This window comes from Cheilinus undulatus, linkage group 16 (genome assembly GCF_018320785.1).
Source record: "Cheilinus undulatus linkage group 16, ASM1832078v1, whole genome shotgun sequence".
NCBI lineage: Eukaryota > Metazoa > Chordata > Actinopteri > Labriformes > Labridae > Cheilinus > Cheilinus undulatus.
Window position 1 is genome coordinate 36,014,946 of NC_054880.1, and position 72,089 is coordinate 36,087,034.

Consider the following 72,089-nt stretch of genomic DNA (forward strand, 5'->3'; position numbering starts at 1 on the left):
GTGGTGTCCTGTGAAGAGAACAGTTTGTTTCACACATACGAAGAGTGAATGGAGTGTTTTTTAATGGTAGAAGCCAAATTTGAAAAAAAAAAAAAAAAAAAAGAGAGAGAGAGAGAAACAAATAGAGAGAGCACTCACCACTGGTCGCCCTGCTGTCACAGCGGGCTGTTTGGCGAGCAACGACTGCAAATTAGAGCACAACATGTACACTCAGTCTAATTAGTGCTTAATTAACATATTAAAGCCCTCAAGTCACATTTAATTGGAGTAAATGCAAACTGTGGATCAAGTGGCATAAATAAAGATAGCAGAAATAGTTCCTGACCTGCAGTTTTACCAGAAACACCTGGTCATCTTCTGCCTGAATCTCCTTTTCATGTACAATCTGGAGACAAAAAGAAATCTCAGCTCAAAAACAACTGATAGGTTGGACTGGGTAAAGCCTTCATGATCCCTGCAGGAGTAAAGATTAGTGCAATGGCTTGGAAAACATTGAGTAAAATGAATGATATAACATTACAGCAGTGAACAATGAGTTACACTGTAAGCTCAGCATAACTAAGAGGATCTCACCCAGTTAGCTGATTTAGAAGTGAAAGCCCTTACCTTTCTGACGGGCGGTTTGACTATTACGTCCTCAAAGCTGTCTTCGGCTTTTACCGTCTGGAAGTTCTCGTGAAGTATGGCGATCTTTTTCTCATTATCCCAGCCTGATGGACTGATGGAGCACAAGAAGGGGGTTACAAAAACAAAACGCAGGTCGCACAGCACTGTAGACGTAATATGAAGACTGGCTTACATGAAGACAGCGTCTCTTTCCACTACTTGCGCCATGCAGTGGAAGGGAAAACCGTAGAGTCTGTGGACCAGGTATTTGTACAGGATGTCCAGGTTTTTCATCTCCTTCACTGATGTGTAAACCAGAGATGCACCATCTGACGCGACTGTCAAGGACATTTCTAACAAACTTTCTACAGGTAAGAGCAAAAATAAAACCAACAAGGGGGAAAAATCTTTTGATAGCCCTGGCACTGTTAAAAAACAAACTCTAGCTTTAGACGCAGTGTGCCTCACTTTGAGCACAATAAACCTTTAGAATTGAGTACCGTTTCCATACTGTATAGACTGGAAAGTAATTCTCTGAAAGAAAAAAAAAAAAAACAATTTCAAGCAGTATTGGGTAATACAAGTTTCAACAACCTCTCTCTGCAACAAAGCAATATAACACCAACAGTTTGAGCTGAGCTAACTGCAATAATAAGCGTGCTGCCCTAAGAACAGAACAACCTTAATGTATATCACCTTCTCCATCACTGAACAGCTGGACCTAAGGAGTATTCAGGCTTTAACTGATGCAGTAAAACTCAGCATCTGACTGAAAAACTGCAAAGTCAGTTATATTGATCGACAGCCCTTTTAAAACTTCTGCTTATTCTGAAGTGATTGACGCGCTCATTGTTTACTGACACTTCAAAGATTCTGTTTACGCAACTGTGAGCTCCTAGCGATGGTTAGATAAGGATACACTGCAGACAGAAACGTCTGATGTGAGACTGGATGAAGTCGAGGTGTTCGTCTCTGTAGTCATGCTCCTTCTCCAACGTGCTGATGGCGTCGCACTGAGGTCACAGAATGAGGCGTCACACAGAGGAGAGTGCATGCAAATAAATGCAAAGCAGAACAAAGACGCTTCTTGAAATCTTTAAAGGTAAAAGAGATGTATTCCTCTACATATTAAGTATTATAAATAGACAGAAGAGGGTCTGTGTGTACCTTAGTGCAGACCACCACCACTGGTATTCCCAAGTTATGTGTTAGTGTGTTGTCTCCTAACGGCAGCAGCACACTCTCCTCATCTTCATTCCTCCTCTGTGGAGTCCCATCTTCCCCACTGCCCGGCTCTGTGTACTCCTGGAACTGTTTTACAACTGAACACACATTAAACAACACACTTAGAAAACATTCTTTAAACTGTTTTGTTCCCTCTTAGGACAGAAAGTGTTTATTGTTGAAACTAGACTCCTTATTTATGAGCTTAAATCATCCATAAATAAAGCATCACACATATTTTTTTCAGCTTTATCTGTTAGTTGACCTAACTGATTTATGTGTGACTCACGTCTGTGCTCCAGCTCCCGCAGCGTTTCCGGGGCAACTCGGAGTTTGTCGATGTGTTCCCTAGCGACGGCAGCCCACTTCTGGAGAGAGTCCAACGCGTTCCAAGGTCTTGACATGTCCAGCGTTATCAGTAGCAACGTGTCACCGATCGAGTCCACTGGGACGGCTACTCCCTGCAGACCTTTGTGGTAGAGGTCTCCATCTAACACCCAGGCGTTACACCTGGTGTGGTCTAAACACACAGAACAGGTGCAGAAATACTTTAATACATTCAGAGCGCTGCTTTACTTTATAGGTGCTCTTTGTACAAAACCAAACAATGTATCAGCTTGTGAAATGGAAGCAGCGGCAGGTTACCATCAATGTCGTCATCATGGACATTAAAGTAGAGGTATTCCAGGCCACGTCCCTTCATGTATTCTTCAACACCCTGTAGTTTTGCCACCAAGGTGGTCTTCCCCGAGCCCACCTCACCTATACATAAACACAAAAACCACAAAATGAAAATTAAGAGCAAAAAACTCATGTATGCAAGAAGAAGCTGTAAATGCTGATGCTAAAATGTAGTGGAATGAATGATGTTGTTTATACCCTAGTTTTATAATTCTTGATTTAGTCTGCTGCACTCGGGTTTATTTAAAATATCAAAAGTGTTATGTATAAAAATGTAGTCTTACTATAATTTTAAGTACCATCCAGTGTTAATTTTGACAGCTATTTTTAAGTTTTATTTTAGTCTTAAGATATTGATATTGTATATTTGTTTTAGTCAGATTTTAGTCATTTCTACCCTTTATAAATTTCGTCAACTTAATCAACAAAAAACATTTTTGTCCTGTTTAAGTTCATAGAAAATGATTACAGCTGAGAGGCAGAGGAAATGCAGATACGTTGCGTTATATACTTTTCCCGATATCCAATATTTACAAATTCGTTTTGCTGATACCGGTATTCAAATGTAGTTCAGACCTTAAACTCCAGTCCTTAAAACACACAATTTAAAGTTTGAGGATGAACAAATGAACAAATTTCATCCTTAAAACAGACTTTAAAGATAAAGAAACAAGGATGGATAAAGAAACAGATGACAGCTGACAAAGGTTGGCTGGCCCAGCCGAAAACTCCACAAACTTATTTGTTCATACTGCCAATATTTACAGCTGATACAGGCAGAAATCATTGAAAAATATTAGTTGTATCAATCAGCAGAATCTTAATAACTGCCAATATCGATAAATCACTTTATAAGCCAACATCTGCACCAAAATCATGTTGATAATAGCATGCATCCTTTGTTGTGTTTTGAGGGACTTACCCACCATGGATTTTTAAAATCTAAATAAACATGTTATACATTTTAGCCTCATTGCAACTAAATTTACTTTTCATCAGTTCTAGTCAAAGATATATTTTTAGCTTGTCTTCGCCTCGTCTTTCTCATGGAAATAGGTTGTCGACTAACATGCTAATCATAGTTTTAGTCGACAAAATTAAAATAGATACTACAGATGCACTAATTGTAAAAAAGTTGGTCTGTTACTGGAGTTTAAAATAATTTATCCCAATGCAGACACCAATTTTGAAAATAATTTTGCAGTAAGATTCCTACTAGGCCAATATTTTATCTGTTGTTTGAACACAAAAAAGATGAGCACTTGTTAAACTGATTACTTTTCCCAGTAAAAGAACTCTTATTTGATTCATTTGATTAATTGTAGACGTCTGTTGTTTGTCAGCAGGGCTTTTATTGGCGATACCAATACCAATGCATTGGACCATCCCTTATTATCATTAGAGATGCACTGCAAAATCAGGGCTGATACAGATACCTGTTTTTCATCACATTTATGGCGTTGTACTCCCACAAGGCCAACATTTACTCTCATCTTTGACCATGACTGATTGATTGTACTTTATTTACCTGTCATGCACAAAAAGTGCCCAAGCCTCATGGGTTTATAAGACTCCAGAAATCAACTCATTACAGGCAGTTCTACAAAGTTGCATGATCTTTTCCCAGCTAAGTAATACAGTAGAGTCCGCCATTTCATCCAGGACTTGCAGATATAACCTGCTTTAAAAAGGTTCCTTTTCTGAAGCAAAACAAGTTTTTTTTATAATCATTAAACCTAAAAAAGTCCAAGATTGTTTTTTTTCTATAAACAAAATCACTTAAACCACCATAACCTGAACAGTAAAACACAAAATGAATCTGGTTCCCAGTAGCTACTAAGGCTGGGGAACATAGATTAAATCACAATATAAAGTTTTATTATTTCTTTGGCTAGAAATGTGGGTCAGAAAAAAAAGAACCGTTTCATACTATTTTTGCAGCAGAGATGTTATAATCTACACTCTAGGCAAACACTGAGGCATATTTTTTCTTGAATAGTTGGCAAAAGTCTTACTTTTTATATTTCTTCTTAATATTTTAAATAAGAATCACAAAAAATGATCATTCCCTTAAATAAACCAGTTCACACTGAATATGCAATACAGGTAAAAATAATCACCGTTAGATGTTTTTCTCAAAAGTGTTCAGCCCTTGTTTTCATGATTGCTTTAAAGGCTTTAAGTTTAACAAATCAGTAAATTTACTACAGTGATCAAAGTAGAAAAATGAAGTTATGTAACTCATACAGATTCATGCATCATGTTATGTCATCCTTACACATATGATTGGCCTACAGGAAAGGACAGTTTATGCTTAATCCATTGAATATTGTGTTGGTTTACTTGTTTTTGTTGAAAAATACAAAAATTGAGGAACTCAACATATAACTGCTTATCAAATTGCAAATGCAATATTGGAAATAAAATTACTATTATGAATTGCAAAGACTAATCTATATTTGTTTATTGTACAGAAAATCATCCTTTCATCGAACCATTAAATCATGTGCTCTGCCTCTCAACAAATGTTTAAATGACTTCTGGATCCATGTGTTTGGATGTGCACACCAGCTAGAGGGTCAGTGAGCTAGTATACTTTGAAATACAATTGACTCCCACTAATTAAATTCAGTGATAGTTTTTTTCAATAACCTCAGTGCATATAACTGCCTGTGGGGAAGCATACCCTGAACCCTGCTTAGTTCAGGCTAAGCTACAGATATCCAACACCTCTGGCTCTGCCCCTGGTCCCGTACCCTTTCCACCCCTGCAAGTAAACTGTAAACAATCCGCCACTCTTGGTGAGAACACAGATAGTCCAACACGTGACAACTGCAGTTTACATAAAGGATAAACAGCAGTACATAATGCATTTAAACTACCATATGCAGCTGCCATGTCATTAGTTAAGCTGACAGTACAGCATTGTTGCTCTTGTCTGTTTTAAGGTAGGGGCTGCCTCTGGTCAGGCTCTATGCCATATTAACTTAAACCGGCAGGGGGCTCGGTGCATCATAAAGCAGAGACTGCTGATGTTGTCATGGATAGCACAACACACTTAACATCGGAAAGCAACTCGCTGATTAGCTGGAATGGGTAGCAGGCAGCGGATTATCCCGGGCGGATGTGTGGACAGTGCGTGTTTATACGTGTGTGTGTGTGTGTGGTTAGCATTAGGGGAACGAGGACGGAGCAGACAGGGAGGCACCCTGTCTGCTTCAGTCTCGTAAAGCCTCGTGGCCTCGTTCAAAAACACACAGCCGGATGATTTGTCTAGTCTCCTCAGCATCATCTCCACCTAGCTGCTGCTAGCATCCCTGGATGCTAGAATGACTTGCAGGGTTTCAAAGCGGCCCGACTCTCTCCTGTTTTTTTTTTTTTTTTTTAAAGATGAGGTGGTGAGCGCGCGCCCGTGCTCGTGCGCGTGTAGTAGCGCCCATAAAAATACACCTGTCTCTTAATGCTAGCGGACAAACCCGCAACCAAACCTGAACACAAAAGAGCCACCATTGCAGGGATGAGCTAGCTTAGCTATCAAGCAGTATTAAGTATACTAGAGAGATCACCAGCTACTGTGCTGTTCAAGCTAATGATGCCTATTGGCTAGCCAGGACAGCCTGCAGACATGCAGAGATACCCACCCATGACCAGGACATTTTTCCCCGACGGTAGCTTTGATCTTGAATGGGTTGACACTTCACTAAGGATGGTGGACCTGCAGAGAGAAAAGCCGCTGTTACAACTAGTCTTAAAAGGCTAATTCATTCATTAAAAACAACGACTGACAGAAGCTAAAACGAGCTAGTGCTGCTGTGTCACCAGCCTCCAGTCAGTCTGGTGCTGATGCTAGCTAGCATCGTTAGCAAACTAGCTGTCAAACCACTCTCCTCACAACACAATGGACCCTTCTCGCCCACAGACCGTGCTAAGAAACACCCGGCTTAAAAAAAAGAACAGTTCGCCCACCATAAGTCCTGTCCGTCCTCCTCCTCTGCAGTGGAGTTCTCCAGTGTGTTCTTGGGTCCAGCTGAGGTGGAGGATAATAACGCACTCCTCCCTGAAGTCGCCATCTTCGCAGGGTTTGTACACCGAAGCAGAGCGCCCGGATGTAGCGGCGGTGTGCTAAGCTAGCCTGGTGGTGCACCGCCGCACCGCACGCCGGGGCCGGGGCGTGGTCCGCCCGCACAAAGCTGCGCTCCCCGCTCCAGACACGGAATGATCTCATCCACCGCAAAGTGGCTGAGCATCCACACCAGGTTATGAACACGAGTGATATCAAAAATACATCCTGGATAAACAGGCTACATGGGAAATTGGTTTATTAGCATTATGTAATGTTTGAAATTAATACGTAAATAATGAACCAAATAGCCTGAATGTGCAAAGCCAAAGCTATTTTGACAACTATGGGCTATTAGAAAATATTTTTCCGCATGGTATGTTAGCCCCGCCGATTTAACAGGATAAATGCGCTTTCAAAATATCCACACAAATCCGTTTTGGACTATATCCTCTTAAAATCGTTGCCATCCAAATCAATGCCTTGATTTGTTAATAATATGGCCCCGTGCCTAAGCCTACAGGATGGAGATAAAGCCTAATGCCATGTAAGAATTGGATGCGCCTCAAATTGACTGTTATAAACTGACTGTTAGACGCAGAGATAAAGAGCTGCGGGGATTTTGGAACAATTTCAACAAGATAATGAAATCGTTCATGAGGGAGAAAGTTAATCAATCGAAAAGTTAGGATGATAAAAATCTCCTGGGAGTTAAAGTCAGAGAACATTGCATTACAAAAGTATTTAATATGAGCTTTCAGCACCGGTCAGATTATTTAATTACCAAGGACATCACATTATTATGAGCGAAATTTACCCTTTAAAACACACAAAAATAAAATAGAGCAATAATTTCAGATAATTAATTAGCAATGTTACATTCATCCGTAAACCGCCTCTCATTCAGTGTTGGAGCCTTTTGGATACCAGTGAATCTGTTTGGCACAGCGTGAACTTTAAATTGACTACCAGGTGGTCTCAGGTGTGCGGTCATCCCTGATTATAAAACCAGCGAGGCGCATCGTAACCAATCAAAGTTGAGAACCAGAGAATCAATTTTAAAAGTGTTGCATGTTCCCTCCTTTGACCACCAGATGGCGCTGACGCACCGCGCTAGAAGCTCGTTGGTCCCTCGGCACGGTGCGCTCTCTGCGGCCCCCGATGGAGCCGGCGGATTACAAACTCCAGTTAAGTGGCGCACCGTCCTCCTCCTCCTCCTCCTCTCCTCCTCCTCCTCCTCCTCTTCCTCCCTATCTTTCACCCAGAGTAAACCCAGGCTCAAGCAAGGAGCGCATCCTCATCGTACCTGCCCTGTGGGAATCAGAAAGCATCTCTGTGAGGCTGTCAGCGCCAAAATCCGGGCTGAGCTCTGCAGTGTGAAGGGGGGGAAACATATAGACGAAGAGAGTGAGGTGAGGGACATGGGTCCGGAGGCGCTGAGGTATCCGTGATTGTGAACTAAACGGCGGTGAAGTTGTTCGGCTCCGCTCGGATCTTTTCTCCAGGTCGTTGAGGTGAGTTTTCTCTCAGCAGGAGAGGAGCAGCAGCCCGGATGGTGCATGTCTTACCTGGTGCATGAGATGGACTGTTGCAAAGATTTCTTTTTCTTTTTCTGTGATGTGCTGCCTTGATATGGTTACATCAGATGTTTGCAGCCTGATACAGCTGCTCATGTTCAGCAGCATGTGTGACTTTTGGTGGGGATTTATTCATTATTCAGCAAACTACATGCTGCCACTTTTACTATCAGGTGACAAAATATTATTTAAAAGATATCCACAGTGTCTTTCTGATTCTTTATTCAAGAAATCACCGGAAAATACCTTATGGGCTTATCTGAGTAATTTATGCTTTAATTTAATTCTGTCTGTAGTGCTATAAGACAAAATAAGCCCTATAGGGAAGGATCCAATCCATGCTATGCTCCCACTCTCTTTTGCCTGCCTTTCTCCAGTTTTTTTCTCTCTAATCCCCCCCTTCACAACCCCTCTGTCTCCCTCACTCTCTCCCTGCCTCTGTCTCTCTGTCAGCTCTAATAACACTGTGAGTTCGCAACACCAGACTGCTTCACTTCTGATACTCTCCCTCTGTCTTTGCTCACACTCAGCCGCCTTTCATGTGTCCAGTCCTTCTTCAACAGCTGTCACCGTGCATGATTAATATTCCATAAAGGGTTACGTAACATGTCACACAGTTTTGATGCTTTTGCAGCCTGTGCTGTGGCTGCAGGTCGATGTTATCCCTCCTTGTCTGATAATCAATAAGTGGCAGAGCAATTACAGTGTTCCTGAGTGTTACGGACCTTCTGGTTGCTGGATCATTAGTGTCACATCTGTCACAGTCACTTTACACACATGGGCATGTGAAGGTGAACGGTCACCCGCACACATACACACTTCTAGGGTCATGACAGTCGAGCTATGGGATGATTGATTGTGTCAGTGTGGAGAATAAGAGCGGACAGAGAGGAGCCTTGGAATGATTGTAAGGGATCTTACACCGCCCAATCAATCATGACTATTCTGGTTTAAGTTTGGTTGTTATTTTGAGAAGAAGCTTTATTTTATTGATTCCTCAAAGGGAAATTAAACATGCTACAGCCACTGGCTGAAATATATGCACTTGCATCGAAACGATACCATGGATATGCATGCATGAGTGAGGGTTGGCTGCAAAGAGCACCGTCTGAGCAGCAGTGTTAATGCTGACAGCTATTTTTAATTTTAGTCTCAATCTTAATCTTTAGATTAAATGCTTTCACTTCTGTCATTTCTACCCTTTATGGTTTTAGTTGATGAAACTCAAAAACATTTTAGTCTAGTTTTAGTCCATAAAAAGTCCTCACATTTTAGCCTTAACTTTTAGTCTAAGTATTTATCTTCTTGTCTGAATCTGGAACCAAGTCACAGGAGTGGGTTTATGCACCTTGCAAAATCTGGGGTCTCTGCTTTCCACAGCTGAGAGGCAGAGAGCAACAGATGCATTGTATTTCTACAGATTTACTCAAAGTGGAGAAATATCATTGATTTCTAATGTCTGACAAAAATGAAATCACATTTTAGTCTAGTTTTAGCTAGGCTTGGACGAGTCTGTTACATGAAAAAAGAATGTTTGCGAACATTTTAGTCATAGTTTTAATAATAAAAGTAATAATAACTTTATTTATACAGCACTTTTACAAACAAGGGTTTAAAAAGTGCTTTGACATGCAGAAAAACAAACATCATAACAACATCAAGAGAACACGCAAGGTATAAGAGCCTAAACAAGACCAACATTCATACTAAATCCAAACAACATTATTACCCCGACAACATGCAACATTAGAACTAAAACATCCCAGGACATCATAAGAGCTTAGAAATCCCATAACATCCCCAGAACTGAGACAACCTAAGACATCATAAGAACTAAGATATCATCAAAACTAAGAAATCATGCGACATCGCCAGAACCCACGAGTACCCGGTCACCACAGGAACCCAGCAACAAAAACCTAAGACCAAGGGGACTGAAGTTTAAAAAACAGCAATTAAAAGAGAAGCAATAAGAACTAAAAGCATTAAGAGGAGAAAAATTATAAAGACAAAATAAATGTGAAAGAATAAGTATGAGGAAGGGAAGCACTAAAGTGATACAAGCATCAAGCGTATAAAAGCAAAGACCAAAAGATCAGCCTAAATAAAAATTAAAGGTCATGGTTTATAGGAACTTAAAACAATAAGAAGAGTAAGAGATATTAACATGAACACATAGATTAAAAGGTTTCAAAACATACTAAAAAAAGTAATAATAATAACAATAACAATAATAATAAATAAAAGGTAGAAAGATGATTAAAGGAACAAGAAGGAGTAAGAAGAAAACACATAAAAGCAAGTCTATAAAAATGAGTGATTAAAAAGAAGTGATGATTTCTGCACGCCTTATCTCCTCAGGTAGGTCATTCCAAAGTTGAGGGGCCCTGATAGAGAAGGCCCTATCAACTCTAGTTTTAGGTCTAAACTTTAGAACTACCAGAAGCCCCCCACCCGATGATCTCAGGGTGCGGGCTGGCTTATAGGGGTTTGAAAGTTCTGTTACACTGATTGGAGCTAGACCATTCAGTGTTTAAAAGTAATGAGTAAAATCTCAAAGTCAGTTCTAAAACTTGCGGCAATCCAATGAAAAGTCAGTCAACGACAGTAACACTGCTGAGCAGTTTGGTGTTTGTTGCCTAGCTCAGGCACACCACAGTAGCACTCAGGAGGTGAACTAGCACCTCGTCAGCTACCAGACCCATTTCCAGGCTTGGTTCAGCTGGAACTTGAACCGGAGACTCCTGTTCCTACCTAAACTCCTGCAGACTGAGCAGCTGCCAGCCTGTGATGAGTTACATAAGTTTCAATGCATGCAAATCACTTTGATACAAAACATGTCACCTCTGATCCTGCAATTTTGCCATTTTTATTGGAGATTCTGCTTCCATTTATTGTAATAGAGTGCAATTTGCTGCAGCAATGCATCATGTTGAATCTATTAAATCAAACGATTTAAAAGAGTTGTGCCAATTTATTCAAACTTAAGACTGTAAACTCTCCTCATTGATGCATTTCAGCTCAGTAATTTCAGTTTCAGCCTTGGCATAACCACAGTTTGGGATTCCCCACTTCTTGAAGAATCTCTGCCAGATCCAGTGACATAGTTTGATAAAAAAAATTCTGTCACCTCTGGCAGCATACCAGCAGCAGACTCTGAGATGTACTGTAAAGGAATATCCTGCACACATTTCTCATTCAGTAGTTACAGCTGAAGAGATCTGCACATCCTCCGTCACTGTCAGTGTCATCCGCTGTCAACCGGAACAGACGAGCATCTGCTGCTTCCTGCACACACGCGCACGTGGAAATGTACCACCAAGGACGTACCGCAACATGTCTTTGTACACACCACCTTCATGCAGGTTCGCTGTATGACACACAACTGCCCTGTGGCCCATCTCTTTCTCTGAACATGGCCTGTTTCTGTGTGCTTTAGCTAAAAATAATCACCAGCAGCCAAACACACATGGAACATGAATTATGGAAAAAAAAGACAGAGGCAGAGAGAGAGGGGAAGAGAGAGGCATTCAGGTCAGAGTCAGACCCAGTTCCAAGAGCTTCTCTCCCCAAGGATGATACTACCAGACCACTGCATTAATATTCAGTTTGTACCATCTAGCACATCAGAGCTGCGGTTTTCCGTCAGCTAACACTAACTGTACTGGAGGTTAGCCGAGCTATAGCCCAGTTCACATAGAGGATCTACAGTATGGACCTGGATCAGATTGCAAAAATTCAGAATCATGTTAAAGTGTCAGATTAACAAATCTATAGCCTAGTTGAGGCGTCTGTCACAAAGGCTTTTTGGAAGAGGGTTAATGTTTCATTAATGATGCTGCTGTGCCTTTTCAAGCAGACTGTGGTGACCATAATTTGTTGATGAGAAGATCTAAGCTAACACATTTCTCCATGAAATATGAATCTGCTGTGGCCAGTTTAGCTTGACTACACATACCGGGGCTAGCTTTGATATGCAAAGTTTTGAATGTTAAATTTGATGGTTAATTAATTATCTTTAAACTTTTCACCAGTGTCAGGCTGTTTCCAGCATTTTTTGCCAAATAAGGCTCACAAGACTTTATGACATGCCAAAGCTACCAAAAGAAGCCAACAATGTGCTGACATACAGTCTGTTTTTTTTGTTGTTGTTCTCACAAATCCTGAGTTTATTACATGCCAGCTATTACATAAAATAATTTCAAATTACTCAAGTACTTTTCCTTTATGGCACCCGTGTTTAATTCTCCCTTCCACTTCTGTGTATTTGTAAGCGCTCCTGCTTCATGAGTGTTTGAAGCTGACATTCCCTTCTCCACCTCCATGTTTTGCAAAGAGAAGCCCCGCCTTGCTCTGCCTCTGGCTGGCTCTATGTCTTAGCCAACTAATATAACCAACAAATGCAACTATTAACCAATGATTGGCAGAGTGAGGGATAAAAATACAGAACAAATTGCGCCCTGTATTGATTAAAAAAGATATGCTGCATTTAAATGTCAAATACGTGATGATTCTGTATTTTAAGGAATGGGTGGCAGCCCTAAATAAGGTGCTCATTAAGGGTGCAAAGTGTCCACCATTTCACATTCAATTTTGGGATAGTTTTGAGTGTGTGTAGTATCCTGCATATGCTCAACAGTCCTGGGTCTTCTTTGCTGGAATATTTTCTTCTACGATGCTCCAAATGTTTTCTACTCCTGTGAGGCCATGCTTTTGGGATGGATGTGGTGTGTGGCCGTCTTGCTGAAATAGTGAATACCTCCCTTGAAAGATACATTGTCTGGATTGGAGCATATGTTGCTCTAAAACCTCTATCTACTTTTCAGTATTGATAGTTCCTTTCCAGATGTGTAAGCTGCCCACGCCATAGGCACTAATGCAATCTCTTACTGTCAGAGATGCAGGCTTTTGAATTGTACCAGGATAACCAGCTGGATGGTCCCTCTTCTCTTGAGTCTGCAAGACACAGCTTTTGTGGTTTCCAAGAAGAATTTCAAATTTTGATTCATCTGACCACAGAACAGTTTTCCGTTTTAGCTCAGTCCATTTTAAAAGAGCTTTGGTCCAGAGAAGACCTCATCATATATGGCTTCTTTTTATATGAAGATGAATTTGTGGATGGTACAGAGAATCGTGCTGACAGACAGTAATTTATGGAAGTAGTCTTGAGTCCATGTAGTGGTTTCCAGTACAGAGCCATGCCTGTTTTTAATGCAGGGGCCTGTGAAGACCAGAAGATTACCAGCATCCAATATTTACCCTCAGCATCATCCCTTGCTCACAGAGATTTCTCCAGGTTCTTGGAATCTTTGGATGATATTATAGGCCTTAGATGGTGGGAAACTCACAAACTTCACAATTTCTTATGTTGAGGAACATTTCCTGAAACTGCTCCACAGAGTTTCTTGTAGATTTGTGAAACTATCCATCTTTACTTACAAGACACTCCACCTTGCTAAAATGCTACTGTCATACTCAGTCGTGTGGCTGACCTGTTGACAATTAATCTAATTAGTTGCAAAATGCTCCTCCAGATGTTAGATTTTCACTAATTAGTGACACTTTTCTGGCCTTTTATCACCTTGTCCCTAATTTTTTGAAAGGTGTTGCTCCCATCAAATATGAATTTGATTTAAATTAAATTTATAAAATTATTGTGAATATGATTTGAGTGTATGAGATTAAAAATCATTGCATTCTGTTTTTATTTGTATTTTACACAGCGCCTCAACTTTTTTGGAACTGGGTTGTACTTAGCTTACAATTGTACTTCTGCTATTCCCAGCAAACTTAGCCAGTAGCCATCTTTCTAGCAAAACGCATAGTTCCTACAAAACTGTCCTTAGTTATCTGATGGTAGTGACAGTGAAATGCCTGTAAATTTGACTTGAGTTAGGTCTATTAAAAATTTATATGTGATGTGATGTGTTATTAAGGATTTGGGCTGCTCAGTGCTGCCGTGTTTAGTGCTGTGGATTCACAGCAAAAAAGGTTCGAACCCCAGTTGGATGGGGCCTCTCTGTGTGGAGTAAGCATGCTGTATTCATGCAAGCGTTGCTTCTCTCTGGCTTCCTCCCACAGTCCAAAGACATGCTCGTTAGGCTGATTAGTGACTCTGAATTGACCTTAGATGTGAGTGCTTGTCTGTCTCCATACATCAGCCCTGTTATTCCCTAGTGGCCAGTCCTGGGCTAACTCCATCTTTTGCCCAGTGACAGCTCGGATCGTCTTCAGGCCTCATGACCCTGCACAGAATAAGCCAATAGAGATGATAGATAATGGATGGATGAATGATTACACAAACCTGATTGAAAATACCCACTGTTAGAAACGTGTTCAAAACTGTTTAGTTTGTTAAATCAGACAATTTCTTTAGAGTTTAGACCATTTTTTTCATTGCAATCAAGCTGTGTTGCTTGGGTATTTATGTCTTTTTTTACCTTCAAAGGAAGGTGGGTGGAAATTACATGAAATCACAAGAGTCCATGTACCTTTAGGAACTTTAAAGGAACTTTAAAAATGTGTGTAATCCCATTCAAACAGGTATAATAATACTTACAGATGACGTAAACCCAACATGAGTCTTCACCCACCCACACAGCTCTGAAAGCAGGTTTAATTAAGCGGAGTAATTGGAAACATCTGTGTGGGAGTTTGATAGGCGTTTAGGGTATTCAATATTAGAGTTTATCCCCTCTTACACATTACATGCAGTATATTGCTGTGTGATTTTGACTACCATTGATGTAAAAATGTCCTGTGAGATGTTTTCTATCAGCACACTGATGTTAATGTCTGGTTTGGTTTAATTTCTCAGAGGAGTCACTCTCACTTGAAGAAAGCAGATATATTTTCCGCCATCTGATTCAAACTTATTTGATGCTTTTTGGATCTTTTGACATTATGAGGGCAGAAATGTTTGTGTCACAGCGATTAGATGCTTGACAGTATTCTATTTAGGGACTGTGAACATTATACAGTCTGCGGAAACCTGAGGAGAAACACGGGGATTTGTTCTAGTTACTCAGCAGAGAACACTGAATATGTGTGTGTGAGTGTGTGCATGCTTCTGCAAATATGTGTTGTAAATGTGTGCATACATGCAAACACATGTTTTCGGTGAGGTGTTTTAAAGTGCATTGTGTGTGTTAGCATTTGTGCGATAGTGATGTGTGCATTTGTGTGTATTTCTGGGACCTTGTGTAGTATTCTGTGGCTTCAGAGTCCTGACCTTGAACAGTTTGAGCGCTGTCTGCTTAGTCAGGGCCACTGCACCTGCTCATGTCAAAGCAAACAACAGTTACAATCTACTGCAGCTCTATCTATCTATCTATCTATCTATCTATCTATCTATCTATCTATCTATTAAATTAACCCTATATTTTCCTTTTGTCTGTCTTTCCAGTGTGTGATTGTGAATCGAGCATGAGTAACATCTACGAGTCTGCAGAGGCCACGCTGGGCTTCATCAGCTCTCCATGTCTGACCAAAGTGGAGCTGAGAGTCGCCTGCCGGGGGATCTCAGACCGTGACGCTCTCTCCAAACCTGATCCCTGCGTGGTGCTGAAGATGCAGTCTCATGGGCAATGGTTTGAGGTATGTTGCTAAGTGAAGGGAAGAGGAAAGGGAGTCTTCCTAGCCTAGATAGATGTTTTATAAATGTAGGTAAACAGGCCCAAGTTTTTATTTCCAGTACATCCAGTCTGATATACTTTGTGTTTGAACTTAGGTAAAATTTAACCTACTTTCTCTTCTTTTATGTGGAAATCCAGAGAGCCCCCAGCACTTTTGTTACTGATTTAACTTTCCCAGCTATTCTTCGGTTATATAACATTTTTATGACCTTTCTCTGACATTTTTTTTGCTTCTATCTAACCCTGAGAGACAGTTTCAATCAAAAAAGCTCCAAAATGTAGGTATTCATTATTTTCAGTGTTCATAATTTATTAGCTGTCATTATTTTCATTTGTCCGTGATCTTGTGTACCAGTCAGACTGAGATAGCAAGTGTCTCCATCTGCACTTCAGATGACGCTTTGTGAATTTGTCACCACTTGAAGTTATTCAAGCATATCATTGGATTCATGTTTGGTTAAATGATTGTGTGTAATCAAGGACTAACGCTCTAGTGCAGAGCTGTGATTGTGTCGCCAACCCTCTCACACTAAATTGTAGGCTATGAATAATGGATTCTGATTGTGCCAGAAATCAACAGAAGTTATAACCAGTAGCAGAAGTGCAACAGTATCACAGTGGTGTTATAATCTTTTAGTTTCTTTCTTGGATTTGGTTGATTTATCTATGTAGATATGGGGCCATAAAAGTAATGTAAAATATATGTTGTTTATGGCTTACGTATAGCCTGCATGCTTTTATGTTTACTTGTGGATTATATTTGTTTCTGTTGTTCTGTTGTTCTGTTTATGTATTGATTCAACTTAAGAGGAAGAACTGTCCCAAAGCAATAATTTTTCAAAGACGATCACTAAGTGTATCGTACTGTTTTGTACTATATCCTGTGGTATTGTACTGTATTGAATTGTATCATAACATTTCTCACTGTAATGAACCACAACATGGCCCCAAGGAGACCTTTAAGCATCCTGTATCGCATCACATCATATTGCCCTGTAACACACTGTATATCACAACATACTGCATTGCAAAACACATTGCATCCTATAGCATAAAATTTTAACAATATGCATTGAATTATCTCATCATTTTAAATTACAGTACGTCATATGGACTTCGTATTATTTTGTACGGTATCATATTGTCTATTTTCCTATGATATAGTTTTGTATCCTGTCTTTTCAAAATATATTGCATTGTATTGAATCATTTTGTATTGTGTCATATTTTTTGTATTGTATCATATTGTATCGTGTCATTTCATTACAAATAGTATCATATTGTTTCATATAGTATTTTTGCATCGTATGATTTTGTATCATTTCGTTTTGTTACTTATTGCATCATGTTGTGTAATTTCGTTTCAGTTGGTATCATAAAAGTAACACAACGTAACATAATGTTTTTTATCGTGTAATTTTTAGCGTTTCATTTCATTATGTATTGTATCATGTCATGTAATTTTGTTTCATTTTGTTTTGCATCATCTTCTATTATATTGTGACATGGCATAATGTAACATAGTGTTTTGTTTCTTTCATATTGTATTGTATAGCTAATTCTGTATCATTTCATTTCATCGCTTGTCATATCACAAAATGTAATATTTTTGTTATCATATATTTTTAAAAATTTTGTTTCTATTTGTATCGTTTCATGTCATGTCATTTAGTATCATATTTTACCATATCATAATGTATTGTAATATAACATCCAATTGTATCATAACATAACGTTATGTATCATTTTGTATCTTATAGTACAATTTTGTTTTGTATCATATTGTAACATAACATATCATAACATAATGTATCATAACATGATGTATCATAACGTAACACATCATAACAGAACATATCATAACCTAACATATAACGTAACATAAAACGTAACATATCATAAGGGAACATATTATAGCGTAATGTATCATAATGTACATGTCATTAAGTAACTTATCATAACAACACATCGTAACATAACGCATTGTAACATAACATATCATAACATAACGTATCATAACATAACATAACGTATCATAACATAAAACGTATCATAACATAACCTATCATAACATAACCTATCATAACATGATGTATCATAACATGACGTATCATAACATGACGTATCATAGCATAATGTATCATAACGTACATATCATAATGTAACTTATAACAACGCATCGTAACATAACGCATTGTAACATATCATAACATAATGTATCATAACTTGACATAACTTGACATATCATAACATAATGTATCATAACTTGACATATCATAACTTGACATAACTTGACATATCATAACGTGACGTATCATAGCGTAACATATCATAACATAACATATCATAATGTAACATATAAGGTAACATATCATAACGTAACGTATCATAACGTATCATAATGTAACATATAAAACGTAACGTATCATAATGTAACGTAATGTGCTATAGGGCTATGTGCAATAATATTAGCACTTTAACTAACCAGACCAAGGGTGGTGTGCAATAATATTAGCACTTTAACTAACCAGACCAAGGGTGGTGTGCAATAATATTAGCACTTTAACTAACCAGACCAAGGGTGGTGTGCAATAATATTAGCACTTTAACTAACCAGACCAAGGGTGGTGTGCAATAATATTAGCACTTCAACTAACTAGGCCAAGGGTGGTGTGCAATAATATTAGCACTTTAACTTACCAGACCAAGGGTGGTGTGCAATAATATTAGCACTTTAACTAACCAGACCAAGGGTGGTGTGCAATAATATTAGCACTTCAACTAACTAGGCCAAGGGTGGTGTGCAATAATATTAGCACTTTAACTTACCAGGCCAAGGGTGGTGTGCAATAATATTAGCACTTTAACTTACCAGGCCAAGGGTGATGTGCAAGTTCTTTTTTAAGCACACTCATGATCATGTGCAATATATCAGCACACTTGCACTTTAGCACTAAAACACTTTATCATCTGCCTTATGCACTTTAACTGCAATGGACACTTTATTCCTGGTCTATCCTTAGCTAAGTATCGTTATATTTGGGTCCTTGTATTTTATTGTACTGTCCATGTTCTCTGGTTTTGGTGTTGTCTGATTTTTATGTAGATTTTTAATGTACTCTTTGTTGTATATACCATTAACCTGCCAGGGGCTACAGATGGAAACTAGCCTATGGCTACAATCTGGCACAGTTACATGTTTATGTCCATTAATGTGCATTGTCCCTTGTCACAAATAAATAAAATAATTAAATAACGTAATGTATCATAACGTAACGTATCATAACGTAATGTATCATAACGTAATGCATCATAACATAACGCATCATAACATAACGCATCATAACATAACGCATCATAACATAACGCATCATGACATAACGAATCGTAATATAATGCATTATAACATTATGCATCGTAACATAACGCATCATAATACAACACATCATAAAGCATCATTACATAATGTATCATGTATGTTTCATTTCATATTGTTTTGTATAATTTTGTAGAGTTTTCGGACATATCATATCCTGTCCCTTTTTCTATGTTTCGTATTGTATCATAACAGAACGTTTTTATACTGTATGGTATAGTATGATTTGGTATTGTTTCATTTTGTCATATAGCATGTCATGTTGTGTCAGTTGGCTGTTAGTCAGTTAGTTTTTTTATTGTATAGTATTTAATCTAAATGTAACCTAACGTATCATAACGGAATGAATTTTATCATATCATAGTCTACCACTAAGGTACTACCATATCTTACTGTATTGTGTTATACAGTATTACACTGGCAATGTGATAACTGGCAATTAGTCTTTCGCTGTGATGCAGACCTTAACTGAGTCAAGTGAGGTCTTCAGGTCTTTAGACGTCGGGTTTTTTTTTTTTTTAGACCTCCTGGTTGAGTGGTTAATGTACTCTTGGAGTTAATTGGTAGGTCAGCCACTCCTGGGAGGGTTTACCACTGTTCCAAGTTTTCTCCATTTGTAGATAATAGCTCGCTGAAGCCCTAAAGTCTTAGAAATGTATTTGTAACCCTTTCCAGACTGATAGGTGTCAGTGACTTCAGTCTTTCAGTCTACTTCACTTTGTCAGACAGGTTCTACTTAAGGGATTTCTGCATTCAACAGGTCTGCAGTAATCAGGCCTGGTTACTCACGTTATCTTTGACTAATGTCAAAGTTTGTTTGATGATCTGAAGTAATTAAGGTGGAAAATACTTTTTCTTAGCACTCTATTTGGGAGTTCATGACAGTTGAATTTGGCTGCTTTCACCATAACAAATGGAGGCAACACCTTTCCTTGAACATTTGAAAAAGGAATGCAAAGTTAAGGAGCAAAGCTATGAAGTGTTTTTCTTCACCTACTTTTACCTTCAAACTCAGCCTGCTGTTTCAGAGAGTTCAGATGGAATCTCCTGCTTAAATGATTAAAAATATATATCAGCTGAACTCTGAGAGACACAGCATCGGGGCGGAGATAAATCAGAATAAAATGTATCCTCATCTGTCTCTCTTATTTCCTCCTTTTTATTCTTGGAAAGACAGACATATGCTGAGAGCGCTGCCATATTTTAATATGAAGACACGCACACCCACGCACATCCTCACACATCCAGCGCTGCTGTGACCCACTAAAAAAGATGTTTATGCGTGTTCACAGACTCACACATTCACACTGAATGTCACAGGCACAGACTCGACACCACACAAACACTGGCATGCACACTTTTTCCACAGGGTTTGCAGATCAAGTGCACAGAAAGTAGTGCTGCTTCACACTGTCTTTGGAGACTCCACAAAAAGCTACTTTGAGCAGTGTGCCTGTGCAAATGTGTGCGAGTGTGTACATGTGGTACAATAAGCCTCTTTGTGAGAGTTGGACAAATGTTATCGATGTCCATCAGATTCAGAGTCTCCTAATTGGATAATCTTTTGAGGGAGTGCTTAAGCCACTGGGCGTTTGTGTTCATGATACTTTCGGCTTTAATGAGACGCCAGCCTATTGAGGTAAGTGTCAGAAAAAGGCCAAATCTGTTTGTGTAGCTCGAGTCTGATGATATGCCATTCACTTTGGAGGGTGTTTATGCGTCTGTGCCAAAGGGTTATCAACAGTAGAAGAGACCCAGTTGTTGCTGCTTGTGTCGGGTATGTTTTGATGGCAGCATCGAGGCAGACTTTTATTTGGCTTTTCTGTTCGGCTTTTCTACAACAAGCGCTCAGAGAGAAGAAAATGGGAGATCAATGTTAGAACTACAGTCGCCTCTCTGTGTCGTCAAAGCTCTTGTGTGATTCAAAAAGAAAAATCTATATTCCCAATACTCAAGTTGATAAGTGTAAACAATGTGGTAATGGGTATTTGGGGTAATTGCTGCGAAGCTGAAAAGCCTGCAGAGGTTCGTAATCAATGCAGAGTGTTGGTGTATTGAATGTTCATTGAAATCTTCATACCTCATTTGACTTCTAGAGAAAATAAAAACTCTCTTTGACTTCAAACCGCCAACTATGAAATTGAACCGTTGTATTTCACAGTTTTTTACCCTTCATAAGAAAATACACAAAACTATGTCTTTGTATGAAACAAGAGTGATATAAAGTTTTGCTTTAGAGGACCAGTGCTTCATTAAAGCTCCTATGAAGAGTTTTTAGCTCCTTATAAAACAGACTGAAATACATTCTGAAGTCTCTTTTTTGTCTCACTCCCATTTCTTCTTTTTGCATTTTGAAGATCTACTTAGAATCTTCTCAAGATCCAACAATGCAAAATGTAAATTCTTGCAATTTCTCAACTGGTCTTAAAATTTTGATCAGGAGTGTACAAAGTTATCACAGTGTTTCCAAGAGTCAAGAACTGGAGTGAGAAGTAACATCAAGAAATTCAAAGAGAGCCGCACAGTCCAGAACAAGCCTAGCAGAGGTAGGGAGAGAAAGATTTTAAAGACCCTGGAAAGAAAACTGAGAGATGTCTCGAAAGACCCCAGAACAACTACCAAGACACTAGTGAAGGACTTAGCCAAGTCAGGAATTGTAGTACCAAAGAAGACATCACTAGAGCCCTGCACAGGAATGGACCATGAAGAAGTCCGCTTCTGCAGAAGAGACACCTTCAAGCCAGACTGAAGTCTGCTAAGGACAACCTGGAGAAAGATTCTGATACTGGAAGCATGGCCTTCGGTCAGATGAGACCGAACTAGAGCTCTTTGGCCGTAGAGATGTTGGTGATGTTTGGAGAAAGAAGGTAAAGGTGTATAATCCAAAGAGCACCATCCCCACAGTGAAACGCGGTAGTGGATAACCTGACATGTCCACCTGGGGAAGGTTCTATAGGAAACATTTGGGAAAAGGCAGAGGCTTTGAAAAAACACCCGGCGTGTGATTGGATGAACGTTCTGTCTGTCACATCTCCACGGGCCAATCAGAGTAACAAAACCCGTGACATAGCCGCTATCGAGCTGCGCATGCGTAGCTACCAAGGAATAACGCGAAACATGGTGACTAAAGACATGTAAGTACTCTACTTTTGTTGTTTTTGAAAAGAAAACAACTCACTGCTGTTCTTTGTTCTTCTTTTAATGAAGAAATGTCGTCAAATTCTGATAAAACTGGCACTTTAGCAGCATTCATGCTAAACTCTTCTGCCATAATTCCAGCCTCTTGTTGCTGCTTGTTTCTGTCACCACTCTGCCATGCCTGGAAGTACTGCCCCTCGTCGCTGATTGGTCCTGTCATTTTCTAACCGGGCCCAAACAGTTCAAATGGGAACTTTGCAAGATGGATTCGCCAGTGGGGTATAATGCTGAAACCGGAAATCTGGTAAAGGTGGAAGGAATCATGAACAAGGAATGGTATGTGAAGATTTAGAAAGACAACCTCATGTAGTCAGCAGCTAAACTGGGTCTGGGTCGTCTCTTTGTCTTCCAGCACAGCAATAACCCAAAACATATGTGACTCCTGGTGAAGAACTATCTCCAGAAGACCAAAGTGGACCTTATTGACTGGCCTGAACAAAGCCCTGACTTGAATCCCACTGGGGGTGAACTGAGGGCCAAGGTCCATGCAAGAAGACCGTCCAGTCTGGAGGAGCTTGAGAGATTTGCCAAAGAAGAATGGGCTGGGATTCCTCAGGAGATGAGTCTGAGACTGGCTGAAAACTACAACAAACAACTGCTGGCTGTTATCCAACTAACAGGAGACACAACTGACTATTAACATCAGGGAATCATTATGTAGACCTTGGAAGTTTCACAAGCCAGATAATGTTAGCATTCAAAATAAAACTAGGAAAAGCAGTGTTAAAAATGTCTTGCTCTGTTTAGCAGCACTTGGAAAAACAGATATTGTCAAAGAGCTCCTAATAAAAAACTCTTTTTCAGTTTGTTTGCCAATCCTGTTCAGAGGTTATTAAAGTTGTTATATGGGAATTGGCTTTCAGAAAATAATCTTATTTATGATAAGAACTTATGCTTAACTTATGAGCAGGTAGCAAAACAACTGCAGAAAAGAGACTGAGAGGATGACAGGGAGTGAAAGGGAGATCTCAAATGAATAAGTTCACATAGCTTTATGTTTTAAATTCTTGTGAATATGAGGGGATTATAACTATTATAACTAAGTACGTTTAGAAGAGACACGAAGAAAGAGCCAAGCAATCCTACAAGTGACTTAGTTCTCTTAATTACTGTCCTGCAGAATAAAAGCATTATGTGAAACATGAGTAGCTGTGCAGGTAGTCTGCAGCTATCAGAAAAAAGCTGACAGACTCCAGGATACTCAAGTGCATGTAAACACAGCCAATGTCTGTATAAAGGATTCACAGTTCTTGTTTCAGGATACAGCAGGGTCAGGTCTTTCCTCTGAGGAAGACTCTAAATCCACAAGTACAGAATGAAATAATTGGAGACAGATACCACTGTGTCCACAGGGGGCACCAACATCAGTACAAACCAAAAGTTCTCACAAAAGCTTTGAATAATATATTTTAATCTTAAAGCGTTTGATCAATGATCAATAGATTGGACAGACAGAGTCTGTCAGACTGTGTCTCCATCTGTAGCCTAAATGACGCTTTGTGAATTGCTCAGCACTTGAAATTATTCAAGCATATTATTGGATTCATGTTTGGATAAATGATTGTGTGTAATCAAGGTCTTACACTCTGGTGCAGAGCTGTGATTGTGTCACCAACCCTCTCACACTAAATTATAGGTTATAAATAATGGATTCTAATTTTGTCAGAAAGCATCAGAAATGATAACCAATAGCAAATGGTGCAACAGTGTCATAATTAACCTTTTTCTTCTATTTTTGTTGTGCTTTATGTAGATCTTTTGCTGCATGGTCAATGTAAAATATACACTATATGGACAAAAGTATTCATCCACCTCGCCATTACACCAACACGAACTGTAATGACACTGTATTACAGTAAATGTACTTTATTATGGAGTCGGCCCCTTTTTTTACGGCTACAGCAGCCTCCGCTCTTCTTGGAAGGCTTTCCACAAGATTTTTGAGTGTTTCTGTGAGAATTTGTGCCCATTCATTCTGTAGAGCAATCATGAGCTCAGGCACTGATGTTGGACCAGAAGGCCTGGCTCACAATCTCCGTTCCAGTTCATCCCAAGTGTGTTTGATGGGGTTGTGATCAGGGCTCTTTGCAGGCCAGTCAAGGTCTTCCACACTGAACTCTTCAAACCATGTCTTTATAGTCCTTGCTTTGTGCACTGGGGCACAGTCATGTTGGAATAGAAAAGGGCCTTCCTCAAACTACTGCCGCACAGTTGGAGGAATAGCATTGGCCCCTCCTCCAGCAAACTTCAGTTGGCACAGTGCAGTCACGCAGGAAACCCTCTCCTCGCATCCGCCAAATCCAGACTCACCCATTTAACTGCTGAACAGAGAAGCGTTTTTGGTCACTCCACAGAACACGTTTCCACTGCTCCACAGTCCAGTGCCAGTGTGCTTCACAACCGCTCCATCTGACACTTGGCATTGGACTTGCTGATGTGAGTCTTGCATGCAGCTGCTGGGCAATGGAAGCCCATGAATAAAGCCCCTGCTGCAGTTTTCGTATTTACATTAATGCCAGTGGAAGTTCAGCACTCTTCAACTATGGAATCAGCAGTGTTGGAGACTTTTATGCACCACGCACCTTAGCAGTCTGTGATTTTACATGGTCTTCTGCTTCCTGGCTGAGTTGCTGTTGTTCCTTAATGCTTCCACTTTCTAATAATAAAGCTAACAGTTGTCCCTGAGCTCGTCATTATGACTATTTAGGATAACAAATGATTGCAAATGGAGACTTTTTGCAAACACAAACTCTTTTGCTTTGTGTTGAATATGTTAGCTGATATTGTTTATAGGTTCTCTTTATTTTGTCATGTTCTTTCCTCTTGTATTCTTCACAAATTTTAAGTAAGGATATCCATCCACAATCACCTGTTTTTCATGTTTTACTTAATAAGAGTGTTTTTATTAAAATGGTGTCAAATCATAACCACTGTACTCAGACCTCACTATGAAAGGTAAATTGTAAGCTTGCTGCATGACAAAGCTTTGCAGGTTAACAAAATAAGGTTGTTGTCCTGTATTTAATGCCATCACACTTTTGCAACATGTTTATTGCAAATCCTCATAGTGCATCAGTGAAATTGTAATTCCTTGTGCTGCCCTGTTCTGGGATTCTTTCTTTTGTAAATCTCAGCAGCTCTCTGGATCTTTTGGGAAATATAAACCACAGAAATGGTAGTTATCTTTTTTCATAGCCTCATTAAAGACACTCGGACTAACCTGGAGTTGTGTTTGTGTGTTTATCCATGCACACCTGCCTCTGTGTGTGGGTGCCGGCAGGTGGATCGTACAGAGGTGATCCGCAGCAGCAGCGGACCGGTCTTCTCCAAGATCTTCCTGGTGGATTATTACTTTGAGGAGGTGCAGAGGCTCCGCTTCGAGCTGCATGACATCAGCTCTGGAAACAACGGGCTCAGAGATGCTGACTTTCTGGGAGCCATGGAATGCACCTTAGGACAGGTCGGTGACCCGTACTGCAATCACACAAGTTTGTATGTGACTCCTGATCACTGTTGTGTGCCTCTACTCTCTGTCTCTACTGTATAAGTTTTCAATAACACAGAGACCTCCTAGAAGTCAGTGCACAAGCTAAATGATGCATGAAGTTTCAGGTCTATTTACACATGCACGGTAGGGTGAGTTTGAGGGCAAGAAAGTAGATGATATGAGCATATTAGTACAGGTGAATGCATGACATGAGTGCATTTATGTGCATGAGTGCATTAGCATCATATAGTATAGTATATTTATACAGCATGTCCATGCATATGCTGCTGGATGGATTATATAATACTTTGTGAAGTTGATTCAGCCTGTTGGGATATTAAACGTAGGTATCCGGTAATGTGAGTTTAATTATAAGGTGAGGGAGCAACTTTAAATTGGAGAGGCAAACTTTAGCCGTGCCTGGAATCCAAATGTGGCCATTTCACTTGAGGTCGTCCATTTTCACTATCTGCATTTACACCGAGCCGCCTCTGTCCTTGAGCCCTTGGCTTAAAAAGACCAGAGGGTGCTTTAAAATAATGTTTTCAAAGCACATTCTTATTTGCATATGCTAATGGATACAGCCTTGTTTCTCATTTAGTAGTGCTGCCTCCACTCCTGATGCCTTGCTTGAAATCAATATTTCAAGATTTGTTGCATGTACATGCTTCAAGAATATTGAAGAACATTAAAAAGAAAACCATGTTTGCGAGAGCGCTCATTAACCAGTTAAGTGAGTTGATTTCTGAAAATTAGGAGCTAAATCACAACAAGGGGAACAACAGAGAAAGCAGAGGGAACAAAGAGTCCAACATGTACTTAAGTGTTTGTTTCCACTTCTCACTGTTAGGGAGGCTATCAGCAGCACAAAGCTGGTGGATTTACAACACTTGTGAGGACCGCGATAATTGTCAAAGAAAGAAAGGATTTGGAAGGCGAGAGCGAGGGAAGTTTAGGGACTGGTGCCAACCTTTTTATGTGGATCTAAACACCAGTATTCTGCTTAATGTGGCTGATCAGAGGCCTTGTTAAGAAAAAAGCACCTTTGTGTTAATATGAAAGCAAATAGAGGCACCAATGGTAGCATTGTGGCATTTTTTCACATACCGTATCATTTTTCTTTGTGTGTTTGCAATATCATCACACACAGCATGCAAGCACTCAAACAAAACATGTTCTGAGAAGCATTCAAAATGCGCAATTAAGAGGCTGAATGTTACCAATATGCTTTTTCAATGAAGCCACGGATAATGATACCCTGACTCTGCAGCCCTGCAGGGTTTTATTTTGTCTTTCAGGGTACTGTTTAAAAAGGATGTCAGACATATTTGAGCATTTCTTATATTGAGAGCATGAAATATTTCTCAGGAGTTGGTGGAGACCTTAAATACTCATTGGGTGGCCTTAGAAAGCAAAACTCCCAATGAATGTTAATGCTGCTCTGTAGCTGCTGAATGTGTATATTGGCAATCAGCCATAATGGCAGGCAAGGGCAAATGCCACAAGCCATTTCCATTCAGAGAAATGAGCTGCAAACTCAGAAGCACTGCAAAAATGCAATAGCTTTTAGACATGTCCAAAACAAAGTTTTTGCTGCACGTACTGTCATTGGCAACAAACAACAACATATCTCAAACTCATTTGTCTTAATAGGAAGGGTTAGGATTTGTTAGGTAGGGGTCATTTCAGCTATAGAAGCATGATTATCCTACTCAGCCACCATTCATAAATTGATGAACCAGTGGCACCCACTTTAAAGTTATTCTAGGGCAATTAATGTCATATTTGATTGGACAGTCAAGAGTGATGGCAACTATTAGGAGGAGAGAGAGGGAAAAGGGTCTGACTGCAGCTTTTACATGTGGCATGTGGACAGGAGGTTTTGATAATTGGGAGTCCCCAGGCAAAGACGGATGTGAAACCTTTCTCTATTTAACTAAAAGAAATCATAGCAAGAGAACAAAAACACTTGAAACATCCCTTTCCAGTTGGCACCAGGGCACACAAAGCTCTAAAATACAGTTACACAAATGCCCAACGGTTCTTGCTTATTAACTTTTAGAAGAACATCATGACTCATTCTCTCCTCACACTTAACATGTCTCTAGGCCAGGTCTGCCTTATAAGAAAAAACACATGCAGTGCTGTGCACACGTTTTAGGCATGTTTGGGCCAAAAATTGAAGCTGAAGTGCATGTGGATTGATGAGGGAAACATCAGACGGGTGGATTGACGCAACCCCAGTTGGCTCTGGATGTCCTTGCATGTTACCAGGGGCAGGGGAAAATGATCTGTTGAAAAAATAACAAAGTCCACGCCTTTAGAGCACAGTAAGGGGTGGATGTGGCAAGTTAGCATGGCCTAGGGTACCCTAGGGTGGGTAGTATGGTTGCAATGAGCCCCTGGTCATGCTCTGAATGTTTCAAGAGCCTGAAAACTGTGAACAGTCTCCGGACATCAGGTCCTGTAATGAATCCTTCCTACACGGCTAAAGCGTATGAACACATCTGTAAATACTCACTATTGGTGCAGTATCAGTTCTTCTACCACAGATCATACATTTATATTACGTAACTGCGTTCCACATTACCACACAGAAGCCCACCAGCTCATTCTTTTGATCTGTCTATATGGATGTACACAACTATAATCTACTTAATCCTCTCTGTATTTCAGTATCAGCTAACGATAATGTTGCATTGCTCTGTTTTCTAGCAGTCATGGTTGTTTTGACCCACCTACCCCTTTCCAGTCCCAGTGCAGTTTCAGCAGATGGCTGTCAACATGAGTCCGGTTCTACTTGAGGTCCATGCCCATTAAAGGAAAAGTTTTGCTCACCACTGTAACAAGGCTAAATATCGCTTGTGCTGAGCTCATGGTGATACGTTCTTTGAAGGGTTTGGAGCTACCCGTGGGGCCAGGGGTCCTCCCAGGGACTTTTTTTTGGATAATCAAAACCTATTTTGATGCTATTTTATTCACTTTTGGCCCCTTGTTTACATTCAAAATAAAGGTCTTAATCACTTTAAGTAGGACGGACAAATATCCCAGACGAATACATCTAGAGTGTCTATATCTTGAAGCCCCTTGGAGCACAAGGTCCCAGATAGTTATCAGTCTAGTTAAGCTGAACTGCCCAGAAATTGTCTTTTAATTCAGAGCCGTAACAGAATATTGGTATTTGTTACCTGTTCTAATATTGTTTTGGGGCTCTATTAGATAGGACATATAGAGGGAAAGATCAGGGGATAGCATGCACCATACAGCACCAAGATGGGTAGTCTTGTTGGTGGCTATTGTAGTAAGAACTACAGCCTTCTTACATTGGACCCCTTTTCTACCAACACCTTTTATCAAGCCAAACACCTTTATCATATCACTAAATGCCTGTCTTGTGCTTCTTTGTCCAGTCTATGCCATAGTGCCCTTCACCAGTGGTTTTCAACCTTTTTTTTGCTCAGGGCTCACCTAAGGTTAAGACAAAATCTCAAGGCACACCAAATTCATATTGATAAAAATAGACTCTTTAAATAATGTCACAGTCAAGGCCACCCATAAGGGGGGATAAAGGGATGAGCTTTCTGAGTCCCAGTCAACTGGGTAAGTAAAAGTAGCACAAATAAATAATTTCTGAACCCAACAATAGCTTGCCACACTTTTCAGCTCAAAATGAGGGAACTGTTAGAGAGGATCAAACACACATGCATTTATATCATTAATACATCACAACTGGTTAGGGCCCATTCATTGGGTTTTTCAGGGGCTCAGCTCATTCTGTGGGTAGACCTGGTTACAGTACTTTTCATAAATTTGTAGTATTAGGTTGTACTAATTCCCAAGGCACACCTAGTCTTGCCTCAAGGCACATTAGTGCACCTTGCTACACCATTTGAGAGCCACTGCCCTACACCATTATCCAAATCATTCTGCAATACTCCGCCCCAATGCTACTCTGCAGTATGATTTTTATGCCAGTTCCTGGTCCTTGTACTACATTTCTTGTTTGTTTTTGTACAGGTAACCATGGCAACTGAAGCCTAGTACATTATGTTGGAGATGGAGCTGATAAATATTGAGCTGATTAAACAGCAGGTATTAAGAATAGAAATAGAGAGGCAGGGATGGAAAAGTGATTTCAGCTGAGGTAGAGAACGGGGGAATCTTTGCACTGGTTTGGCCACTGGGACATGAATGAGGAAAGGCATGCCTGATATTTTCAGGTGTCAGCAAGTAGATTTGACTAGTTGTTTTTTTTTTCTCACACCAGAGTACACACAATATGCTTGTAGACACTCCTCAGACACCAACAGTCACCAGTGCAACCAGTGGACCGATCACAGGGCTTGTGGTCCGTCTTGTTTCGATGCGTAGTCATATTTTTCAGGAGGTGCACATCAGCTACACGTGTAGGCTTCCTCATGGTTCAGGGCTACATGGGCCTACGGCATAGGTTATGATGTAGCTTCTAAGCAGACGTCTAAATTAGGCTTTACCCTGTCCTGTTTTGTGCAGCCAGCTCTCCACATAATGCACATAAACGGATGCTTCTTCCCCTATTTATTTCCCCACCACCTCATTTTGAACAATGGCTGTAATAGAGGAAAAACAGTCTGAGTACATGGGGCTAGTGTTGTGTTCACGCTTTTTTGCTGCCTTAAGTAACTAGTTAACAAGTTATTGCTGGTTTGAGGGAAAATTTAAAGCAGGAATGCTCCCTCTTCCTTCAGGAACTAATGAATATTTTAAGCACTCTGTCTAATCACATGCAAGGCTTCACCTACAAATCTTCTTTCAGCAAAACAAGCCTGAATGTAAACACTACAGTAATTAGCCTCCAAAGTTAAACACATTTGAATTCTTTTGTCTATTTAAAGTCAAGAAACCCTTTTATTAACATAATCTGGCTTTCTGGCCAAAAACCCCTCTTTAATGTCAAAATACAAATAGATTTCTACAAAGTAACATCAATTAAACAGAAATATGTAACATAAGTGACTGCATAAATATTCACCCCCTTTAAAGTGGCTTAACTTACTCACCAGAGGTCCAGCCATTTGATGCTTGTAGTCCCTCAGTTAGTGAAATGGTGATCCCCTGAGAGCAGTGAATGTGCCCCAGTGATTGTAGTGTAAGACTGGTAACTGGTTAATCAATATTCCTGGCTACCATTACACCATGAAGACAAAGGAACACTCCAAGCAACTCAGAGAAAAGGTTATTGTTCAGTATGAGTCAGGGGATGGATACAAAAACATTTCCAAGGCACTGAACAAGTTCAGAGTTCAGTTAAGTCCATCATCAAGGAATATGGGACATGTAAATCTGCCTGGATCAGGCCATTCTTACAAACTGAGTTAGTGTGCAAGAAGGAGACTAGTGAGAGAGGCCACCAAGACACCTATGACTACTCTGAAGGAGTTACAAGCTTCAGCAGCTGAGATGGGAGAGACTCTGCATGCAGCAACTGTTGGCCGGGTTCTTCATCAGTCAAAGCTTTATGGGAGAGTGGTAAAGAGAAAGCCACTGTTGAAGAAAACTCAGATTAAATCTGGACAAGAGTTCACCAAAAGGCATTTGGGAGACTGTGTAGTCAAGTGGTAGAACGGTCTTTAGTCTGATGAGATCAAAATGATCCTTTTTTTAGCTATCAGACACAACGCCAAACACTGCACATGACCACAAACACATCAACCCCACTGAGAAGCATGGTGGTGGCAGCATCATGCTGTAGGGTTGCTTCTCTGCAGCCGGCCCTGAAAGGCTTGCAAGGTGGAGGGTAGAAATGAATGTGGCAAAATGTAAGAAAATCTTGGAGGACACTATTATTCAGACTGCAAGAGAACTACGGCTTGGGAGAAGATTTATTTTCCAGCAAGACAGTGAATGTTCTGGAGTGGTCCAGTCAAAGCCCAGACCTCAATCCAACAGAGAATTTGTGGCTGGACTTGAAAAGGGCGGTTCATGCACGATCTGTGTGCAACCGGACAGAGCTTTGAGCAGTTTAGTTAAGAAGAATGGTGGGAAGTTTCAGTGTCCAGATTTGTAAGCCTGATTGAGACCTGTCCACACAGACTCAGTGCTGTGATTGCAGCCAAAGGTGACTCTACTAAATTCTGACTTGAAGGGGGCTAATATTTATGCTGTCATTTATTTTATTCAGGCTCTGTATTTGGGGTTGAATCAAGTTGTTTCCTTTCATTTAAAAGTATTTCAATGATGACATCACACTGCACTAGTTTGTAGCCTCCACATGTTGTTTTTGTTCCACTGTCAGTCTTTTCATGTCAGTCACCCTTGTGAACTTGAGTCGTCTCCTTTGCATGAAACACCTGGCCAACTCCCAGTAGTAAAAGGTGAGACGAGTCAAAGAGCTGACAGATCAAACCAGAGATACAACAACAGAGAAAATTACATTTGACAGGTACAGAGAGAGGTGACTCAACCATGCCGCTTTATGTCCACTGGGTTTGTAGGAAGGCAGAGAGCCAGCATAAAGAAAAGCCGCTGGGTGACACCAGGGTGACACTAACAGGGCCCAGAGCTGTCCGCGGTTTGAATCACTGAGTCTGTGTTTCTCTGTTTCAGATCGTCTCTCAGAGGAAACTGACCAAAGCTCTACTCAAGCAGGGAAACACTGCAGGGAAGTCTTCCATAACGGTATGACAGCGTGTGTTCCCAAAGTCTGCTACACACATATCTCACACACACAATGTGCAAATCAAGCATGCACCACCTCTTGCACTCAGACACTCCAAGGATAATTAATTTGACGATGTTGCCTATTCGGTCTGCTCTGTTCCTCATTTCCATCTCATTTTCTCTCACCTACTTGTCCTACTTCTCTACTTTTACCTCTCTCCCTCTTTAAAGGTGACAGCAGAGGAGCTGTCGGGTAACGACGATTACGTCGAACTCTCCTTCAGTGCTCGTAAGCTAGATGACAAGGTTTGTGCTGTGTGGGTTTCCTTTAAATATGGGAGGAATTAACGCTCTGCAAATGGATGGAGGCAGGTGCGCGAGTGAAGAAGTGTGTGGGTGGAGGGCCTTGGGATTTGGTGATGAAGCAACTTGCACACAATACACTAGAGAACAATCTGGCATTAGAGGAGGCACGCTGAGATAGGTGGCCACCTTCTCCCTCCCCTAATAACCTCCCTCCTATCTCAGCTCACAAAGATAACTTTATTAATTTTCAGCCTCCGCACACACACATGGCTACGGATGACTAACCCAAACAAGTTGTGCCTTAGGGGAAAGATGGAAGAAAGAACGGGAGGGGTGGGTAAATTGGAGAAGACAGGAAAGAGATGAGTGGAAGAAAGAGAAAGGGTGGAAAACGGGGTGAAAAGATGTTTCTGTAGCGTGTGAATGATTTATGGAGATCAGAGACAGGTCTGATGCAACGCCTTGCATATCTGGTTTTTCCCTCCACAGGATTTCTTCAGCAAGTCAGACCCTTTTCTGGAAATTTTCAGAATAAACGATGATGGGACTGAGTCGCTCGTACACAGAACTGAGGTGATTATATTCACACTCAAACAAACATTATTTCCTTCTTATGCCTTGTTGTTAATAAAAACTGTGACGCTTTCTGCTCTGGTAGACGGTCATGAACAACCTCAGCCCAGTTTGGAAATCCTTCAAAGTTTCTCTGAACACACTCTGCAGTGGAGACCAAGACAGGGAGCTGAAGGTGAGTCTGTTTCTCCACACCAGTACTGATTCCAGTCTGGGACACGGCCCAAAAATCAGCGTCTTATTTGTCGGGGACAGTGCACAGTAACGAACATGGACATGTAAAATCAGTGTTAATTTTGGCAGCTATTTTTAATTTTAGTCTTAGTCTTTAGATGAAATGTCTTTTAGTTTTAGTCCCATTTTAGTCATTTCTACCCTTTTAAGTTATAGTCTAGTTTTAGTTGACAAAAACTCGATACATTTTAGTCTAGTTTTAGACCATAAAAAGTCCTCATATTTTAGTCTTTACTTTTAGTCCAAGCATTTATTCTCTTGCCTCAATCTGGTACCAAATCCTGGTAGTGTGTTCTATGCACTCTGCCAAGCCTGGGGTCCCTGCTTTCTACAGCTGAGAGGCTGAATAGCAACAGATGCATTGTTTTTTGACAGATTTACCACAAGTAGAGAAATATCATGGATTTAGACTGCCCAACGAAAACTAAATTATATTTTAGTCTAGTTTTAGTCATCGAGATGAAAACTAAACTTACCTTTGGTCAGTTTAATGCTGCATTCGATTGTACTCAGAACTCAGATAAATCCGACCTCCGAATCGGAAAAGTGCAATAGAACGGCCCTTGAGCTTGGGACTTCGATTCAGGAATTCGGGTAAGATCCAAGCAGCCCGAGTCGGTCGGAATGGCGTAGCAAAATGGCATCGCACATCATGAGAGTCACTTTCTCCTCAACTTTAAATTTTATGTGTCGTCTAATTTAGCATTTGTGTTACTACAGTACAGGCCTCTGCACAACTCGCTTTGATGCCCGTATGAGTTCAATGACGCATGCAGGATTCCCCTCACTGTGGTCATACTTACAGCATATGATGTTTCTCTTTCTCTCTCTCCCTCAAGTACATAATATATTTCCCCAACAGTAATTTTTGATCCTCGAAAAAACATCCAAACAAACATCAGCTTACTGTGGCCGGCCATGTTTTCCAAGCTTATGCAATGAAACTCATTTACCTCGGAAGTCGGAATTTCCGACCCGAATCTTTCCAAGTTCCGAGTACAGTTGAACACAGCATTAGTCATCACAGATCTATTTTTGTTAGTCTTTGTCCAGTTTTTGTCATGGGTAAAAAGTCTGTCGACTTATAGTTTTAGTCATGGTTTTAGTTGACGAAACTAACACTGATGTAAATGTGCCAGATTGTAGCCATAGGCTAATTTGTAGTCCCTGGCAGGTTGATGGTATACATGATATAAAAGTGAACATCAAGCGTGTACATAATGAAATTATACATAAAATCAGACATCAAGAGGCCAAACAACATTAACAGTACAATATACAGAAGATGGCTTTGTGACTTTGCTTCAGACTGACCAGGATTAAAGTGACCATTGTAGTTAAAGTGCATAAAGCAGATGGTAAAGTGCTAAGGTGCTGAAGTACTGCACATGATCATGAATGTGCTTAAGGAAATTGCACATTTGTCCTTGGCCTGTTTATTTAAAGTGTTATGATTACACAGAAGTTGCATGCACAGATATGTTTTTCCATGTATTAGTGCACAGGGATAGCAGGATGACACAGCTTTTAGACTATATTTGTAGTGCTTTATCAACTGATGACAATAATGCATTTTTTTAGTTAACATTTATTTAACCAAGAGTATTCCCATTGAGATATAAATATCTCTTTTACAAGGGAGCCCAGGCCAAGACAACAACATAAGTTTCACACATGTGACATTAAACAGGACACAAAAACAAAGATTACATCAATCAACAAATCAGCAGTTTTCAGAAAATCACGTGCACATACTGGTCAAATGTCCCCTAATTCATTTTCTACTGAAATCCAAAAAAATCCAAATTTCCATAAAATTTAACAATATATACTTTTTGTAGCTGAATTGATACATTAGGTGTTTTTGGTAACTGATAGTCTACTTAAGGGCATTTTTATCATATATCAGATTGTATTCAGAATTGTTTTTAGTAATTATTGATCCTATTGATGAGATAGAGCTATCACAAAAGTATGTATCAAATACGATACAACAGGCTTTAAGGGGTTAAGATGACCTCATAACTCAGACCAAGATGACAGAGCAAAAACATTTAAGCTCTTTGACCAAAGACAAAGCGAGTTCGAGGAATCTCATACATGATAAATCCATGAGAATGAAGATTGCAGCTACTGACAGCTTTTGGAGTCGGTAAAGAACAAAGATAAGACAGTAATTCATGTAAAATAGCCTCATAAAGAAAGATATACCAATGTTCCATCCTTCTATTGTATGTGGAAGACCAACCGAGTTTCTAATAAAAAACACAATGATGGACTCAGACCAGTGACAAATCACAAGGAAGCATGGTACACTGAGTCCAACATTTTCAGAGAACATGAGGTAGCATGCATGTAAAGAACATCCCCATAATCAAATACAGACAAAAATGTTGCTTGAATAAGTTTCTTCCTTGCAACGAAACAAAAACAGCGTTTGTTTCGATTGAAGAAACCCAGTTTCACCCTCGGTTTCTTTGCAAGACAATTAATATGTTGATTGAAAGACAGATTTTCTTCCAGCAAAAAGAAAAGATATCTATGTTTGAACACATTTAATTGCCTCATTGTTTAAGGTAAAAAACTGAGCATTGTCCTGAATGTGTGACTTAGACCTTGAAGAGCACATCATTTTGGTCTTGTTGGCATTAAGTATAAGTCTTAAATCAAAATGGTTTCTCTGGACAACATTAAAGGCTGCCTGGAGTTTGTTTGTTGCACTTTCTAAAGAAGAAGACAACGCATACATCACTGTATCGTCTGTATAGAAATGAAACTTTGCATCAGTAACATTTATACACAACTTGTTTGTATTGATAAAATTCTGTGTTGAATACAGTAAAAACAACAAGGCGTCTTCAGCTGGGGACCTCCTGCAAGCACTAGGGCAGTTTGAGGCTGAGTTTCCATTAGCCAGTGTTTACTGGTCTGGCAGATGTCCGCCCGAGAAAGAGATTAACTGCTGAAATGTCTGGCTGAAAAATATGCCAATTACCAAATAGGTAAATAGTGAATAATTACATATATTACATAATGTGTCACCTATAGAAGATTTGTTGCAGGAATCCTTTAATATAAACTCAAAAGTAGTTTTGCTACAATCCACTTCCTGTTTGTTGCTGGAGTTGTTTATTCATAACACAACACATGGCTAAATTAGGTGGATGACGTCAAACAAAGCATATCAGGGGGACTTTTGAGCTACTGAAAACTATGCAGGGAAATCAGCAGTATTGAAGGATTGTGAGTTAGTCATTGCTGCAGGTGACAAAGACGCCAGAATTGCAGACAGCTGAGCAGCACAAACACTGATGCAGCCAGAACAGCCAGGACAAGGACGGGCCTGGGGTGAGCAGAGAGTTGTAGAGTACCTCCACGAGTGAGAAATAACATCCATTTATAAGATAAAGTGGACCTGTATTCAACACAGAATTATGTCATACAGAAAGGCGTGGATCGTTAGGGCCAATGGTGAGAGCACCATCTCACTTCCCCGGGGCTGGGTGTTCATGCTTGGTGCGTCCCGGCTAATCAGTAGCAACATGGGAAGAGCCATTGATGAGAGCAGGATTGCACTGAACTATCCATAGTGGACGTTTTTTGTCTTTTTTGGACTTCTCAAAATAAGTCATGATGGCTGGGTTAACTGTTTCAGATGAGGTTACAGTTGAGATCACCAGTTTGTGATAGTTTATGGGAGAATTGATGGTAAGACTCAATTTTCAGTTGTAATGTAGAGTTTTAACGTGGTGGCTCAACAAAGCACTGGTTAGTTATTTGTTTGGACAATACATTGGTGTTTTCAGTGGAGGATGGTATTTGGTCATTTTAAGTAGCTAAGTTTTGGTAGCAGCAAATGTGCTAACAGGCTAACTTAGAGCTTATTGAGTGAATGCGAAGCTAAGTACTGTTGTTTATTTGTTAATTGTAGGCATATAGTATATTGTGCAACTGACTGCATGTGTATAAGGAAAAGCTCATAAGTTATGGTAGCAGCTGATGTGATAATGGGCTAACTTAGAGCCAACAGTGCTAATTTGAAGTTAAGTGCTCTTGTTGTTTGTTAGTAAATGTAGGCATATATTATGCAACTGACTGCATGCATGTAAGGAAAAGCTTACATTTCCATTCTGTCTGTTTAGACTACTTACACAAAAGAGGAACTGCGGTCTACTGTCAGCTCAGTTTCTGCTGTCTCGGTCTTGGGTCAGGTTCAGAAATTATGTGTCACCAGTCCAGTTTTAGTGCAGATATGAAGCTGTATAGAGGTGTTTCTGTTTTAATATGTTTTATTGCTGTTAGATACAGGTTATTGGTCACATGGCTATCTATAACAAATGTTCAGTTGTTGTTCTAAATGTCTGAAAGTCCCAGACCTGCTGGACATTTTAGCCAAAGACAAAAAAGTTTAGTGGAAACTTTGAGTTTAGATCAGGATAAAGGTCAGTCCTTCCAAGTCCAAGGCGTTGGTTCTCTGCCAGCAAACAATGGATTGCTCTCATTGAGTGGGGAGTGATTTTTTGCCCCAAGTGAAAGAGTTCAAGTATCGCCAGGTCTTGTGCATAAGTGAGGGTAGAATTGGCTGTGAGACTGACAGGCAGATTGGTGCATGTTGTACCGGACTGCTGTGGTGAAGAGGGAGCTCAGATGAAAGACAAAGCTTTTGATTTTCTGGTCAGTCTTTGTCCCAACCATCACCTATGGCCATGAACTTTGGGTTCACAAAAAGACCAAAGAATAACATCACAGATTCAAGCTGTCAAAAAGAGAAGGAGCCAGTTGAGGTGGTGCGGCATCAGATCAGGATTTCTTCTGGTCACCTCCCTGTGAAGGTCTTCCAGGCACACTCAACTGGGAGGAGACCCTGGGGTAAATGCCTCAGAATCCCCCAGGAAAATCTGGAAAATATTGTTGGAGATGTCTGGGCTGACCTGCCCTGGAGAAGTGGGAAAAAAAAGATACACTACAGCAACATGACTAAAGCAGCAACTGACACCAAAGCTGTTTTCATCCATTTACAACATGAATGTATTTATACCTGTTGTTTTTTTAAATCAGACCATTTTTGTCAACCCTAATTTTGCATGTTTAGTTGAGCGGCTCTATACCAAAATATTGAGTTTGAATTTGTAAACAAAGTAAATTTTGTTTTCCATCCTATACTGCCATGTCTTCTGATGTGTCTCTCTCCATAACAGCTCAATAGAGTATGATCACCACTTAAATTGCCATCCAAACTGATCAGCAGCATGCACTGGCACATTTATCCTGACTAATAACGGCCTAAAACCTACTCAGCCTGATTTTAATTAATCTATCAAACATCTGATATTGTTTTAATAAGCAGGCACACGCTGAAAGACTCTGAATGTTGCTAAGCGACTTAGATACAGCTGCCACTGCAAGAAACAGAATCAATTTAAGCACAGAAACAATCTATGTAGTCAAAAAGACTTCTGTGGTCTTCCTTCTGAAAGTGATTATAATTTTTTTTAGATTTTTTACAACTAAAATTCCCCAAAAGTTGTGGCACTGTGTAAAACAAATAAAAACAGATTGCAATGATTGTCAAATCTCATATTTTATTAACAATAGAACATAAACATCATATCAGATGTCTAAACTGAGACATTTTCCATTACATGACAAAATATTAGCTCATTTTGAATCTGATGGCAGCAACACATCTCAAAAAGGTAGAGGCAGAGCCATTTTTACCATTGTGTAGCATCCCCTCTTCTTTTAACAACAGTCTGTAAATGTCTGGGAAGGGAGGAGACCAGTTACTGGAGCTTTGGGAGAGGAATGCTGTCCCATTCTTGTCCGATGTAGGATTCTAGCTGCTCAACAGTCTTGGGTCTTCTTTGCTGGAATATTTCCTTTTATGATGCTCTAAATGTTTTCTATTGGTGAAAGGTCTGAACTAGTTCAGCAACGAGACTCTTCTACTGTGAGGCCACAGGCTGGACTCAAAACCCAGGCAGCCTGCATACACTGGGCACAATCAAACTGCTTGACCACCTCCACCCCATTATGCTTGTTTTTTAATGCAGTGCCACCTGAGGGTCCGAAGATCATGAGCATCCAATACTGACCTTTGGATTTGTCCCTTGCTCACAGAGATTTTTTTTTACCAGATTCTCTGAATCTTTTGATGATATTATGGACTGTTAAATGGTCAAATTTTCAAAGTCTTTGCAATTTTACGTTGAGGGACATCTTTCTGAAATTGTAACTCTTTTTACACCCAGTCATGTGACTGACCTGTTAGCAATTAACCTTAATAGTTGCAAAATGCTCCTCCAGTGAGCTGCATGGCAGTACAGGGGTACAGCAAGAGGATTCGTTGTTTGCACCCTGGTCAGGACCTTTCTGTGCAGAGTTTGCATGTTCTCTGGCTACTTATTACTACCTACTGTCATGTTTGCCATCACTGGGTTTGATGCCAATATGCTGTGTTTGACTGGTGAAAAATATGTGCAAGGAACTGAACTTTTATTTTGATTGTCAGACAAGACAAAAATTACACTCCAAGTCAGGAAGTTAATGCAGACAACTGCAGTTGTAACGAAAGATGGACAGATTAATATGAGCTTTACATGCGCCATATTTGCTTATTATTGGCTGACAGGAATTTCAGTAAAATGTTGAGTCACTGCTAATAAAAACTGTTTCAATATCTGTAGTTGGGGTTGTTTCAATATGGATTTAAAGACAAAAGATACACTAAATACCACAACATATTTTTCTCTGCACATTTTCTGCATTTATAAATCTTCTTAGGGCCAAATTACAGGGTGTGGGGGGCCTGATGTGGCCCTCGGGCCTCTAAGTGATGATCATTGCTCTATAGGTTACTTTGTGACTCTTAATTTGCTGTAGGTGTGAGTGTGGTTTGTTTGTCTCTCTATGTCAGCCCTGCAATTGACTGGCAACTATTCCAGGCTGTACCCCGCCTCTCGCCAAATAAAAAGCGAGGATAGGCTCCACCCCCCTGTGACCCTGAACGGGATAAATGGTGTAGAAGATGGATGGATGCTCCTCCATCCAGCCAGCCTTCATTGCCCCGTCCCTACTTTTTTGAGACATGTTGCTGCTATCAAATTAAAAATGAGCTAATATTTTTCATGAAATAGCAAAAGGTCTCAGTTTCTGGCATCTGGTATGTTGTTTATGTTCTATTGTGAATAATACATGGCTTTCTTTATTTATATTTTGCTCAGGGCCCCAACTTTTTTTAAATCTGAGTTGTAAATGAGGATATAATTAAGGAGAACTGAGGGGCCAGCAGCAAATAGCCGCCATGGTTCTAGTGTTAAAGCTTGTGTTGATGATTTATGTTTATATCAGAGGAGCATTGATATCAGCCAATAGGAACAGTCCTGGCTATCTGTATCTAAAACTCCTTCACTGCAGCTTATGATATCAGCAACATGACTTAATTTCATCTTAAGCATAATCAGCAACAGTAAATGAATTAGTGTGCAAAAACCTTGAACACAACTCCTTTATGATTTCCCCACAGGGAGGCGAGTTCATATTAAGAGGAAGAGGCAGAGAAGCACCTGATGTCCTGCAGGTGCATCTTTGCAAACGCTCTTCCATGCTGAATACAGATGTAGAGATCAGTAAAACTTAAGCATTGCCAAAGTGCCAACCGCTATGAGTATTTATCTGAATTAAACCAAGTGAGAGAGCAGCCTCAGGCATCTCTGTCCATTTTCCTCCCACAGGGATGAGTTGAGTTCAGGTCATGTGTCGCCTTTCCCAATGTTGCCGTGTTATTTAAAGAGCCTGACGGGTGTGAAAGAGCTCAGTGGTTGCCCTAAACTCTCACCTTTACTTTCCAGGCTGGATGTGTGTGTGCACGTCAGCTCTAAACAGTTATTCTTTCTAATGAATAAACATGAGATGTGCATTAAATATTCAGAGGCGTCTTAACTCTGCATGTCTCCTGACAGCAGGAGAAAGGGCTCTCACACCCACACACACACACGCCTGCTATCAGCCGTGGTTTCCAGGGCTACCTGTTTGAAGCATCAGAGTGAGAAATGGCAGGGCAGAGATTTTCTATTCAGACCGCTGCAGCCTTTTCACCAGCTCTTAACTGACCAATACATAAATGTATTACCCTCCTGTGCCCACTCTGTCAGTCTCCTCCTTTGTGCTTCTCCTCACCTCTTTACCTCACCTTCCTTCCTTCCTTCCTCTCTTCCCCTCCCTCCGTCCAACGGTTAGCACGCACTGAATGGAACGGGCGCTTCCTCATTTTTTCATCACGCTCTCTCTCATCTCTCAGCAAACTTGAAGTGGAGGCGAGGCTGCATAAAGGAGTGCTCCCTCCTCACAGCGAAATTACTGTCAAAAAACAGGACGCACACTTCAGGTGCAGGCACTTAAGTGGAAGACAGGAAATAAAGTGGATTACTGTGGGTTGTTTTAATCAGGCATTGTTGGATTGGTTCTCAACACTAGTTGTCATGGCACACGAAGGTCACACATCTTGACTGTGATTGAAAATGAAAGGCAGAGGCATTTTTCTGCGTAGATTTACTCTCTGTATTGAGTGTTATTGATTGCCCAAACTGTGAGTGAGTCCACATATTGATGCCTTTTGAAATAGGAGGATTGTTCCTTTATTATGTGGGTAGCCTTGGCCCCCTGACCCCGCACCTCTTGCTGATGATTGCAGCCATTTTTCATCTCTATAAAGAAACTATGACACCTAAACCCACACTCAAACACACACATGAAGCTGCCTCTTAAGCCGCGTCCCTCTCAGCATCCTCAGATTAATATTTCACCATTCCATTGCCCCCCCACTAACACCACCTTATCAATCATTCAGCATGGCATTTCCCTCATGCCGCCACCGTGCGTGTGTTTAGGTGACAGTGTCGCAGCTGTGCTCTAACTGAATACGTGCGTGCGCTTGTGTTCATGTGTCTCTTTGTGTCTCTTTCAGTGCACCGTTTGGGACTGGGACTCGAATGGAAAGCATGACTTCATCGGAGAGTTTCAGACCACCTTCAAGGAGATGAGAGCCGAACAGGAGGGCAAACAGGTGAGCATCAAAATGTACAGAGTATGCAAGTCAAACTCAGACTCAGATATGTCAAAGTTATCTTTAATATCTACAAAGTATTAAAGCTCCTATATGAAATAACGAAATTGAGTGTAAAGGGTCAGTTCAGGCATGATAGAGAGTCAAGTGCTGCCATAATTGGGATCAGCTGTTCTCTCAAAGCCCACTCCAGCTGACTCTAGCTGATTTGCTCTAAGCACTGTATGAGCTAATTGCTCTAATGCTGCCTTATCTAAACTGCTTTTGCCTGCCTACGCTCTAAAGCTGTTCTTGCAACCCTCCTCCGCCCCAGCTCCTCCATCATTCAGCCTTTGACTTAATCAATGTCTTTATGTTGTCACTGATGCCTGCTCTACTCTGGGTTTTGCTGCCCTTTTTTCCCTGCCTTAGGCTTTCCTTATCAGCATAAGGCATGGGAAAGGCATGGATGATGCCAAGCTCTTTATTTTAGAGTCTACAGGCACCCTGAAAATCTCTTGCCAGACTTTTATTTGCTAACTCAACCTCAGCTTTTAATAAAATGCAGCCTCATATTTCAACTGAGAGACTATTCTCTCATTGTAAATTGCCTGGTCAGATTTAATTGTTCCTTTTCAAAATTTTTTGAAAAACAGAGTTCAGTAGGTTTTAGTGAATAGTCACATGTCCAAGCTTTTAATTTCAAACACCGGTTTATCAATTCCAGATTCATCTCATACAAAGTAATATATTCCTAGACTGTTTTCTTTAGGGCTCCACGGTGTTGCAGGGGGTTAGTGCTGTCGCCTCACAGCAAGAGTGTCCCTGGTTCACTTCCTAGTCAGGGTCTGTCTGTGCGGAGTTTCCATGTTCTTCCTCGTGCACACGTGGGTTCTCTCTGTGTACCCCGGCTTCCTCCCACCACCAAAGACATGCTCATAAGGTTAATTGGTGACTTTAAAATTGGCCGTAGGTGTGAATGTGAGCGTGCCTGTTTGTCTGTCTCTCTATGTCAGCCCTTTGGTTTAATCTTGATGATTGCGTCTTACAGCTCATGAAAATCAAAAATCCAGTATCTCAAAATATTAGACTATTGTGGAAAAGTCCAATTTGCAAAGGTTTCCAGAGTTTTTATTGTCTCATTCTGGTTCAGTTTACACAACCACAATCATGAGGAAGACTTCTGACTTGACAAACATCCAGAAGACAATCATTGACACCCTCCACAAGGAGGGTAGCCACAGAAGGTCACTGCTGAAAGGCCAGGCTGTTTAGAGGCTGTATCAAAGTATATTCATGGAAAGTTGACTGAAGGGAAAAGTGTGGTAGGAAAAGGAGCACAAGCAACAGTGACAGGCTCAGCCTTCAGAAGATTGTCAAACAAAGCAGATTCAAGAACTTAGAGGAGCTTCCTAAGGAGACAGATGTCATCAGTGTCTCACCTGGGCTAAGTTCTGGGCCAAAGTCCTGTTGAAGACAAAAGTAAATTTTTATTTAATTTGAAAATCAAGGTCCCAGAGTCTGGAGGAAGATCAGAGAGGCCCAGAATCCTTCAGGTCTTGAAGTCCAGTGTTTTCAGTTTCCACTGTCAGTGATGGTTTGGGGTGCCGTGTCATCTGATGCTGTTGGTCCACTGGTCTTCATCAAGTCCATCTAAATAACGTGTGGTCGTTCTGTTCTATCTCTGGAAATATGATGAACATCTAGCTACTATCCTTCTGAAAAAAACATTATACCAAATTTTTAACCACCAACATTAACATGTCTGTTTGTGTGTTTGCCTAGATTCAGTGGGAATGCATCAACCCAAAATACCAGATGAAGAAGAAGAACTACAGAAACTCTGGTGTTGTCATTCTCAACCACTGTAAGGTGAATAAACCAGGATCACTCACTCACCTTTAACTCCTGCAATCTTTTCATGTCACATTATCAGCATTTTCACGACCTATTCACTAACATATCTTTTGATGTCACCCACAAAATTTATTGTAAGGACATCCTTTTCTGCTCATTTTCTAATGGGTACTGTTTTGAGCATGTACAAGAGAGAAATCAACCTAGAGTTAGAACTTCTTTTGCAATACACACAAGATAAATTCATGCTGCCTTACTGAATGGATAGCTCCTTTGTGAAGAAGTCCCTTTACCCACTTGTGTCCTTAATATTGGCCCCTGAAGTCAACCATGCAGACAGATGGGCACTGTCTGTGGGAACCCCACTTTACAGGGGTTTTAGTTAGTCCCACAGCGACTTAGTAAGGCTGAGCAATGAGTGCCAGCACCCCAGAGCCACCCTGGTCCATGCTAACTCTCCCTTCCCACTATATACCAACACTCAGGTGTTACCTTTTATACTGCATCGCTGTCACAGCTCTAACAGTATTGCCACCTTCAACCCTGATGGCCCCCACAGACAAAACTCAAGTATTCTTGGTGCCAAAATTACACATAGAAAAGAAGAGAGAGAAGAGAAATGAAGCCATCAAAACTGATGGATAGAAAAAGTTTTTTCTTTGACTGAAAATCACAATCCAAAGAAATTAACCTTTTGTAGTGCATTCATTGAAATAGCGTTACTGATGAACACAAGACTTTTCTACTTTTGTCACTTTCAAGTTTTTTGATATGATTCTACAGATAAAAGTCAATGAAGTAACCATATATGGTTCCTTGCCCATCTATGGCCCAGAATAATATCTAAAAGGTGTGCACTCAGAAAGTATTCAGACCCCCATCACTTTTTTAATGTGGTCATGTTACAGCCTGATGCTAGAGTAACTTAAATTATTCTTTTCTCTTGTTAATCTACTCTCAGTACCCCGTCATGACAAAGGCAAGGCAAGTTTATTCGTATAGCACATTTCAACAACAAGGCAATTCAAGTTCAAGTGAAAACATGATTTTAGAAAATGTTTGCAAATTTACACAAAAAAAAAAAAAAAAAAGAAAAGAAAAAACTGAAAAAATCACACTGACATAAGTATTCAGTCCCTTTGCAGAAACACTTTAAATTTAGCTCAGGTTCCTCCCATTTCTCTGGATCTTTGCTGAGGTGTTTCTACACCTTGATTGGAGTCCACCTGTGCTAAATTAAATTGATTGGACAGGATTTGGAAAGGCACACACCTCTCTGTACAAGGCCTCACATCTGACAATGCATATGAGAGCAAAAACCAAGTTATGAGGTCAAAGGAACTGCCTGCAGAGTTCAGAGACAGGATTGTTGACAGGCACAGATCTGATGTGATCAGATCTGCTGCACTGAAGGTCCCAAAAGCACAGTGGCCTCCATAATTCTCAAATGGAAGAAGTTTGGCACAACCAGGACTCTAAAAAAAAAAAAAAAAAACATTCGCGTGGCAAAATTTGAGCAATATAGGGAGAAAGGCCTAAGAAAGAGAGGTGACCAAGAACCAGATGGTGACTCTGACTGAGCTCCAGAGATCCTGTATGGAGATGGGACAAAGTTCCAGAAGGAGAACCAACACTGCAGCCCTCCAGTGATCTGGGCTTTATGGCAGAGTGGCTAAATAGTAGCCTTTCCTCAGTGCAAAACACACCAGACCCTGGTTGGAGTTTGCAAAAAGCACCTAAAGGACCCTCAGGCTGTGAGAAACAAGATTGAACTCCAATCTGAATACTTTTCAATGTGTTATTTTAGTGTTTTTTTCTTTTTCATTTATTAGCAAACGTTTCTACAATTCTGTTTTAACCTTGTCATGATGTAGTACTGAGTGTAGATTAATGACAGAAAACAGGAATTAAACGACTGTACTATCAGGCTGCAACACAATAAAACTGAAACAAGTGAAGGGGGGCTGAATGCTCTGTAGACTGTATTTTTGTGATTTTGGCATATTCACTTGATTTAATCAGGAAAATGTTTAAATTATAGTCATTTAACTTAGTTTTACCTAATTACTTGATTGTTTCAGGAGTAATTTCAAGCATCATCGCGCATCCATCACAGCTACATCCATCTCATTTGGCTCTGATCAAACCCGACCTTGAATCAATGCCATGGCCTAAATTTAAACATTTCCTCCAACAGATAATCAAAATGTATTCCTTCCTGGATTACATTATGGGAGGCTGCCAAATCCAGTTCACAGTAAGTTTTGTCACATATAACCTCCTGTATTGTATTTACAGCAGCATGTCATTATCTGTCCATGCCCACTCATGCGGTTTGAGCGTTCATGTGTGTGTGCGTCTTTCCCAGGTGGCAATAGACTTCACAGCCTCCAACGGGGACCCTAGAAACAGCTGCTCCCTCCACTATATCCACCCGTATCAGCCCAATGAGTATCTCAAGGCTCTTGTGGCTGTGGGGGAGATCTGCCAAGACTACGACAGGTAGACACCTTACCATCCATCATCATTTAGCTGACACACACAGTCACACACTCACATTTATGCAGAGGAAATTTCCTCTCTAGGGAGTACATCTATGAAATGAGGTATAAAAGTGATTGTCATGTAAAATGTTTCATAAATCTTGCACTCTCAGTGGGCCTGATTTACTGATACAGGAGCAGAGTTTTTTATACTTTAAATACAGAAAATCCTGCAGGAAGGAGATGGGAGTTTTTGTTCGCACCGCCATGTGTATGTTAGTAAATCAAAATCCTTCGAAGTTGGCATGCACACGTCTGTTATTGAAATTCATCACACCGCCACATTCTCGTTCCTCTTTATAAGGCAAACATTTCCCCCGAGGTTTGTCACAGACAAATTGTTGAAGCTGTCGTATGAAGGAAGCTTATTCCCTACAGAAAGAAAAATAGCAAATGGATTTCAAGACAGAAGAAACTGAGAAATAATAGTGTCCAAGATGAAAGCCTGAGAAATGATTTTTTTTTTTCCCTTGGAGTGAAATTGACAAAAATAAAAAATTATACCTGGACTGTAATAACCAGGCTGGAGAATGTTGTGTCCCCTAAGATATGTGCTATGGCTCGGGTTAATAGAGGACTCCAGCGGTTTTCACTTCAAAATTTCTGTCTCAGAAGTTGTCTTGAGTTTCTTGTCAGTCAAACCATGGAGCTTTCCCGGTTGGATGGGCAGGGGTGGAGGGAGAAGTAAGGTCTGAGGAGACAAGAGACAACCTGCCAACACTCCCATTTTTCTCTTTTTCTTCCATATTTATGGGACGCCTCCAACCGACCCCCTGTTTTGACATTTCTTCCTGAAACTCCCTCAAGCTACTGGATTGTGTCTCAATCATACTAAAAACACATGATCCACATCTACATACAGTTTTAATCCCTTTGTCCTTGCACACTGGGTGATTGGCGAGCTGAGCAAGCCTTAGGGTGCTATGTAAATGTGAGTTATCAGTCATGTCTGGAATGTGTGGATGAGTGAATGTGTTATGTGATTGTTGTGAAATGTGCATCAAACCAAACAAAAGGATGACATGTCGGCAGATGGCCCAGCTGAGAGAGAGTGAGAACCTCAAACAAGCTGCCTTATCTGCCTGTCTGAAGGTCCAACTCCTCACAGCCCCACCTCCAAACACCTGAAAGAGGGGAAACATGGCTGAGAGCAAGGCATGGAGGAAATCAGGCAGAGTGGAGACTAAATGGGAGGGGTCATCACAGTTAATCAGACTCATTTAAAGTTAAATTGAACACCTTAAAGACCTTTGCAGCCATTTTTTAGGAGGCACACATTCACAATCCAATGAAAAACAGTTCAGTGGTCCACTTTTAGGTCCTGAACCACTGTTTAAGACTAATTTGCACCACATGCAATAAGCATTTGTACTCACTTTTACTTACAAACTGTTGCTTTTATATCCCAAATCTGCCCATGCTATAGTGAATGATTAAACAATGATAAAATTCCAGTCCTCACATGAATATTTGCTGTTGTAGCTTGTTACTGTGATGATACTTGTCAAAGTTGCAGCAATATTAAACTACAAATATTACTGAGCACAAATGAACACTTTTTAATCATAAAATTTTAAGAATAAAGCCAACAGGTCTACCTTCAGCAAAACTAAGAGCAATGGCGTAGGGAACTAGGGATAGGCACTATATCAAGAATACTCGATGTATCGCTGCTTTTGACATGTCGATGTATAAAAAGACATACTTTGAGTATAAATTACGTAGAAGTTTTAAGAAATCCGCATGCAATCCTTTCTGGAGTTCTTCCTCTCCCACTGTCTCCTAATGCCTCTCTCACAGCAGACAGCACGCTCCCCTGCCCATCCAGAAAACTTTCCTCCATGCATTCGCATTTTTGTATCAGAAGGGGAGGGAGGGAAGCATGAGAGAGTGGAGAGTGTTATCACCAAGGGGCAACCTCAGGTCCTTAAAAATTAAGCCAATGTGGAAGTGCAAAAAACTGCAATATGGCGAGCAGGAACACCGTAAGTCCCGTACACAACACATGTTAAAGAGCCGATCTTTGCACAAGAAATTAACTGGCTTACAGCCTGGTTCACTAGCTGATTTCTTCATGAGCACACAGTGCACACCAATTGATGCGTCTCATTTGACTGACAGATAGCTTGACAGACAGGCGCTACCTATCTGTCAACCAGAAGGCTAGCTTAAGTGATAGCTTAGCTGTCAGGATGTGGAGCTCAGTGGGCGGGCTCTTGTCTGCCGTTAGGTTGATCCAAAGTTTGGTTTAGACAGCGATTTCAATATGGAAGCCTCCACGGATTTGGCTTCAAATGCTGTTTGAGTCTGCCTATCATAATCAAACAGACGTGACCCACTTCTCCACAACTATGGATCAGTGGTCTCAGCCAAATGGTACTTTACATCGACATGTAGGAGTTCAAAAGTTCATGCCTTCAAATGATCTCCTTGCACAAGGTCTGGAAAATGCTTTCATATTATATGAAGCTGGCCCTTTGGGCATCAGCACAGATAATGGACTAATGTAGTCAAATTTAACCTAGTACGGATTTTACCCTCTCTGCATACATACATGCTATTTTATGCATCAAAGGGCTGAATTAAACACTTCTACAGAGGAGATTTTAAAATATTATGACATAAGTTTAGGCCATATCACACAGCTTTACAGGGAACCCACAATGTGAAGTCCTCAGATGAGGACGCTGGGTTTTAGGAGGTTTGCAACCCCCCGATCTGACTGGCTTTGAATTGCATTTGTGAACAGCTAACCAAGGAGGATTTCAGCAGCAGGCTGCCCGAAATATTCAGAAGAGTATGTGTGAAACTGGCTTTACTCAGTTTGTGAATGAGGCCAGATGGTTCTGTCATTTACTTCTCTTTAAATGCTGCGTCTCTCTCCTTCTTTCCTCAGTGATAAAATGTTCCCTGCGTTTGGTTTTGGAGCTCTCATTCCACCAGACTTCAAGGTAAGACATTAGGGATGTACAGTGTATTTGTGTGTTAGCAGCAGCAGCAGCAGGGGGGGAGTTCTTGCCTCTTGAGATTTTAGATATCTCCCGCTTGCACAGCTTGCCTTTGATCAACATAAAAGGAGAAAACATCTGTCCACCTGTAAACTCTTCTGAATATGTTTGTGCTGAGCGTTTGCTTCAGATTGGCTCAAAACTACTCTGTGTTCTCTGCCCCTCATGAAGGTTTCCCACGATTTCGCTGTGAACTTTGATGAGGACAATCCTGAATGTGCTGGTGAGCGATCCACACGCACATCACACTTGACTTCTTGACTCCCTGAAACTTTCTCGTTCATGCATCGCAGAAGGACCCAGACGCTCCTCTTCACTCTCATCTCTCCCTGTCGCTGTCAGTCCCATATCTCTCCCTCTAAATCTATCCCCACTCTCTGCTTCTTCATCTCACACCAAAACACACACAGGCAGGCACTTAAACACACACTCACAGCTGGAAGATTTGTCAAGCACTTCAGGCTTGAAGATACGGAGCAAAACAACACTAATCTGTATGTGTGAAATGGGCTTGTGCGCTCTTCCCCCCACGTAGCTGCATTCCTGTGGTGAAGATGGATACGTTTGTGAGTGTGGATATTACAGGGGTATTTCAGTATTTTTGAAGTTGGGTCATATGAGGTAACTGGCAATAGTAGTGGCATTAGCCTCTAGAGATTTCAGTCAGTGTTGCTCAGGTTGTCCTGCAGGGAAGCTAGGTTATACAGTGTAGCAGATGGGTATAGTTTTTCTGTATTTCTGTATAGTTATTTTATCTCAGTTTTCCACCTTAACAGCTGGCACATTGTTTTCATAAGGTAAGCATAATGTGCCAACTGTAGCTTGTCTAATCATCAGCCATTAGAAGAATAACATGACAGCTATAAAATTTCAAGGTCAGTTTCTCCAATTCATCTTCAGAAAGTTGAAGATGGTCAGTAAAACAGGCAGGGAACTCTGGATGGGGAGTGATGCAGGCTGCAAGCGTCTCTGAGCGGCCATCCTCATCACAAGAGTAGCTGAGTGTTCCTTGGCTCACAGTTTCCACTCTAAACCTTGCTCTAAATTGCTCTCCATATTCCACCAAAGTGTACTCCGGCTCATACAGGTATCCTCACAGTAAATGGCATGCCATCATCACTCCAGTCTACAAGGCTCAGTTTAAGTCTAGTTTTTGTTTGGTTTGTTGTCTTTGTCTCTGTGAAAGCTGTAGACCCAAACTGCTGATCAGGAGATGATGGTATGCTTAGGCGGAAGAGCACATAGCCGAAGCTCGCATTTCAAAATAGTTCCAGACACAGCGGCTTTCTGTGTGAAAAATAAAATGCTTCAAAAACTTTCTGTAGAGCATACAATTGAGTCAACATTTTTGGCCTGTTTTACCTCAAGAGGCTGTACCTGTCTGTTACGCTGTGTAGCCTAACTTCCCTGCCAGAACAATCAGCAAATCTTCTTAAAGGGCCAACGCTCACTGAAATCTCTGGAGGCTAATGCCACTACTATTAGCAAATACCACGTATGTAACTGGAAGCGTGCAGATGGATTTGCCAGATTCCATGTGAATTCGTCTTGCAAAGCTCCGTTCTGTTTGTGCCAGACTCTGACAACAATTCTGACCAATCAGCATCGTTTGAGGTCAATGAGGCAGTAGCTATGGGCGGTGTTTAGTTACACTGGAAGCTGATAGCAAAGGCCTCCACTGGTGTAGCGATTAGCTAAGATGTAGCTATGGTATAGCAGCAGTTTTATCAGAACTGGACCACATTTCTTTACTAAAATAAAAGCAACAAGCCACACTGAAAGCTTGTCTTGGCAGTGAGGATGTTTTGGCCCTCCACTCAGGCTTTAGTGTGAATTTTGTTCACCGATAAGCTTCACCTTTCATAAACTATACCACAGCAATACCCTGGATATCTCATGATTGTACTGGGCTGTGCATGTCTACTACCTCATTTGGTCTTGTTGCTCTGATTGGCCCATAATGAATGTGACTGACAGAACATTCATCCAATCACCTTCCACGAATTACATGAAAGCCCTGCTCTTCCCAAATTCTTTCTATGGGGCATGTCCCATATTAACATGAAATATATCCATGCAATGGATGAATGAAACATTCTATCAGGCATGTCAGGTAACCTCATATGACCCAACTTCAAAAATACCGAATTATCCCTTTGAGATTTTTCAGGGCTGCTGAGATCAAGAGGATGAATTGACGTCCACAATAAGAGCATCATTTTTATTGCGATGAATTATCCCTTAAGTTGAGCCATGTTGGCATCTCCCTGCAACCACAGTGATGTGAAATAAATCCACCACTGCTCCTTAATGTCTTCTTTCACTTTAATACCCCACACACAGCTCAGTGGACAAGTCAGAAGACATCTGCACCTTCTGCTATCAAGTGTTTCCTTTTCAATCCATAGCAAGTTCCTTTTGAGGTTGAGTTAATGTAAAAATCTTTGATCTACCTATTAAAGCAGGTATGTAAACAGTAACTCAGTTTCTCTTAGTGTAGACAAGACATTAATTGCAATTAAAAATGTTAATCTTTTGACATACCTATTTTTTCTCTTTCAACCAATCACATCCAGAGTTATACAGATCCCAGAACTGTGAGACCAGAGCTTTTGGACACAGAGACAGGAAATAAGCAGACATCTGTGTTTTTCAGGGATCCAAGGTGTAGTCGAGGCCTATCAGAACTGTCTCCCCAAGATCCAGCTGTATGGACCCACAAACATCGCCCCCATCATCCAGAAAGTCGCCTCCTCCGCCTCCGAGGAGATGCACACCAAAGAGGCCATGGTGAGAAGGAGAATGAGAAAATTCTGCACCTTCTTGTTCCTGTTGTTGTGACTGTTTGTGTTTGGCACACACAGCGAGATAAGGGGAGGACAAATAGCAATTAAAGGCAGAAAAATAAGACATCCGAGGAGGGGGAAAAAACAGGACAAAGACAGGCAGAAAGAGGGGAATTGAATCAAGGAAGGAAGTGATTGATATTAATTTAATGCACATTTTAGAGGATAAATTCCTCTGTGCCTAAATGCCTTCTAGCTTTTTGGTGGATATGAGTGAGTTTTATTCAAATTAGCCTCTGACAAGACGCCACTTATATAAACTTAAAAATTAATCTTACATCTATTTCTCCATCTCCCACCCACAAATCTCTCCCCTGTTCGCATCTTTTCTCCCCCTCAGGAATACTTCATCCTCCTGATCCTGACAGACGGCGTCATCACTGACATGGCAGACACACGGGAAGCCATCGTTCACGCCTCCCACCTGCCAATGTCCGTCATCATCGTGGGTGTGGGAAACGCAGACTTCACGGACATGCAGATTTTGGACGGGGACGACGGGATCCTGCGCTCACCCAAAGGCGAGCCTGTCCTCCGTGACATCGTCCAGTTCGTTCCCTTCAAGGACTTCAAACATGTAGGTGGGGGTTTAGAGGAAGTGGGGTGGAAAAATGTAACAGAACTCTGAGAATTGCTTTCTTGGAGGAATAATGTGACTTATCCTCCAGGGAAGTCAGGCAACATCAAGACGTAAACAAATGAGGTGTTTTATAAGAATGCAGCAGCAGGGCCTTTGTCACACATTTTTGCACTAAATGCTGTTTGTCAGCTATTTTTGTTCATTGTGTGGCTCCTTCCTGAGAGCATGCAAAACCACAGAGGAGCTCTTCATTTTGAGGTTGAATATCAACATTAAGATGCAGCAAAAGTATAAGCTCTTAAAAGACTATCTAGGCAGTGCAGATTCATTATACAATTTGAAGAAATTCACCCCTTTTTGCAGCTTTAACAGCAGCTTCCCTCAAGATTGTGGAGTGTTTCTGTTGGAATTTGTATCCATTTAATTTGTAGAGTATTTATGAGGTCAGGCTGATGTTGGCCAAGAAGGCCTGGCTTGCAATCTCCATTCCAGGATATCCCAAAGGTGCTTGACAGGGTTGAGGTCAGCGCTCTGTGCAGGCCAGCCAAGTTCTTCCATGCTGAACTTGTCAAACCACGTCTTTATAGTCCTTGCTTTGTGCACTTGGGCACAGTCATGTTGGAATATGAGAGGGTCTTCCCCAAACTGTTGCCACAGAGTTGCAAGCATAGCATTGTCCAGAATGTCCTGGTATGCTGAAGCATTCAGATTGGCCTTCACTGGAGATAAGGGGTCTAGGCCAAACCCTGAAAAACAGCCCTGTATCATTATCCCTCCTCCACCAAACTTTACAGTTGGAACAATGCAGTCAGCCAAGTAACATTCTCCTGGCATTCGCCAAACTCAAACTTACCCATCTGACTGCCAAACAGAGACGCATCATTGGTCACTCCGCCAAACACGTTTCCAATGCTTCACAGTCCAGTGTAAATGTGCCACTCTATCTGACACTTGGCATTGGACTTGGGGATGTGAGGTTTGCATACAGCTGCTCAGCGGAGTGGGAGTTCAGCATCAAGCACCAGCCAAATGCGGGTATTTTTTGAGCAGTGTTGTGTGAATTAGCTCAACCTACCGGCCACTGGGGCGGGTTAATAAAAGTAACGTAACAGAATGATTTTGTGACTGTAAACAACAAAAATTAAGTCCTGGTTGTCTGCTTCTTTTTCGATCAACTGTATGCTCAGAACTGAGCAGACTTAATCACTAATTGACCAAAGAGCCCGTCCTCTTCCTCCCCATGTCAAATCTGCTGTCAAACGATTACTGTCAGCTGTGTGCTGGGACGGTTTGACTCAGTATATATTTTAGTGCTACGACTGGTTTACCTCTTAAAGGTGTCTTTAAACTGATGTTTGCTTGTCTTAAGTCCAGGATTGTTCAAAAAGGCCTTAATTCCCATTAGAGATAGCAGGAATCATGAACTAAATAGTTAGTTCTCTTAAGCCTGGCACTCATAATGCAGGAAAATGCCACATAAGTTTACACTGCCCTTGTGTGTCATGCAGCAAAAGTTTGCACAGACAAACTAGTTGAAAACCAAATGAGCAACAGTTTGGATCATTGGTGCACCAACTCCCTCTTAATCTGTCGATCTTGATTGAGAAACAAGATCTTGAATACTAACCTATAACATAAAATACTAATACCAAATACTATAATTCTTGATTGTCACGTTGTACCCAATATCTTTCATATATATTGACCAATGTCAGCTGTTTCTGGGAGGCCCCTTTCAACCTCGAGGCCCAAGGCGATTGCCTGTTTTGCCTGCCCCATTGCAGTGTCCCTGCTTTGACCCTTACAGCTCAGTTTTTGCTCTGATCTTCATTGTCAGCTGTTAGGCCTTCTACAGAGAGATGTACTCCAATCAAGGTGCAGAAACATCTCAGCAAAGATCAAGAGGAATGGGAGGAACCTTAGCTAAATTAAAGGGATGTTGCAAAGGTTCTGAATACTTATGTCAATTTGATTTCAGTTTTTTCTCTTTTTAAAAACATTTCTAAAATTCTGTTTTCACTTTGTCCTGATGAGGTGCTGAGTGTAGATTAATGAGAGTATCTTTCAACTGTAGCATCAGGCTGCAACGAACCAAAACTGAAAAAGTGAAGGGCGGCTGAATACTTTCTGCATGTACTGTAAATGAAGCAGGACGCTGTTTTCACAGTTTTCTCTGTAAGTCAGTTCATACATTTCATATAGAGTTCTTTTATGCCAACACAAGCTGCTGTTACTGCTGGCTCTTACTTCCTAATGGGAAAAATGACATCTGCTGTTGGATTACAATCCTTAAACAAAACCAGGACATCCATTTTAGTTTTTTCCACACGCCTGTTAAGCATTGGCTCCACACACTGTAAAAAGATGTTGAGCTTAATTGCGGACGCTGATGAGGAGGAAACGTGACTATGAATCAGGTTTTTTTAACACAGGTGGTGCTCAGCGCTGCATGTTTGTGTTTCCTAAAAAGTTTCGTGTTGGGGCGGACAAATCTACAAGATTTAAAGTTATACTTCAGCTGTGTGTGTGTTTATGAGTGTGGATGGCATGCCGTTCTGTATTTAGGGGGGTAATGGGTTTGGAGTGTGTGGGCGTAATTTGCTTGGTGTGCTCGTCAAAACACATCAGCACTCTACTCATTGGGTGTTTGTGTGAGCGTCTCTCACCCTGGCAGTATTAATTCTGTTTGGCTTTGACAGGGTGTGTTTGGCTGGCTCTGTTATGGTGAGTTTGGTCTGTGACAGGTTGAGAAATCAACCAATTACACCCCAGTCGAACAGGAAGAGAGGAAAGAGGATGAAGGAAGGAATTGAAACGTGTAGTTCACCAAAAAGTACGCCGCAAGAGAAAGAGAGAGAGTTAGATAGGAAAAAGAAAGAATAAATCAGGAGGAGACAGACGGAGGAGAGAAAGAAGTGGTGGTGGATGTTCGAGGAGGCTGAGTCAACAGGAGACCGCGGCTAAAGACAAAAGGGAGCAGGAGAGTGTGTGACAGAGGTGGAGAGGTGATTTTCTGCTCTGTCGTTTCTTTTCAGAGGGGATTAGAAGGACAGAGCTGCTGTGTGACAGGCAGAGTGGGGGGATAACAGGTAGATAGGAGGGTGGAAATGAGAGGAAGGGAGGGTGCACTTTGATGATGCATTGTCTCTGGGAATTATGTGAGACGAGTACGACAGACCCCTGACTTTAAGGATTCTGGAGGGGTGTGTGCTCGCTGTGGATGGTTGCTTAATTACTCTAGTGTATTTTTAGTGCATTAGACCTTTTTGGTATAAAATCAGCAAATATTAAATAGTTCTTCTATTCTTCTTTAAGGAGCATGAGCACATCTGTAGTTTATTTATTATCAGCCCTCGGGTCCTTCGATAGAATAAAAATTTGAATGGAATAACAACATCCTGCCCTGTTTTTGACTTCAAACGATGCATTTTTTACACAATCCAAAAGGGTTTCTGTGTTTTTATTTGTGTTCCTTTTAGTTATTTATTGCTTTGACAAGAGAATAGTCTCAAACAGATGTGAGGAGTTACAAAAATAGCTGTCCCACTGTTTACTGCTCTCCTCATATCCCCAAAACAACCTCACACTCTCTATGAAATCAGAGTGACAGATCAGAATGTGATGGAAAATAAAGAGGAGGGGGCTTGCTTTTTGAGTGGGTCGGCCCAACCGGGACACTCATTACATTTGCATGACATGAAAAAGTTTTGTGTTGCATTGATATGACTAAAACTGGACTGGAAGGGCACTCACACCATGCCAAAGCAAACGCAACTTCCAAAATTCAGTTTGTTTGACCAGTGTGAGTGCTCCATTCCATGATCAGGCACAGCACACTTTCCTGGCCATGGCACAGATGGAAGAGAAAGGCTTTGGCGTTCAAATTTTTTTTTTCTTATTAATCTGCACCCAGTGCCCCATCAAGTGAAGACAGAATTTTTAGACACAGGCAAATTTATGTTTATTTATTGCCAAAACACTCCCATTTCTCTGGATTTTGCTGAGATGTTTCAACACCTTGACTGGAGTCCACCTGTGGAAAATTAAACTGATTGGACATGATTTAGAAAGACAAAGATCTCTATAGAGGGCCTTGCAGCTGACAATGCATATCAGAGCAAAAGTCAAGCCATGAGGTCAATGGGACTGCCTGCAGAGTTCAGAGACAGGATTGTTGACAGGCACAGATCTGAGGAAGGCTACAAAAACATTTCTACTGCACTGAAGTTTCCCAAGAGCACAGTGGCCTCCATAATTCTCAAATGGAAGACATTTGCCACAACCAGGACTCTTAAAGAGCGCTGGTTGCTTGGGCAAACTGAGCAATCGAGGGAGAGGAGCCTTAGTAAGAAAGGTGAGCAAGAACCTGATGGTCACTCTGACGGTCCAGAGATCCTGTGTGGAGATGGGACAAAGTTCCAGAAGGACATCCATCACTGCGGCCCCACTGATCTGGGCTTTATGACAGAGTGGCAAGACAGAAGATATGCAAAATGCATGAAAGTGCACATGGAGTTTGCAAAAAAGCACCTGAAGGACTCTCAGACTGTGAGAAACTTTTTGGTTTAATTCTAAATGTTATGTCAACTGCCTGATACCATCCCAACAGTGAAACATGGTGGTGGCAGCATCATGCTGTGGGGGTGTTTTTCAGCAGGGACCGGGAGACCAGTCAGGGTTGAGGGAAAGCTGAATGGAGCAAAGTACAGATATATCCTCAATGAAAACCTGTTCTCAGGTCCTCAGACTGGGCTGAAGGTTCACCTTCCAACATGACAATGACCCTAACTGGAGAGCCAAGACAACAAAGGAGACGCTTAGGGATAACGCTGCAATATGCTTTATTTTGAATGAACTGTCTTTGTTTTGTCATGTATTTGTTGCCTTTTCAAGTCCAAACTACCACATTTTTCAGTAAAAAAATACATCAGAAATTTGGGCTGTGATTGATGAACAAGAAGGTGGTTAGGGGTCCGGACTCCAGACTAGTTTAGAACCGCTGCCCTACTGAATGCTGAAAGTCTAAATATTACACGCTGTACCCTCATTGTTGGGGGTTTAGAAGTGGCCAGTCAGTTTTAAAGGTGAACCTTGCCTTCTCTCTGGCCACCCCTAGATTAGCTCCTGGGATAGAATGGCTTATTATCATGCTAAGTAAGTTAATCCGTTAAATTTTTCTAACTTTGTTTCTGCTAGAAAAATATATTTTCTGGAAGCATTATAAAGAGTCTTAAGCCTCAGGGTGTCTAAGACTTTAATCCCCTAAATTTTGATTGCAATTATTGAAATTCTTGCTGAATCCATAGAGCAACAAGGCACGAACACAGGCGACTGCTTTCCTATAAACCCTTGAACTGTATTCAGGTTTAATCACTGGCCTTGTTTAAAAAGTGCTTTTGTGCATTATTTTCATATGAATAGACTGTTCATGGTTCTTTTTCATCCTTGAGCACGTGCAGAAAATAGCTACTGTACTAGAGGACAAAAGGGTGATATCAGGGGTGTTTAGAGGTTGCTAAATGAGCCTGTCTGATCACATCAGTGTCACTAGTCCAGGCCTCTTACAGCATCAGGCGCTACAGTAAATTTCAGTATCCTTGATCTACGCTTGGCTGGTGATGTGCGTGTGTTTGTGACCTCTCTCTCTCTCTCTCTCTCTCTCTCACTCTGTGCGTGTTTCAGGCCTCTCCAGCTGCACTGGCTAAGAGCGTCCTGGCAGAAGTCCCCAACCAGGTGGTGGATTACTACAACGCTAAAGGCATCAAACCCAAGTGTATGTCGGACTACGAGTCCACAAGGACCTTCAGCCCCTGACAATGGAAAACATGCAAACAGACACACACTCATATATATCATATATATATTCTTTATGTACTGTATAAAACATAAACACATGCAAAAGCACAAACACAAACATACATACAGTAGTCTAGCTCAGAGATTTAGCTCGTTCTGGTGAAACAATTTGAACTACATTGATGACTATTGCATGTTTGGTCACAAAGGCATCACCTGGGAAATTATTATTACTCTCTACTGTATATCTGAAAGATGTTTATAGAAATAAAAGCAGTCTTCTGAACCAGCATGCAGACTGAGACCACTATATCCCACCCAAAGAAATGACACTCCTACCTTATTTAGATAACTAGCAAGTGAAGATCTGTGGGTTAGAGAAGCCAAAAATATGTGATTGCATAAAAAAGCTTAGAATTAGCATTGCAAATGTTATTTATGGGAATGGTAGCACCCCGTTAGTAAACTGCATAAATGCATGCATAATTCAGCTCCCGCTAATATCCAATTTCCCGTAGCCGCTTGCTAGTTATGAAATAAAGTATCTCTGTCATTTGAGTGACATTCAGGGTTGTTTTGGGTGTTTTTGGGGGTTCTTTTCTACAGATTTCTTTGAGATTTTGCTAAATTGAAATGAATAACAGAATAATTGTAATAATTTCTTAATAACCTTCTTACATTGTAAAGAGTTTTGGGGAGATAGAAAAAGTGTGTGTGGTAGACACTCATCTGTGGGCTGTTTTTTTTTCTGTATTCTGCATGTTGATTAAAATAAAGACATTTTGGTTTTACCTTTAGGGTGTCACCTGTCCTTGTTCAGCTGTTATAAAAGCAAAGGATGAAATTCTTAACCCTCAAAGGCATGATGCTCAACAGGTGACTCTTTTATGACAACTTTGTGCTTTTAAATCTTACCTTGAAAAAGAATTCCCACGAAAGTCCTTCAAAAAGGGAAAATTTTGACCTCAGAAATGATCGATCCATTTCAAGTCACATCAATGAGTTTTTTGTCCAAACTTATGCAAAAGGTTTTAATGTCAAATTTAATTGTCAACCTTTATTTTTTGTTTGTATAGGTCCCGCAGGTGTGTGCAAGAAAAAAAAGTAAGATAAATATCACTTATCCTAAAGAAAAAGGACAAACTTGATTTTACTACAATAATCCAAAGCTGAAATTTGAGAAGGTTGACGCCTAAACTAGCAGATATGTGATGGAACAGATTTTTTAATCCAACATCTTTTCTTTTTTTTTTCTTTTTTTTTTTTCCAAAATATGAAATTGCTTGCATATTTTGATTTTTGTCAACTCAAGACATATAAAAATGTATTGATATGCACTAGATCAATTCCCATGAATAATAGGTGTGTTTTATCACATCAAACTAATGTTTAGAAATAATTTAGTTGGTATTGTGTATAGATTAGCATTGGTTTGATTTCAAAACAAAACAAAACATAAGCTTAGTAACATGGCCAAGGGATATTGCATTCTTGTCAAAATAAACAAACCATCATCTGACAAAGCTGACAAATAACTGTTAGAGTTGACCAACGTCTGATAAAGTTGGCAGAGTTAAATCATCTGCCAGAGTTGATAAGTATCTAATGGTGTTGACAAACATCTAAAAGAGTTGACAAACATCGGACAGAGTTGACAAACATTTGACGGAGTTGATAAACACCTAACAGAGTTGACAAATATTTGACAGAGTTGACAAACATCAGACAGAGTCAACAGACATCTAACAGAGTCGAAAGACATCTAACAGAGTTGACAAACATTTGACAGAGTTGGCAAACATCTAACGGAGTTTACAAACATCAGACAGGGTTGATAAACATCTAACAGAGTTGACAAACATCAGACAGAGTTGACAAACACCGGAAAGAGTTGACAAACATCGAACAGAGTTGACAAACATCGGACAGAGTTGACAAACATTGGACAGTGTTGACAAACATCAGACAGAGTTGGAAAACATCTAACAGAGTTGACAGACATCAGGCAGAGTTAACAAACATCGGAAAGAGTTAACAAACATCGGAAAGAGTTGACGAACATCTAACAGAGTTGACAAACATCAGACAGAGTTGACAAACATCAGACAGAGTTGACAAACATCGGAAAGAGTTGACAAACATTTGACAGAGTTGGCAAACATCTAACAGAGTTGGCAAACATCAGACAGAGTTGACAAACATCGGACAGAGTTGACAAACATCTAACAGAGTTGACAAACATTGGACAGAGTTGACAAATATTTGACGGAGTTGACAAACATCTAACAGAGTCCACAGACATCTAACAGAGTTGACAAACATTGGACAGAGTTGACAAACATTTGACAGAGTTGGCAAACATCGGACAGAGTTGAGAGACATCAGACAGAGTTGACAAACATTTGACAGAGTTGACAAACATCAGACAGAGTTGACAAAAATCAAACAGAGTTGACAAACTTTTGACAGAGTTGACAAACATCAGACAGAGTTGACAAACATCTGACGGAGTTCACAAACATCAGACAGAGTTAAGAGACATCAGACAGAGTTAACAAACATCGGAAAGAGTTAACAAACATCGGAAAGAGTTGACAAACATTTGACAGAGTTGACAAACATCAGACAGAGTTGACAAACATCTTATGGAGTTCACAAACATCAGACAGAGTTTACAAACATCTAACAGAGTTGACAAACATCAGACAGAGTTGACAAACATCAGACAGAGTTGAGAGACATCAGACAGAGTTAACAAACATCGGAAAGAGTTAACAAACATCGGAAAGAGTTGACAAACATCAGACAGAGTTGACAAACATCGGACAGAGTTGACAAACATTGGACAGAGTTGACAAACATTGGACAGAGCGGACAAACATCAGACAGAGTTGGAAAACATCGGACAGAGTTGACAAACATTGGACAGAGTTGACAAACATTGGACAGAGTTGACAAACATTGGACAGAGTTGACAAACATCGGACAGAGTTGACAAACATCGGACAGAGTTGACAAATACCGGACAGAGTTGACAAACATCTAATAGAGTTGGCAAACATCTAACAAAGTTGGCAAACATCTAACAGAGTTGGCAAACATCTGACAGAGTTGACAGACATCTCACAGAGTTAACAAACATCAGAAAGAGTTAACAAACATCGGAAAGAGTTGACAAAAATCTAGCAGAGTTGACAAACATCAGACAGAGTTGACAAACATCGGACAGAGTTGACAAACATCGGACAGAGTTGACAAACATCGGACAGAGTTGACAAACATCGGACAGAGTTGACAAACATCAGACAGAGTTGACAAACATCTAACAGAGTTGGCAAACACCTGACAGAATTGACAAACATTTAACAGAGTTAGCAAACACCAGAAGGAGTTGATGAGCATTTGACGGCATTCACAAGTATCTAGCGGAGAAACATCTGACGGGGTGTTTTTAAAATTACACAGGTTATCTTTGTCTGATATCAATGACTTTTATGCCTTTTTTTAGAAAGGACAGCTGAAGAGATACAGGACACATGTGGGAAGAGAAAGTGGGGAAAGACAACAAACAGCAAAGACATTGAGTCAGTCCTGTGGCCAGTGCATTAAGGGATGTAGCCTCTTTATCTAGGAGTCTGCTCTACCCGCTGAGCTGAACCCTTTCCCAAGATCTGAAATATTTAAGTTTGACAAATATGCAAAAACAAACAAACAAACAAAAAAAAACACACACAAAAAAAGAAACAAAAGAAATCAGAAAGGGGGCAAATACTTTTTCACAGCACTGCAGAACATGTTGAGTAGTTACGATCAGACCAGTTTAACAAATTAAAATGTAATATGGTGGCATTTTGACAGTCAAGGCTTTGCAAATAAACCAAAATAATATAAGTACCAAATCAAACCATTTTTAATAAGTGTGTGAATTCTGCTGTGCTGAGTCAAGTAATAAACTAGAATAACAATGAACAGTTGGTAGCTTGTCAGCTGAATAATCTTTCTCTGACATGTGAGTTTCTTTCACTGAATATTTACACCATTTTGTTCCTGCAAAAAAACTCCACTGACATTTGATATCAAACATCACTTTCTCTCTGTCTTTCTCAAGGACAGCCCTACCCTAACTGAATAAATCACCACAGCTCAATACTTCAACCTGCCACACACACACCTCCTATACCCACACAAATAACACTATCAGCTCAGCTTCATCCACCACATATCTCTTTCACTTTTACGAAGTCCCTCAGACAGATGTTAAAATGCAGGAATAAATTAATTCCCTAATCTCCATAAAGTTAATTAGAGCGAGCAAAAGTTGGGCTGTCCAGAGAGAGTGCTCCATGTGTGAGTCATTCTCAGGCAGGCAGATCAGGAATCATTTCTATGAGCCTCCTGATATCAGTGTCAGACATTAGACACGGCAGAGGATGATTATGATGGGGCCGTCAGTGCACAAAGAGGACAGAACTAAATTAACGTCTGTTATAAAGACTGAAATCATTATCTTTAACGTTACACTTGATGTTTCATAGCAATATGGATACTAAAACATTTCTACATCACTAAGGCACTGAACATCCTCCAGAAGCTTCAGCAGCTGAGATGGGAGAGACTCTGCATACAACAACTGTTGCCCGGGTTCTTCACCAGTCCAAACTTTATGGAAAGAGAAACCATTTTTGAAGAAAACTCAGATTAAATCTACACAGGTTTGCCCAAAGGTATGTGGGAGACTTCATGGTCAAGTGGAAGACAGTTCTTTAGTCTGATTAGACCAAAATGAAGCTTTCGGGCCATCAGACGAGATGCCAAACACTGCACATCACCACAAACACACCATCCCCACTGTGAAGCACAGAGGTGGCAGCATCATGCTGTGGGGATGCTTCTCAGCAGCTGGCCCTGGAAGGCTTGTAAAGGTAGAGGATAAAGTGAATGTGGCAAAGAGCCTGTCTTCTAAATTACATGGTCAACGTTAGAGTCACTGATGACTCTTAAGGCAGCCCTGGAAGTACGATGACTTTCCTGGAACCAGAATGAAACTTATCTTAGTTGGTCACTCACAATAATATTATATTATATTATATTATATTATATTATATTATATTATATTATATTATATTATATTATATTATATTATATTATAACTGCATTAACTTCAACAGCCTCCTTTGTTTTGGTTAAAGCAATAACAAAAAGCTACAGATCAGCACAACACAAAGACAAGAATCAACACAAGACGAGGAAATATTTCAAGATACAGTATATCCCTCAGCTCCACCAGTGCAGTGGTGGGAAGTGAAGAGACACACTCCTTCATTTCACCACTTCCAAGCAGTGTGAGGCAATCAAGACCAAACACAGATCAAACCTGAACAATGAAATGAACTGAGAGTGGCAGTTTCACAGCTGCACTACAGACTTGAGAAGACCTACTTCACAAAACAAGACCAAACCTGTCACTAGAAATCCTGCAGGGCTGGAAGTATGAATCTTTGCAGTAATTTTTATCACTTCATTTTTTTTTCTTTTACTGATTCAGGCTAAAATGCAAGCCAATTTCCAAAAAACAGTTAGGGCCCTGTGTACATGTTAATAAAAAGCAGAATATAATGATTATCAAATCTCATAAACCAAAATTTAATTCACATAAAAACATAAAAAACATTTCAGATCCATTTCATAAAAAAAAATTTGGCTAATTTTGAATTTGGTGGCAGCAACACACCAAAAAAAAGAAGGGACAGGATCATGTTTACCATTGTGTTGCATCCCTCTGGGAAGGTAGGAGGGCAGTTGTTGAGGTTGTGGGAGAGGAATATTGTCCCATTCTGTTGTTGACCAAAAACCATGGTTTCCAAACAAAATTTCAAATTTTGAATCATCTGACCACAGAACAGTTTTCCATTTAGCCTCAGTCCATTTTAAATGAGCTTTGGGTCAGAGAAGGCAGCAAAATTATGTAAGTGATCCTGAGCCTATGCTGTGATTCCCAGTACAGAATCACGCCTGTTTTTAATGCAGTGGCAGCTGAGGGCCCAGATATTACCAGCATCCTGTATTAACCTCCAGCCTTGTCCCTTGCTTATAGATTTCTCCAGATTCTCTGAATCTCTTAATGATAGTATGGACTTAAATAGTGGGACATTCAGAGTCTGCAATCTTGTGTTGAGGAACAATTTGCTGAAATATATCCACAATTTTGGATGCAGTTTGACCCAGATTAGTAAACCTCTGCCCATCTTTATTCACGAGAGACACTTTCTCTGTAAAATGCTCCTTTTATACCCAGTCATGTGACTAACCTGCTGCCAATTAACCTAATTAGTTGAAAAATTCTCCTCCAGCTGTTTTTCATTAGTACCACTTACCTTTCCAGCATTTTGTTGCCCCATCCCTACTTTTTTGAGATGTGTTGCTGCAATCGAATTCAAAGTGAGCTATTTTTTTCATGAAATGGTAAAATGTCTCAATTTCAATTTCTGATGTCTTGTTTATGTTCTGTTTGTGAATAAAATATGGGTTTATGAGATTTGAAAACGATTGCATTGTTTTTATTTACTTCTTATATAGCGTCCCAACTTTTTGGAATTGGATTTGTAAAATAAATACAAAGCAATGACCTTGTACATTTAACATCTGAAAGTTTCCTGTTGCATTATTTTGATTGCTTTGTCTATTAAAGCCACATGTTCGTTTTATGAGTTTGTTGTTACACAGTGGGCATTTTGTCAAGCTAAGTCATTTGGTCTAAGGCAGTGTTACTTAACCCTCAACCAAAGAGCCAAGTTGTTGAAAAACACCTTTGCAAGAGCCACAATCTAAGTAGTGAAAAGTGGTAAAAATGGCTTGAAGTAGCGATGAAAATAAGTTAAAGGTGGCAAAAATGGTCAAAAAGTAGCAAATATGCAAAAATGGGTTAGAAGTGACTATATATATATATTATTTATTGCACACATTGAACAAAGAAAACTAGAGAAAAGGAATTAATACAGAATTTAAAAAATAAATAAATACAATACAATACAGGAGAAGTCAAAGAAACCCAAGCAGGCTTGTCGAGTGGCCCTTCTAAGTGAAAAATTAAACATTCAAATAAACATCAAATAGTATAAATTAATACAATGCAATTTAAAATATGTTAAAACAAAATATAAAGAACAATATTCTGGCAGAAGAAAAAACTAAATAGAAGTTCGATAGACTATAATGTCAGAATAATTTCTTAGAGTTTGTTGTGCTTAATTGGTCCAACAAAAAAATATTTAGTTGGTTTCTTGAATGAATTTAAGTTGCTGCAGTTTCTAATATGAGTTGGTAAGTTGTTCCAACAATGAGGTCCCTGAAATCGGATGGAAAATTGGGAAAAAGTTGTCCTAAAAAAGGCAGGATGGAGGTTACTGGCTGACCTTGTATTGTAATGATGGATAATGACCAAATGAGTTACAGGTGGCAAAAAATGGTCCAAAAGTGGCAAAAAAAAAAAATGAGTGAAAAGTGACTAAAATGGGCAAAAAGCAGTCAAGAATGGCAAAAATGGGCAACAGATAGGAAACAAGTGGTATGTAATGGCAGAAGGTAGTTTAAATGGCCAAAAAGTGTCAAAAAGTGTCAAAAAATGGTGAAAACGGTTAAAAATTGGAAATAAAAGTGGCAACAGGAGAGGCACAAATTTGAGGAAAAAAGGAAACAAGTATCTAATGGCAAAAGGTAGCCTATTTGGACGAGAAGTGGCAAAAAATGGTTAAAAAGGGCAAAAATGTTATAAAAGTGGCAAAAATTGGGAAGAAGTGTTGAAAAGAAGTTGCAAAAATGGGCAAAAAAATAAGAAAAAGGGGGGTATTTAATGGCAAAAGGTAGCTTGAATAGGCAAAAAGTGGCAAAAATGGTGAAAAGGGGCAAAAATTGGATAAAAGTGGAAAAAAGAAGTTGCTTAATCGGAACAAAAGGGGTATTTAATGGCAAAAGCTGGCTTACACGGGTGAAAAATGGAAATAAAAAAAGTTTCCCTTTTATTAAGGTTTTCTGGGGGAATAATATATTTAAAATAAAAACATAAAAGAGCCACAAATCATAACACCCACACGTTGAGTATTACTGGTCTATGGTAAACAATGACTTCCTCAACTCACCGTTTTTTCTTCAAATTATTGGGTTATTTGCATCAAGGCATCACCGATATTTTTTCCATAAACATGTTGCGAATGGGCTACATCTGTAATTTGTAATAAGAAAAGTGTAACTGGTGCAGAGCGGAACCCTTGACATTACGCTCTATACCACGGAACTGTTTTTGTCAGGTACAGGAAGTAGCCAGGGTGACATTAAGAAGACGTGAAAGGAAGCATGGCTATGTGTATTTTCTGATTCACCTTGTCCTATTGGTTCCTTTGTCTTATATGTTAATATTTATGTGTAGTTATAAATACTAAAGGGTGCAATGGCGGCGTGGAGCTGTCGTTTCCTTCTCCAGTGTGGACATCGAGCCGTTTCTCACCGACCCGCTGAAAGGTAGCTGATGCTAATGCTAACGCTAGAGCTACCTGAAGTGACCTGCCTAGTTCAGCTTTACTAGGGTGCTATGTGAAACAGCTTTACGGTTTTGTAGATTCGTCAAGTTCTGTTACAAGGCTGTTTTCGCATTTTAAACCACGTTGAAGCGAGCTAAATGCGTTTCACATTGATGTGGTGAATAGGTATAAATGTTTCTTACGCTTTTTCATTTTGTCATCTGGTGTTTAGTACACCATGAAGAAGAGCTGGTGAAGTTGTGTTCTGTATGGAGACACTGTAGTTTTTTCGTATCTACATGTAACTATAAAATATACTATCATCCCCAGACACATGAACGTTCACAGCACTGAACCATCGTGTATAAATACGACTGCCTCTGTGGTCTGAGATCTGATCTCAGCCTTTTTTAAAGTATTTCCCAAAGTGCCACTAAACTAGGCAACTAATTTTTAACACAGCTTTCCCCAGACACTTTAGTTTTGGATGCTAATACCATTTACTTTGCACAGAGAAACAAAATTATTTCACAAAAACTGCCAGGGTCTAAATGATGATCCCCCCAGTGTTAATAGTCAGTTGTGTCTCCTTTTTGCTGGATAACTGCCTGCAGTTGTTTGTTGTAGTTTCCAACAGGTCTCAGACTCGTCTCCTGAGGAATCCCAGCCCATTCTTCTTTTGGCAAATCTCTCAAGCCCCTCCAGACTGGATGGTCTTCTCGCATGGACCTTGGTCTTCAGTTCACCCCACAGATTTTCACTGCCAGTCAATAAGGCTCACTTTGGTCTTCTGGAGGTGGTTCTTCACCAGAAGCCACGTATGTTTTGGGTCACTGCTGTGTTGGAAGACAAAGCAAAGACCCAGACCCCGTTTAGCTGCTGACTGCTTGAGGGTTTCTTTCAGAATCTTCTTCATATCCTTCTTTCTTCATGATTCCTTCATCTTTATGAGATTTCCAGTTCCAAATGCACTGAAGCATTCCCACATCATGATACTCCCACTGCCATGTTTTTATGCAGGCATGGTGTTCTTTTGGTGGTATGCTTCCTCCTTCTTTCTCCAGTCATCAGCAACGTCTCTATTGACAAAGAGCTCTAGTTTGGTCTCATCTGGCCAAAAGACATGCTTCCAGTATCAGAATCTTTCTCCAGGTTGTCCTCAGCAGACTTCAATCTGGCTTGAAGGTGTGGACTTTTTCTTTGTCTATTCCTATGCAGGTCTCTAGTGATGGTCTTCTTTGAGACTACAATTCCTGACTCAGCTAAGTCCTTCACTAGTGTATTGGTAGTTGTCCTGGGCTCTTTAGACACATCTCTCAATAGTTTTCTTTACAGAGTCTTTGAAGTCGTTCTCTTCCTTCCTCTGTCAGCCTTGTTCTGGACTTTGTGGTTCTCTGTGAGTTTCTTGATGATGCTTCTCACTTCAGTTTTTGACACTTGGAAATGCTGTGATAACTTTCTTTATCCAGTGACAGCTGAACCCCTCACTGAAGTTTTTAGTCTATGAGTAAATGTGAAGATAACCCTCAGTTTAACTTGATTTTACAACATTTGAGCGTTACAAAGTTAAAGACCATCATTATTTACAACAGTGGTTGTAGCTCAACTAAAAGGTCTGTTCTAAAGGGGGCTTATAATTCAGACCCTGGAAGTTTTTGTGAAATAATTTAATTTCTGTGCAGAAAGTAAAATAATGTGAGCATCCAAAGTAAAATCAGATATTTGGAAAAGCTGTGCAAAAATACTTACAAAAGCAGAGATTTTTGTAGGTGGGGGGGGCTAATAATTCTGTCCTCACCTATATTTCTGTGTGACCATCTTTCAGTTTATTTAATTTATAGGCAGTAATCTAAGTTGTGATCCTACATCTGATTTCCTGGTATTTGTTTCATGAAGTCCTGCCTATTTGGTGGGCTGCATCAGGACAGTTAAGACCACAACATGGTTTGATGAACACCTTACAAAGGAAAACCAGGAGTTCATGAGGGAGAGCACAGCAGAGGAATACAGACAACTCACAGCAGAAAAGCTCAACCCACTCAAAGATGAACCCTGGCAGCGACATGAGTGGACAAAAGGTAGGGGTTATTGTTAGAGCTGACTTCATCGTGAATTCTTCTGTTTGTTTAGACTTTAATTTTAATCTTCCTCCTCCTGCCAGGAAGTAGAAGAGTTGGGTTAGTAGCTGTGAAGCTGGGGATGGCTCCTATCTGGACAAAAACAGGAGAACGGCATGTCGTCACCATGTTACAGGTACCACAAGGACACACTATTCTCTGTTTTGTTGTATTAGTTTTGCATTAAAACAGCCATAGGCATTCTTTCGGGATAATAATGTATGTTTGTGATTTTCATCCATAACCAGACGACCAGCAGGTCAGAAAAGAAGTGAAATAAATTGGTTTGTTCTGTGGAGTGTGGGGAGGAAAGAACAGAAAATATTGAACATCTTTAAAATCTCTGCTTCAGGGGATGGGCATGCATCCTAATCCAGCAAACTGTCCTTGAAGGTGTGAACAGGGATGCTTTTTAATAGCTGCATTAAGTTCACATTTTGATTAGGGATGGACAGATTCAGCCGTCTAACATTGGTATCGACCCTTTTGAAAGAGATCAGCCATCAGCAATTACTTTGGACATAAACCAATGTCACTTGCAGATTTCAATCTGTATTTTAGTATCCGTTAAATGCTGATATTTGGTACACCTAACTGCTGATTCATAGAAGACATTTATTTATTTATTGGGTGGAAGTTGTGGCTGTTGGACAAACTCTTATCTGTTTTCATGGTCAAATATGAGAGAAAATGTTGGCATTTTGGGATTGTTACACCAAAAAAAAAAAAAGAAAAAAACATTGGAATCTGTCCTTATTTTTATATTCTGTGCATACCATTCACAATTATTGTTATGAGATGAAAAGAAAACTGCTGCACTGATCGTTTCTTTATGTAAAATAACATACTCTAGTTGGCAGCTCAACACATTCCTATCTCAGTTTTTATTTCAAAAGTAGACACGTTTTGTTATTTTCCATCACAGTAAAGGCTGTGCAGAGACTTCCATCTCCACCAGCATCATTTAGTTTTATTTTCAGCTGATACAGGAACAGTCAGCGCCAGATGGAAAGTGAAAATTTTGAAATCAGTTAGTCAAGGTGATAGTACTCCCACCACTTTGGCATTCTGGTGCGTTTGATCAGAAGTGAGACTTGCTGTAATTCTGCAGCCAGTGAAAAACAGTAATGCCTGATTGCTGTTGTGTAATGACAAACTTTAATTTGCAGAGATCTTTCTCCCCTGATCTTGTGCATTGCAAATATGCCATTGGTGTCGTCCTTTTGTATTTATCCAAATTAAATCAAGTGAGGTGCACTAAGGTTTCTGTTTTGAAATGTTTTACACAAATGGCTTTCATATGATTAAGTATATTTTGTTTTAGTGAGGGATGGGCAATATTAACCAGAAATAATATTTTGATATTTTAAAGCTGAATGGTGATACACAATGAATATCTTCATATTTTTTCTATGAAGTAATAACCAGGAAAACGTCAGTTCTAAGTTAAATCCAAATGCCAAATGTCTCACAAGCTTTTTTGGAGGGGGCTATGCCTTTATTGAGGTAACTGGGGAGAGAGTGGGAAATTACATGCAGGAAAAGCGCCGTAGGCCAGATTTGAGCCTGACCTTTTACGGTCGTATAATCATAAGCACTAAACTACCAGTCCGGGTACCTACAGTATTCGGACCCCCTTTACTTTTTTGTTTTGTTTTTTTTTATGTTTCAGCTTGATGCTACAATCATTTAAACTCATTTTCCCCTCATTTATCCACATTTAGCACCCTGTCATGTAGGGCTGGGCAATTATGCCAAAAAATAAAATCTCGATTAAGGCTAGCCACACTAGACAATTTTTAAATCTGAAACTATTTTAAAAATGTGAGACTAAAGACATCAGGACAATTTAAAACAATTTTTTACCTTTAATCCTTTGAACACACATGCTAGATAACTCAGTCAGACTGTCAGATCACTGGAGACCACACACCTGCCGACCTGCCTACGACTTTGGGGGATCACATGACTGAAGTAAACAAAAGATGTCTGGATGTCTGTCAAACTTGTCTTGCTGTCGCTCCACAACAGGCTGCCCTGACATGCCTCATAGGTGCAGCACAAATCATAAAACAAGGGAAAGACTCAGGATGAAATCCTGGCAGGAATAATGGTACAGTTGTGAGCGGTGAAAGTATGTATGATCCGGCTGGTGACACTACCCCGTCTGCTCACTCTCATTGATTGTTGG

General features: G+C 40.3%; 3 protein-coding genes across 3 annotated transcripts in view; 2 read left to right on the forward strand and 1 right to left on the reverse strand.

Annotated features, from left to right (window-relative positions):
* The window catches only part of dync1li1 (dynein, cytoplasmic 1, light intermediate chain 1), a 15,313-nt gene extending 8,614 nt beyond the window's left edge, over positions 1–6,699 (reverse strand). Inside the window, exons 1-11 of the mRNA XM_041810013.1 lie at positions 6,478–6,699; positions 6,153–6,226; positions 2,476–2,592; positions 2,120–2,350; positions 1,774–1,928; positions 1,526–1,619; positions 800–935; positions 607–718; positions 326–385; positions 139–183; positions 1–8 (exon numbers count right to left, since the gene is read on the reverse strand). The exon at positions 1–8 is cut by the window's left edge and continues 80 nt beyond it. Coding sequence (XP_041665947.1) covers positions 1–8; positions 139–183; positions 326–385; positions 607–718; positions 800–935; positions 1,526–1,619; positions 1,774–1,928; positions 2,120–2,350; positions 2,476–2,592; positions 6,153–6,226; positions 6,478–6,581 — 1,136 coding nt within the window. The 5' untranslated portion in view covers positions 6,582–6,699. The remainder of the gene's footprint in view (positions 9–138; positions 184–325; positions 386–606; positions 719–799; positions 936–1,525; positions 1,620–1,773; positions 1,929–2,119; positions 2,351–2,475; positions 2,593–6,152; positions 6,227–6,477) is intronic.
* A 1,150-nt stretch (positions 6,700–7,849) lies between these two features.
* Positions 7,850–59,997, forward strand: cpne4b (copine IVb). The gene is made up of 16 exons (XM_041809170.1): positions 7,850–8,085; positions 15,554–15,744; positions 25,637–25,816; positions 32,429–32,500; positions 32,714–32,788; positions 33,278–33,361; positions 33,447–33,536; positions 42,561–42,659; positions 44,424–44,510; positions 46,693–46,752; positions 46,864–46,997; positions 49,935–49,989; positions 50,218–50,269; positions 52,703–52,836; positions 53,233–53,469; positions 59,155–59,997. Exons 2-16 carry the CDS (start codon positions 15,574–15,576, stop codon positions 59,284–59,286), a joined length of 1,662 nt encoding a protein of 553 aa, XP_041665104.1. The 5' UTR covers positions 7,850–8,085; positions 15,554–15,573; the 3' UTR covers positions 59,287–59,997.
* Positions 59,998–67,557: 7,560 nt separating this feature from the next.
* mrpl3 (mitochondrial ribosomal protein L3) overlaps positions 67,558–72,089 on the forward strand; it is a 16,559-nt gene continuing 12,027 nt past the window's right edge. The window contains exons 1-3 of the mRNA XM_041808055.1: positions 67,558–67,782; positions 69,678–69,859; positions 69,943–70,034. Of these exons, the coding sequence (XP_041663989.1) occupies positions 67,712–67,782; positions 69,678–69,859; positions 69,943–70,034 (345 nt within the window). The 5' untranslated portion in view covers positions 67,558–67,711. The remainder of the gene's footprint in view (positions 67,783–69,677; positions 69,860–69,942; positions 70,035–72,089) is intronic.

Bases quoted from the DNA above. Each gene is read 5' to 3' on its own strand.
- cpne4b (XM_041809170.1), top strand. From the start codon at position 15,574: ATGAGTAACATCTACGAGTCTGCAGAGGCCACGCTGGGCTTCATCAGC. The intron at 15,745-25,636 runs GTATGTTGCTAA...GGGTGCCGGCAG, and splicing joins CTCATGGGCAATGGTTTGAG to GTGGATCGTACAGAGGTGAT. The intron at 44,511-46,692 runs GTGAATAAACCA...TTCCTCCAACAG, and splicing joins TCATTCTCAACCACTGTAAG to ATAATCAAAATGTATTCCTT.